We start from the raw sequence: 72,089 nt of genomic DNA on the forward strand, positions 1-72,089 counted from the left end.
CTATGCATCCTGGTTAATCTTAATGCCAAACAGAGTCAAATGTATCAATCAGATCCAGTTAGGCCATCTTATCCATTCTTGTTTTGGATTTAGAATTATCTAAGACATCATAGCAGGCAATTATGTTCATTGTAGCCATTAGTTGGGGTAAAGCCCTTCTCTGGTACCCACTGATGCTTTCATTCCTAGAGCTCTAATTGCCTTTTCTTTTTGATAAGACTGAAGAATTTTAGCCATGGTATTACCTAAGAATATCAGTCTCCATTTAGAGGGCAGGTTTTTATTACTTTTTTTGTATATTAAAATGATACTAGAGAACTGCCATACCTTTGGAACATTGTTATAAGTATGTGAAATATGTGAAAAAAATGAAAAATAAAATCCATTCCTCTGGAAAGATTTTTTCCCCATATCTAATGTTCATACCATTTGATCTAGAAGCTGTGTTATCATAACATGTCATGTAAACCCATCCTTTATTTTGGTAGGAGTAAATGGGTCCCCAAATGTATTTCTTATATCATCTGGGATGATATAACTTGGTACCAGTTCATAATCATGATCTTATGAACAGGATCTTTACTTTTGTTGACCTTTATCTATAATTAGGAGGTAGTTAGGTAACACAGTGGATAGAGTTTAAATTGAATAAAAATAAAAATAAAAAGCATAAATTAAATTTTTCTCTCATTTTCCTGGCCTCGAAAGATTTCTGGGATTTTTTTCCTATCATCATTTGCATAGTTGCATATTTGAATACTTTCTTGTTGTGTGACCCTGAGCAAGTCACTTGACTTCCATTGCCTAGCCCTTACTGCTTTTCTGCCTTAGAACCAATACACAGTATTGATTCTAAGACAAAAGGTAAGGATTTAAAAATATGTGCATAGTTTCTTGAGATTCTTGAACTGAGAGTACAAGTTGAGAGCTGGTGGGCAAAGGGCCAAATGAAAAAAAAAACTCTTGCAAGAAAGGTTTGGACCAGGCTTAGTGAGATGACTCAACTCCTTCCTTAGGAATGATATCTTTCTACAATGACTTCTAGTCAAAGCTGGAAGAAGCAGTTACTCTGACTTGTCCTTCCTGCATGCTCTCTGTTCTTTCCTTCAATTATTTATTCCCATTGCTATTTGAAGGAGCCCTGCCAATTGGCACCCACCAATAACCAATTTGTGGTTAATTGTATCTGCACTGATGGAGATTGGGAGAAATGGGTAATCTGGGGAAAGTGGAAGACAAATCCAGCCACTAGGTTGAGGTAGGGAAAAGGCAGAATAATGATTGACTCCTGGAAAATTATAAACATTTGATATCATTCTGTGACAGTATTCATTAGCCAAATCAAAGTTGATTTATGGGAAAAAATGAAAGAGATAGAAGAGAATGACTTAAAGTGAAACAAATGTGCCTTAACATAAAAGATATTTTGCAAACTAACTCAGAGAGTTTTTCATGTGTACTGTGTATCTTGGATTTGGGATCCTTTGCCAGTGTACATGTTGTTCCAAATAAAAAATATATATAGTCTCTATAAATAATATATTATATGTGAGTATATCTGCACTTTATCCCTTTATCCCAGGCCCATTCTACATTTTTCTTGGATATTACACTTAATTTTAGAATTAGAGGGGAACTGAGCTATTATCTTGTCTAGTCCCTTTATAGAATTAAAGATTCTTTAAGAGCAGGGAAAGTTTTGCATCCCAGAGGCCAGCACCAGAGTTGACGCATAGTTAGAGCTTAATAAATGGTCATTGATTTATTGATAAGGTAGGTGAGAAAATAATCCTGGTGAAAGGAAATGCTATGCCAATCCATAGTCAAATAACTAATTAGTGGTAGTTTGAACATTTGGTTCATAAATGAAACTCATTAAGGATATATAAAGTATTATACTCTGTATATTTTTAAAATCAAGTTACAAGATGGAGGAGACATTCTTAGCAATTGTTCTGAAAACAAACTCTAGACATTTTAGTGGACTGCAAACTCAAAATGAGTTAGCAGTATGACATGACAGCCAAAAAAGGGAATACAGTCTTGTTTTACATTGAGAGGCATAACTTCAGGTATAAGGAGTCGATAGTCTTTCTGTACTGGCCAGACCTCATCTGAAGTATTATTTTCCATTCTGGGTACCAAGGTTTAGGATTATCTGGAAAGTATGCAGAGAAGGACATCAGGACGGTGAAAGACCTTGAGTCCATACCATATCAGGATTTGTTGAAAGAATAGGAAATGTTTAGCCTGGAAAAGAAAAGCTTTGTAATGGAGGTGGTGCTAGTCAAATATATATGTGTATATACATAATAGCTGGGTTGACACATATCCTTCTTTTGACCACATGCACATTTCATTTCTCAACTGGTTCTCAAAGATTTTCCAAGTCTCTTCTGTGAAGATATTACCACCTGAGATAGTGGTGTATGTGTGTGTTGTTGCCTTTCTTTTTGTCTCTATTTTCTCTTTGGTTTCCTGCTCCCATATTCTTTCCAATTTGATCTTAGAGAATACCAGCAGAAGACCTTCATTCTCTTTACCTGCCTCTCCCATTTGGCTGTGGTACAACTGTGGAATGAAGCACCTCTGATCAACTGTAGGTTTCCTAATTCTGCCCAGTATGCTAAACTGAACATCTTATCCATACATGCTGAACCCATTGCTCTTATGGTAAAGGGGACACTGAGGAAAGTGTTGACTTGACCTTGATGGAATTATCATATGTTAGCTTAAAAAATTAGGCTTGGAGAACTATACCTGTAATCAATTCAACCAGTCTTTAAATACATGATTAACTTGAAATTAACTTTCAGCCTTTAAGTAAATATGTAAGTAAGAACACTTACTATATACAGAATACTAGACTTCTTATCCTACCTAACTGGTAAGGATCTTTCCCCTCAAGACTTCATTTAGCACTTCATTTTTCAACCCTCTGTTACATGCATTTAGATTACAAATATACAATGCCCAGAACAATAATCATAGAATTTGAGATTTGGAAGGGATCTCAGAATCCATCTAGTTCAACTTTTACTCAAAAGTGCCCAGTTAGTCACCCAGCCTTTGCTAATGTACTTTTGGTAGCATTGTGATTTAATCATTCTGGAGAACAATTTGGAAGTATACTAAGAGGGATATAAAATTGTGCATACTCTTTGATCCAGTATTACTGCTACTATGTCTGTATCCATAGAGATAACAAAAGGGAAAAGGATCTATTTGTAAAAAAAATTTATAGAAGCTCTTTTTGTGGTGGCAAAATTGGAAACTGAAGGGATACTGATCAGCTGGGGAATGACAGAACAAGTTATGGTATATAATTTTAATGGAAAACTATTGTTTTATATAAAGAGAATAAAGGAATCTGAGCCAAAATTTTGAGTTGAAGGCCGAACTTCATTTCATTGTGGGCAAAAATAAGTTGGAGGTCTCACACATGATAGGTGATAAATGACTTCATTTAAAATGTTCAACAGTGTGTTTTAAAGACTTTTGAAAGTTAATTAGCACAAGTGATTAACAAGACAGAATTGGTAACAAGTTTAGTAATATTTGATAAGTAATAAATTCTAGTAAAAGATTAAGATAAAATACATTATAAAGAAGTTTAATTAATTTTATAACTACAATCATACTAATTGTGGAAGGACTTAAGTCAAAGAAGTCTATCTTGGCCATAACTTTGGGGGAAAATGTAGGGAGTATAAATCTTCCTAGGATCAAATAACACCTGGACATGCCAAGGTTATTTTCCTATTATCTCATAAGGCCAACTGTCCACTCACTATTCCAAATGAGCACAGCTTATTTCCTGCTGCATGAGTTTCAGTTTTCATAGACCTGAAGTTTTTATTCCTCCAACAGAAACTCTCAATATAGTTAGTTGCTATAATACTCGAATACACCAAACTATATCTTTTCTAATATTATTGTTAATATTCTATTATCATAATTGATATCTTATACACAGTTTTATAACTGGGTCTAACTCTAAGAATCATAATTGCAGCTACCTACCTAAAGGATTGATTTATGATCAGTAATATAAAATCAACAAAAATAATTTTCCTTTCATCTGTAAGAAATGATGAGCAAGAGGATTTCAGAAAAACCTGAAAAAACTGATGCAGAGTGAAATGAGTAGAAGCAGGGGTACCTTATACAGAGCAACAACAATACTGTAAAATGAACAACAGTGAATGCTTTAGTTATTTTCAGCAATACAAACAATCCAAGACAATCCTAAAGGACTTATGACAAAAATACATATCTTTTCATTCAGATGTGATCTTTATAATTTTGTTTTATTCACTTTTGAATTTTTGGTATGTGGTTGTTTTTTCCATTTACATTGTTGTGACTGTGGATATTGTTTTCTTGGCTCTGCTGATTTGAATCAGTTCATGTTCATCTTTCTATTACATTCATGTACCACAATTTGTTTAGCTACTTTCTAATCAGTAAACATCTACTTTGCTTCTAATTCTTTGCTAACACCAGAAGTGCTGCTATTAAAAATTGTTTTTTTTGGATACTTTTTTTGTTGTCATTGGCTTCCTTGGTGTATAAACCTAGTAATAGAGCCTCTAGTACAAAGGCTAAGGACCATTTTGTCACTTTATTTGTGTAAATCCAAACTGATTACCAAAATGGTTGTATTATTTTATAGCTCCATCAACAATGTATTAGTGTATCTATCCTTCTACAGCCCTTCTAACATTGACTATTGTCATTTTTGGTCACTTAAAAATTAATTTGCAGAGTATGAGATGAAACCTTGGGGTTATTTTATTTGCATTTCTCAGTGATTTTGAGCATTTTTTTTGATATGGTTGTCAATATTTTGCAATTCTTCTGAAAACTGTTCATACCTTTTGATCACTAATCTGCTAGGGAATGAAGAATGGTTGCAAATATGTTAATTCTTATTCTATCTTGGCTATCAAAAACTTGTCAAAAAAATCTGATACAAAGATCGTTTTCCCATTCAACCATTTCCCTTCTTTTTCTAGAACATTAATGTTGTGCAGAAGGTTTTTGGTTTCAAGTAATCATAATTATTTATTTTGTTTTTATAATGTTTATAATATCCTTTCTTTGTTGTAGAATACATCTCCTGACCATAACTGTAAGAAGTATAAGATCTATATCTCTTTTATTATTTTTGTTTTTGTTTTTAATTTTAAACCCTTAACTTCTGTGTATTGACTTATAAGTGGAAGAGTGATAAGGGTAGGCAATGGGGGTCAAGTGACTTGCCCAGGGTCACACAGCTGTGAAGTGTCTGAGGCCGGATTTGAACCTAGGACCTCCCATCTCTAGGCCTGGCTCTCAATCCACTGAGCTACCCAGCTGCCCCCCTCTTTTATTTTTAAAAATAGTATGATCTTTAATATTCATATATCTAGTTAGAATGTATTGTGGAGTGTTGTGTAAGATGTTAGTCTAAGCCTAATTTACATCAGGTTGTTTTCAAGTTTTCTCATCTGTTTTGTATGAATAGAAAGTTTTTTCGTGGGTAATTCACGTTTTCCACTTTACCAAATACTGTATTATTCTATTTTCTCCTGTTTTTTTTTTTCTCATGGTGGGTGCAGAATAGTCTTCTGTTATTAATTTTTTTCTTTTGTATTTGAATGTCTTTCTCCTGATTACCTAAAAATTTGTTTCTGAACTGAATTTTAAAATTTAACCACTATATATCTTGGAGTTTGAAATCTTTTTTTCCCCCTCCCTTTCTGGAGATGATCTGTGAATTCTTTCATTGCTATTTCACTTTATATATTTAGAAATTCTGAATAATTCTCTTCTATTATTTCTTGTATTATAGAGTTCAGATATTTTGTCTGATCATTTTCTTTTGGGAGACCTTGATTCTTGTGTTGTCTTTAGCATCCTGTCTTCAAGACCAGTATGTTTTGCTTGTATAGTGAACATATTTTCTTTTGATGTTATTGCTTTTTGCTTCTCTTCTTTTATATTGTCCTTCACTGTTGTATATTTGCATGCTGAATCCTTTTCTTTTGATAAGCCTTGCCATTGTAGATTACAGTTTAAAAAAAAATGGGCTCATCAAATTTATAAGAATACAGGCCATTCCCCAATTGACAAATGGTCAAAGGATATGAACAAGCAATTTTTAGATGAAGAAATCAAAGCCATCAATAATCATATGAAAAAATGTTCTAATCACTTTTGATTAGAGAAATGCAAATTAAAACAATGTTGTGGTACCACCTCATACCTGTCAGATTGGCCAATATGGCAGTAGAGGAAAGTGGTAAATGTTGGGGATATGGCAAAATTGGAACACTAATTCATTGTTGGTGGAGTTGTGAACTGATCCAACTATTCTGGAGGGCAATTTGTAACTATTCTCAAAGGTCTATAAAACTGTGCATACCCTTTGATCTGGTTATACCACTAATGGGTCTTTATCACAAAAAGATCATAAAAATGGGGAAAGGACCTACTTGTACAAAAACATTTATAGCTGCCCCTTTTGTAGTGACAAAGAATTAGAAATTGAGGGGATTTCCATCTGTTGGGGAATTGCTGGACAAATTGTGGTGCATGGAATACTAATGTGCTATAAGAAATGGTAAGCAAGATGATTTCATAAAAGTCTGGAAAGATCTGCAGGAACTGATGCGGAGTGAAATAAGAACTGGGAGAACATTGCACATATTAACAACAATATTGGACGATGATTATCTGTGAAAACTTGGCTACTCTCAGGAATACAATGATATAGGACAGTCCTGAAAGACTTATGAAGGGGAATACTATCCATTTTCAGAGAAAGAACTGTTGGAGTCATCTTTCACATCAGTATATTTATGGTTTTATTTTGAGGTTTTGGTTACGAATGAGTTTGCTCTTACAATGACCAATATGGAAGTGTGTTTTGCATGATGATAAAAATAAAATTAAAAATGAAATTAAACAAACAAAACAAAATTGGCTCATTATTTTTCCTGTGCAGACCATAAATTCTGCTTTTATTATTCTCATTTCTTTTTCAGACCATTCAGGGATAGCATGTTATGGTTCCATGGTCTCCCTAAATTCCACAGAATACTCTGTCTCATCAAATGTTATATTGTTTTTCTGTAGCACTATAGGCTATATCTTTTTTCTTGTGTTCATATTTTCCCTGTTGATTTATCTGCTTATGCTAAAGGTCTTTCAATTTTCATCTTCCTGGAATTTTCAGTAATTTTAATATTTTTTTCACCTTACTTTTTTCTATTCCTCACTTTCTGATTTTGTCTTCTCTGATAGTGGTTCCCCTCAGGGCTGAATCTTAAAGTGTCTTAGCTTCTTACCCTATTGGGTGATTAATGATTCACCAGTCTAAGTTTCTGCCCTAAGTGACTTTTTGGGGAAATGAAACTTGTCCCAGCTGGAAGCTGAGTTCTTTCTCTTCAGGCTTAGTGGAGCACTGAACAGGTCTATCGTCTTTCCCCAGCAGTAACCTGTTACCATTCCCCTCCTCCCTACGTCATGTCTTGGCTTGACATTGCTGATGCTTTCAGGGCTGATTTCCATAGTTTGGGTCTTTTAGGCTTTTGGAGTAGGGGCTGTAGGGTGTGGAGTTGAGTACTATTTCAAGCCTAGATGTATGTCCTGCCCCTTTCCCTCTGTTCCTCAGCTGTATTATAGAGATCTTATTGCAACACAGAATGCTGCCATGGTGGCACTGTCTCTGTGGTCCCAGTAAGCTTCTGCAGTGTATAGCACTGCCTTCGTATGGGCTCTCTGTCCTGGCCTGAGTAAACCTCCATATCCTGGAGCCAAGATTTCCAGGTCATTGGGAAGAGGGAAGGGAGATTGAGGTGTAGGGGTGGGTTTTGTTGTAAGCCCATGTTCTGGGACTTTGGGTCAATCATTGTAGCTTTACTCACAATAGAGTGGCGTGTGATAGTGGTTGTATTGGGTTTTTAAAAATCTTTTGGATTTCAGGAATACTAGACCCTGGTGACAGCTGAAGTTGCTTTTTTTTTTTTTTTGGCACATAATTTCTGTTTTGGAGAGATCTGAGACATTGAAGGGGTCAATAAAAATATCTTGTTGATTTTGTGACCTGGAATTCCAGACTGACGGTTTTTTAAGACACAGCCTGTTCTGAAGATGCAGTTAGTGGAAGGAAACTACACCTACCCATGTGTTAGGGAAATTCAGAGAAGCAGAATTCCTCCTTGTTAGGTGATCTGGACATGCTTCAAGGCCTCATCACATAGGGAAGAAATGCATTTTTAGTTTACTTGTTTATGAAGAGAATATCTGCAAAGCACTTTTTTGTCCTATTTGTCCTATTGACATCCACTATAAAATTCAAAGTTCTTTTCCATGTTAAGTGGGATTTTGAGGAAATGAAGGAGAATTTCCCCAATAGGCTTAGTGAGGAAGTAGTCCATGTTATCCATGGTGAAGCTGTACTGCTCCCCAGACATGGATGTTTACACCCCCAATTCATCCAGGCGCCACCACACAGATGGTGCTTACTTTGGCACTGGCTTTCCCCACATACTCTTCATGGTGCATTCTGAGTACAAGCCCAAATGGCCTGCTAAACAATTTGTGCCCAGGTTACAGCCTAAATTTAGTTTAAATTAAGAAGTCAATATTGTGGTGGTGTAGAGAGAGTATGAAATAAAGTGGAGGAAAAAGCAAACAAAACACAACAAAACAAAACAGTCCTTTCATAGTGATATCAGAATTTTATAGCAGTAAGCTTCACTTCCTCCAGGGTACATGTGGAAAAAGCACAGGTTTTGATCTCAAGTCCTAGTACTAACATTTACTTGCTCTGTGACTACAGACAAGGCGCTTCATCTTTCTGGGATATTAGTTTCTTCATCTGTAAAAACAATAATACTCATCCTACCTAATTAAGAGGGTTGTTGTAGGAAAAGTGCTTTATAAATCTTAAAGGAGGTAGCAAAGTATATTAGAAAGATCACACACTCTATATGCAGAGAAGCTGGCTTTAAGTCTGTGACTTAGCTTGCCTGAACTTCAGTCAGCTTCCTTATCCATAAAATGGAGAGTTTGGATTAGATGACTCCCTATGATCTTATGATTCAGAAATTTTTTATAAAGTGAGAATCATCTGAACTTTATGTTTTTCCCAATGTCTATACACAGAAAATAATAAATGTTTATCCAAATGAGTACCATACTGTAGGATAGCACTTACTTTGTATACTATAAGAATTTTATTCTGGTATTCTCCTTTTGGGGTATAGAAATTTGAAGAAATGTTTGGTGGGAAATGACTTGTCTGACTTTTTTTTTTATCATATTCCATTTCTACTGAGGACCAATCTATAGGAGATAGCATTCAACTTGAAGGAAATGGATATAGTTTACACTAAGGAAAAATTTGGTGACAAAATTAAATTGTGGTGTGAACTACTTTGGAGGCTCTTCACTGAGCTTCTATGGAACTGAATAACAAGTCTATTTCCCTAGAATGTAGGGGTGGGATTCAATTCTTCTCCCAGAAGTATATTATCTTAGGATAGAATTTTAGGATCATAGAAACCTAGAATTAAATCTTAGAATCACTAACTAGAATTTTGGGATTATGGAATTAGAAAAGATCTTCAAAAACAATCCAGATCAGTTCTCTTGCCTTGTTGAGATGATTATAATAATCAGTTCTCTTGCCTTGTTGAGATGATCATAATAATGAGTCTATTAATAAAATATCTTCTTCCTGAGTTCTTACCCATTTCTAGTGACTTTACATTTTCCTATTACCTTCTTCATTGCCCCTGAGACCTCCTTATTCCTCAGGCTGTAGATGATGGGATTAAGCATAGGTGTGAAAACTGTGTAGAAGACAGATACTATATCATCCTGTCCCGGAGAGTGATAGGAGGCTGGCAACATATAGGTATATACAAGTGGCCCATAAAAAAGGTTGACCACTGTCAAGTGGGAGGAGCATGTGGCCAATGCTTTGTGGCGCCCCTCAGCGGACTTCATCCGAAGCACAGCAGCCAGGATCAGGGCATAGGACATAGTGATAAAGGCAATAGGTACCAGCAACACCACCACTCCTGTGACAAATAGCACTTTTTCATAAGCAGCTGTGTCAGCACAGGCAAGTTGCAGCAGGGAGGGCACCTCACAGAAGAAGTGGGCAATCTTCCTTGAGCCACAGTAGGGAAACTGTAAAGTCAGAATGGTCTGGATGGAAGCATTCAGTGACCCACCAAGCCACGAAGCAATTACCATGAGGCAACAGGTCTGCCTGCCCATCAGTAGGGGGTACCGGAGGGGGTTGCAAATGGCGACATAGCGGTCATAGGCCATGAGGGCCAAGAGCAGGCATTCTGCTGCCCCCAAGAACATGAAAAAGAACATCTGGGCCCCACATCCCCCAAAAGAAATACTTGTCCAACCATAGAGGAAGCCCACCATCATCTTGGGGACTGTGACTGAGGTGAAGAAAATGTCTAGGAAGGAGAGTTGGCTAAGCAAGAAGTACATGGGCGAATGGAGCCTGGAATCCACCCAGATCAGAAAGACCATGGTCACATTGCCTGTTACTGCAAGGACATAGATCAATACAACAATGCTGAAGAGGAACAGGTGCATTTGACTGTGATTGAAAAGGCTGGTGAGGTCAAAGCCAGCCATTGAGGAATGGTTCCAGTGGTCTGTGACTGTCCCCTGCTGAGACTGGCTGTTGGGGTGGAGGGGTAGGGGGAGCAGAGAGGGGAGAAAAAAACCAGGAAACAGGCTGTTTATATACCCAATCTAAAATGGTATAAAATGAAAACAAACTAGGCAAGGGATTTAATTTAGAATCCCCCAAATGACAATCTACTGAGTTGAAGATAGCCAAACCAATAGGAAGACAATTTTTCCCTCCACCTCACTCCTCAATCCCCACTCATAAGGGAATGTAGTTAAAAATATTGCACAACGTTAGCAATACCCTAACATTACCCCAAATTTTTTTCTTCTTTTCCTCTTTTCTCTTTGTACTTTGCTCTGCCTGACCATACTCATTCATGATTGCCTAGATGCAGGCAACTGTCTCTCAGCTGCTATTTACATTCCAGGAGGATTCCTAGCTGCCTCCTTATTTTCCTTTCATGTTCATAGATATTTTACTTTCAAATAAAGCAAATAATAAAATAAAATAAACTTCTAGAGCTTACAAAGTTCAGAGATCTTAATATTTATAAAGCAGATTACAAAATGTTTTATAAATATTATGTTAATCTCATTGCAATAATCTTGTAACTTAAGTTGAAAATTTCTTTTTGTTGTTGTTGTTTGAGATCTCTTACACTATATAACTAACAGAAAAATGCTTCATGTGATTGCCCATGTAAAATCTATGTCAAGGGGCAGGTAGATGACTCAGTGGATTGAGAGCCAGGCCCAGAGACGGGGGTCCTGGGTTCAAATATGACCTCAGACACTTCCTAGCTGTGTGACCCAAGGCTTGACCCCCATTGCTTAGCCCTTACCACTCTTCTGCCTTGGAACCAATACAATGTATTGATTCTAAGACGAAAGGTAAGGGTTTAAAAAAAAAACCTGTGTCAGATTGCTTAATGTCTAAGGGGGAGTGGAGGATGAGAGGGAGTAAGGCTAAAGGTAGGAAGAGAATTTGGCCCCTACCATATGTCAGGCACTTTGCTAATTTAGGTCATATTATTCTAAATCTAGGGTTTTTTTTCAGAGCATCTCAGTTAATTCAGCTGTGCAAATTCAGCCAAAAGATCAGATTTCCTAGGCTAGCTAGCACCTTCTCATTCAGTTTTCTTCTGCACATTTGGTATTATTTTTTTATCCTTGCAATGGTAATTAAAGAGCTGTGCTGTTTTATTTCTGATATCTAAGCTGCATGTCATCTCACTCTTTATTTAGCAGTTTCTCTATCCTCATCTGCCTATATGCTAGAGTGCCTCTAAGGAAGTCCAAGTATGTGCCTCTTTCTAGTGGAGCTCATTTCAATTCTTGCTACCTTTCAATTTCCAAGCTGCTAGCTGTGACCTTCTTTGGTCAATGTTTTCAGGTGCCTTTGACTTTACCCACAAATCAGATCACACTGTTCTCCAGCTTCCATAGCACATTCTGATTTATTCGTTTATTTTTTGTTATAGAAAACTCCTGCATGAGAAAACTCCCTCTATTGATGCATATTGGCACTTGCCCTACAATTAATCATCTTAGAGAATTGTCTGCAATTAATGAGAGGTAAATAACCAGTGTATATCAGATATGACGCCTCGTGTAGGCATCATAATATTGATAATTTTATGAAGATGAAGTCAGATTATAATGAATATTTGGGACACTAGAACTTTGAAAGAAGGTACAAAAGGGCAACAAGTTTCTTCCTGAAGCCATTTGGTTTGCCCCTGAAATAACACAAAGCCCCTTAAAGTGGTGTTCCTTTGGCAATTCCCAATTCCTTAGAGAAATCTTTGCATCTGACTTGGACTTCTATTATTGCTCTCTTACTGGTTAGTGGATGAATGTGATTATTATGTGTGGCAGTGAAATTCCCATTGTGCTCAATCTTTGTAAAAGAACATGAAGATCATGGAATCTTAAATGTGGAAAGAGTTGTAGGCTTTTTGTCTGCCTAATATAGGAATTCTTTCTGGAATATTCTTGACATATATAGCTTCTGCATGAACATTCAGTGAAAGGGGGACTTATAGTATAATTGTAAGGCAGCATATTCTGTTATCCAGAACATTAGTCTTAGAAAATTCTTTCCTACATTTAATTTAAAAAACTTTCCTGTAACTTCTATTCATTGGTCCTAGTTTGTCTCCATGAAGTCAAGTAGAATAAATCTAATTTCTCTTCTAAATATCAGACTTTCAAAAATTTGAAAACAGGGATGAGGCTTCTCTTCTTTTTTTCCAGGTTAAACATTTCTAGTTAATTCAATAAATATTCGTTTGAAATGGTTACAATTCAGTCACTTTTCTTTGGAAATACTCTACCTTGTCCAAGTCTCTTTTACAATATGACTTCCAGAATTGGACACAATATGAGTAAATACAGGATTTGTACCAAATGCTTAAGCTAGAACACTCTCAGGTTTCTTTTTTGCATTCCAAAATGTCATTGGATGAAAAAATTGCTTATGTGAAAACTCAGAAATCCATTTTTAATCAATGAGTTAAATGTGAAATATCACATAACAGGTAAGTAGTATATTTGAATTATCTTTATGAGTTGAGAAATACAATTAATAACCCTGAAAAAAATTGCTCATTTATATTAAATGAATAAAATACTTGTGGGACAGCAAGGCAATAAACAATCAGTGCTTATTGGAGAGAGAAGAGCAGTTGGAACTTTAGAATTCTTTTGTAGAAATATTTTACAAAAAACAGTAGTTCTCATAGAAAATACAGCTTTTAACGTCTCATTTAGATCTGTGGCAAATAGTAAATATCACAAGAGTAGTCAAGGGGAACTACAAAGAATTCAGTGGAAAAGTTTCAGAGGCCCTGGGTTCAAACCTCAGGTCTGCCATGTATGACTAAGCAAGTCACTTAACTTCAGTTTATAAACTTGTAGGATTTGTACCTAGAAGAGTTTTTGTGGTCATCAAGATATATTACAGAAAAGCAAAATGAGGCCCGGAGAGGTTAATAACTTATCCAATGCCACACAGGCATGAAGTTTCAAAGCTGAGATTTGAATTCAGACCTTTTGCCTTCAAAAAGCATGTGTGTGCTTTCCAAATCATTATTTGTAAAATGAGGGAACTGGACTAGATGACCACAATGGTCATTTGTAGTGGTGGTCAATAGAATGAGTGAAAATATTTTTAATTTATAGTGGCGGTCCCTTCCATATTGTGATTTTCCCTATTTCAATTTTGATATATCACAGGTTGGCTTAAGAAATTAAATGGGTATTTTTTGGGAGTTTTGCATAAGCTGCAGACTACATATGAAAGGCCAGCAGGCAACATAGAAGTTTAAATTCAGAAATTAACCCAAAATTTACAATAAAGCACTGAAAACACCTCATAAAAGAAAAAGAAAAAAAATTCATACTTCTTTGGTGGGAAGGGAGGGCCAAAATTTTTACAATGATTTTCCAGATCGTGGGGGTATTGTGCCCCAACCCTTGCCTTGTGGAACGGATAACTATATAGTGAAAAAAACAAGTTCAGCTCCTTTCTAGCCATGTGACTTTGAGTAAGTTACTTTGTGTGCCTGAGCTTTAGTTTCCTTATCTAGAAAATGTGAATAACAATATCTATCCTACTTACCTCACAGAGTTGTTATGAGAATCATATGATACTAAAAATACATCACATTTATGTGGTGCTTTTTACTAAGAACCTAAGTAGTACATAAGCCAAAACAAGGTTCAAGTCATCCTGAGACAATTTGTAGCTATGTGAGCTTGGACAAGTCACTTTAGCCTCAGTTTCCTCATCTTTAAATTGGAGATAATGATAGTGCCCACTTCCCAGGGGTGTTGTGAGGCAATATTTGTGAGGTAATATTTGTAAGATGATTTGCAGACTTTAAACTTCTATCTATGTAAATAGTTATTATTAATGCAAATATTGCACTGTTGATAATGAAATTAGGCTCAGGGGGATAAAATAACTTGTCTAAAATCAACATAATAGCAAGACTGGAACCCAGAACTTTTTTTATGTAAGAGATATGTGTTTTCTATTGGAATGCATTGTCTTTGGGTGTGAATAGGCTTAGTAAAGTGTAAAGACAGATTCATGATTATAACACAGAAAAGCAAGACCCTGTATTTAGAGCTGGGAGGGATTTTTTGGGTCCAATCCTCTCATTTTATAAATGATGAAACTGAGGCACAGAGACTTGCCCAAGGTCATATAGACAGGAAGTATCTGAGGTGGGATTTCACTTAAATTTTAATTTAAATTAAAGTCTTTCTGACTCTGAAGTCAAGAATGCCATTTAGTTGCCTCCAATTCAGGCTAAGTGAATGGAATTCACCACTCACAAAATTGTTCAATTGCTTTTAGAATGTTTGTGGTTGCTGCCATTTAAAAGAACATCAAAAAGTTTTTGACCTAACCATTTATGCTCGTGTTGCTTATATAGACATAGTATATACAAATAGATTTGCATGATTTTAATAACAAAATAAGAGTAGGATTAATCAAACTATAAGGCCTAAGTGATGATTCTATTCAACACCATAATTTTATAGTCTAGAAAGGTCAAGTGACTCTTTATCCCCTTTAAAATAATCCTGCATTTATGTAACTGTTTATATGTCATGTCCTTGCAATAGAGTATAAGTTTCTTCAGCACTTAGTGTAAGTTAGCTATTTAATAATTAATTGAATGTTTTGAATTTTGGTGTCACGTTACCCTAGTCAATTGCAAAAATCACCTTGTAAGTCATAGTATAAAATATAGTAGACCAGAGTACAGTGAGTTTCAGGAAGAATTCTCTCCCTGAATTTTAAAATTTTGGAGTGGGTTTGTTTTGGAATCTCTGTCCCAGAAAACTGTGGCCAGTTGAAAGCTTTCTTGTGATTAAAAAATGGATATAAAAGTGATCTTTCACATAGATAGAGGGAAATGATTGACTTTCTTTTCAGTTTCTTTCAGCCTCTTATTCTCTTATTCAGGTTAGAATTTACCTTTGATTTCCTTGATTTGAGGCTTCCATCAGGATTCTTCAGAATTCTCAGGTCCTTTCTATTCTCACTCCTGTTTTATCCATCCCACTTTTTGGTTCTTTAAGTTCTTGATAGTTGGTGAATTGGTTACCCTGGGAAATCCACAAAGAAGATAAAATGGAGATGAGATGTAAAACCAATTGCCTTTTATCTATGCTGCTCCACACACCACAACTGTTCTCCCTCTCTTAGTCCCTACTCTTCTTTATCTGACAGATACATTGGTCCACCAAAACTTTTGTGACAACATAAATGAACTGCCTGGAGAAATAGTAGCTAGATGGATTAAGTAGTTTCCTTTCTATAACTAAAATTAAATTAATTTATTGTGACATAATTCACATTGCCTGAATGTTCTAGCCTTGGACAAGCATGTTAAATTGGTATAACCTATTTAGAAAAAACTTTATAAGGTTTATATGGAAGAAAGATAATTTGATTCTCTGACCTGTAAGAAATGAAAGATTTCTTCCTTCTAATGTAACTACAAAAGATATGCCTTTCAGAGTAGGAAGGAGAAAGTAAATTTGATGATATAAGAAAGAAAAATCTTTAATTCCAACAAAAGAAAGAAAATGGGGCAGCTGGGTGGCCCTTTGGATAGAGAGAGAGGTACAGAGACTAGAGATACTGGGTTCAAATCTGCCTTGAGACACTTCCTAGCTGTGTGATCCTGGGCAAGTCACTTAACTCCAATCACCTAGTCCTTACCACTCTTATGCCTTGGAATAAATACTTAGCATCAATTCTATGACAGAAGGTAAGGGCTTAAAAAAAAAGAAAGAAAAAAGCTCATACAGTCGTCAGTTAAGTAAAGAACGGCTGTCTCTATTGTATCAAGACAAGTGGTTTCTTCAGCTTTTGTTTACGCACGATCAAATAAATTCAGACAATAACTAAATAACAGATCAATTAAGAAGAAAAGATAATTTAAAAGAGTTTAATTGTTTGACTGAACTTTTTATTTTTCAGTTAGTTGTGTTGAAGTCATATTTGCCTCTGTCAAAGTCAAAGTCAAGAGCTAATCTGTTTTTGTTTCTTTGTTACTTTAGACAATTTAGATGATATAACTGATTAGTCATTAGGGTTGTTTGCAGACTTTTTTTTTCCCACCTCATCTAACTTTTTCTATTTTATATAGATATGACTATGGACTGAAATAAATCTAGGAAAGCACATCAGTATTTCTTACTTAGGCATCTGTCCCAAGATGTCAGACTCAGGACTTGAATTTAGGCCCCCTACTTCCAAATTCAGTGTTCCTTAAACTACACATGAATAGATTCTTAAATTTAGCTATGAAATAACATAAAACTACTAGCCAATTATGACTAATTGTCTTAAAATAGAGTTAAACCATTTCCTTCCCAGTCTTTATAATAACCCAGTGAGGTAGATTGGGCAAGTATTATTATAGCTTATTTTTCAGATAGAGAAATTGAAATTAGAGGGTCAAATGACTTTACCAAGGACATACAGAACTGAGATTCAAATTCAGATCTCCTAGGTCCCAGTTCAGTGTTCTTTTTATTATCACACTTTTGCTCCTGCATTTGACTCACTTTACAACTGTAGACCTCATTGTATTGTAGAATATTAGACTTTTCTCTCAAATTAAATAAAAACATCATGAAATTTCAGACTTGGAAATGACTTCAAGAGCCATTTAATCCAATTCGTACTTGAAGAAGAATTTCCTCTATAACATTTCTGGCAAGGATCATTCAGCTTTTGTTCAAAGACTTATGTTAATGAAGTTATAAAGCAACCCATTTTATTTTTGGTTAAATAATGGTTAGGAAGGTTTTTTTTTTTCAAGATCCAAGATATCCAAGATATACTCTTCCAAATACTTGAAGATAGTTTTCCCTGCTACCTATCTCCCCCAAATCTTTTCTAAATATCCCCAGTTACTTCAATTGCTCCTAATGTGGCATGAATTTGAGACTTTTCACCACCCTGGCTGCCCTTCTTTGGACGTCTGCCAGATTATCATTATCCTTCTTAAAATGTGAGAGCAAAGAACACAGTACTCCAAAAGTCATCTCACTAAAGTCTCATAATAGAACACTTACCTTCCTAGGTGGCCTTAATGAAGTCTAAGATCAAATTAGCTTTCTTGAATGCTTGAAGTACTCCATTAAAATCCTCACGTATTTTTATTTTTCCAAGCTTGAACTGCTATGTAGTCACATCTCCTCCATCTTGTGTATATTTAGTCAAATTAAAGAAACTCAAATGTATTAAACTGGCCTGTTAAAATATTTTTGAATCTAGACTGTCATCATATATTAGCTTTCCCTCAAAGGTTAATGTCCTCTGCAAAAAAATTTTTTTTTAAACCCTTACCTTCCATCTTGGAATCAATACTCTGTATTGGCTCCAAGGCAGAAGAGTGGTAAGGGTAGGCAATGGGGGTCAAATGACTTGCCCAGGGTCACACAGCTGGGAAGTGGCTGAGGCCAGATTTGAACCTAGGACCTCCCAGTCTCTAGGCCTGGCTCTCAATCCACTGAGCTACCCAGCTGCCCTCCTCTGCAAAATTTGATAAGCATTCCAATTATATCTTTCTCTAGTTCATTGATAAGAATGTTGGAACAGCACAAAACCAAGCACAAATCCCTAAGGCACTCAAATAGAAACATTATAAAAGGACACTGAGTCATTATTGATTTTTACCATTCATCCAGTTTTGAATTTGTCTTACTAAATTACTACACAGATCACAATTCATCTTCACAAGGACAGCATGAGAATTTTTGTCAAATGCTTTGCTAAAATGTAGGTAAATTGTTACTACTAGAGTACTTTGATGTCCCAACCTCTTAAGAAAATGATTCATGATTTTTTGTCAACCTGGGGAACTCCCTCCACCAACCTGTTTATAATTTAGTAGAGAGATTCTTGGTATCTATCAATAGATATCCAATCAAGTGTTTTTCTCCAAGGGAAACATAGGTAGTCAGGGTTTGAAGGAGAATTTGAATCCAAGTCCTCTTTCTTCCAAGCCCAACACTTTACCCACAATGTCAGATTGTTTCTGCACTTATCTTATAACTTTGTCAAAAAAAAGGAAATGTTGAGGGTTGATTAGTAGTATTGATAGCAGCATTGATTTATTCATAGTATGGCACAACCTGTTTTTAATTAAATCATGCTCTTCATTATCTTTGCTTCATTTTTTTTTTGGATTTTTGATAACTGTCTTTTTAATAATATTTGCTAGAATTTTGTTAGGAATCAAAGCCAATCTCATTAGGCAACTCATTGGTAGACTCCATTATTTTCCCTTTCTTTGAAAACTGGGACAATATTTACCCTTCTTTACTTCTGCAGTACCTTTCTGGCCCTCTGGAATCTATCAGAAGTTATTGATAGGGGCAGCTGGGTGGCTCAGTGGATTGAGAGCCAGGCCTAGAGACGGGAGGTCCTAGGTTAAAATCTGGCCTCAGACACTTCCTAGCTGTGTGACCCTGGGCAAGTCACTTGACCCCCATTGCCTACCCTTACCACTCCTCTGCCCAGGAACCAATACATAGTATTGGCTCCAAGATAAAAGGTAAGGGTTTAATAAAGAAAAAAAAGAAAAAAAAGAATTTATTGATAATGGCTCAGCTTTTTTACTACCTTAATAATATAGTTCATTTGGACCAGGTAAAATGAATGCATGATAGGAAGCAAGGTACTCTTTTATATAGCCCATATCAACTCTCTGTGAGATTTGTACTCTTCTTTTTAGTCCAGAGATAATCTTCTTGGTGGGGAAAATAGACAACCTTGTTGTGGTAGTCAACTTTCCTCACCAGTCTTGGCTCAGTTTACATTTACAGAAATAACTGTACACTGTGTATTGTATGAGAACACTGTGGAAAATCTTTTAAAATATGTAGTGTTTAGACCAGGGAAGAAAAAATTCAAAAGCAATTGTTTAAATGTTAAATTGCTAAACAATTTCCTGAAGGTTAGGCTATAAAAGTTAAGAGAAAACCAGTTCTTTGACTTAACTAAACACCTGAACAAAAGATCCAAACTATAGCAGGAGGATTTAAGGTGAGTCATCAGAAGGAAAATATTGGCAAAGATTCTGGCATAGTTTACAATTTAGCAGAACCTTTGGTAAAAGGATTTTGCAAACTGGAAGATTCTCACCTGCAGATGTTGATTTAGATGGTGTCCTGGCTAGAGGGGAGAGCTTGGGCAAGGTCATATCTTAGGTTTCTTCCAGACAGTGATGATTTGTTTCATAGAATCACCACTGGGATTAATCAATTAATTTCAGAAGGGAGACCTAAAAGAGGTAGTTTTTAGTAAAAACTCCAAGTTTCCCAATATTTTTAGAGACCTGGGGACTATGTGAGACTGATATCCTCAGAAATAGTTCATCCATATTAAAGACATCTTCAAGGGCTCCAGATGCCCTTAGTGCTCAATGTTCCATTCCTAATAAATAGGCCTGGTGAATGTGGGTTGTGCAAAGAGATAGTAAGACAATACTCCTTCCATTAATGTCCAGGGGGAAATGTTCCCTTGTTAGCAATTATTGATGCTATGCAATAACAACTGCTGTTGCCACCTACTCATACCCCTCCCCCTTATTTTTGTTTATGTCTATCTTTCTGTGCTAAGGAGCTTTGTAAGAAATGATAAAGTAGAAATACCACTTGACCACTTCCATTCCTGGCTCTGCTGATGGATAAATGTGAGAGTTTGGGGACAAACTCTCACATTTTTCTGAACCTCAACTTCCTCCTTTGTACATAGGATCTTAGAGTTAGAGTTAGAAGGGACAGTAGAGGTCACCCTGTTTAATTTATTCATTTTATAGAGGAAACTGAGGCCCAGAAAGGTTGACTTGGCAAAAGCCAAATATATTCTAAGTGGCAGAGTAAAGTAGGATAATGGACATAGAGTAATTTGTTGATTGAATGATAAAATATTATATAAATGTAGGCTATTATTAGTCAGAACTATATATAAATGTAGGCTATTATTAGTTGGAACTATAGTGCAATAAGACTAGAGTAGACTTCTCTAAATCCCTAAAACATCTCTAGTTTGTTTACATGCATTTGTGAGATTGATATTTGGCTTGAATTGATGGATCAATTCAATGAAAATGATGATTTGGTGACACGTCTTCTTTCTTTCTTTCTTTCTTTCTTTCTTTCTTTCTTTCTTTCTTTCTTTCTTTCTTTTAAAATAGTTTTCCATGACTACATGATTCATGTTCTCTCTCTCCCCTCTCTCCTCTTTCCTCCCCAAACTGACAAGCAATTCCACTGTGTTATACATGTATTGTTACTTGATGCCTATTTCCATATTATTCATTTTTGTAATAGAGCAATCTTTTAAAATCCAAACCCCAAATCATATACCCATATAAACAAGTGATAAATCATGTTTTTTTTTCTGCATTTCTATTCCTACAATTCTTTCTCTTGATATGGATAACGTTCTTTCTCATAAGTCCTTCTGCATTGTCCTGGATCATTGCATTGCAACTAATAGCAAAAGCAATTACATTTGTTCATCCCACATGTTTCAGTTATTGGGTACAATGTTCTCCTGGTTCTGCTCATTCACTCCACATCAGTTCATGGAGGTCTTTTCAATTCATATAGAAATCAAGCAGTAATTAGCCAGCTTAAAAATATTGTAAACACAGATGAGACATACATTTCAATCCATAGCTATACGAATTATATACAGAAAGTTGAGAGATCTTCAAAGATCTTATTAAGTATAAAACTAAAAATCATTCTTTTATACAGAAGGGATTAAATAACCTTCAATTCCAATTTTGCCTTTGCCCCAGAATATATATACAAATTGAATTTCTGGCCAAATTTTCCTACTCTAGCTGCAGCACTTGGCCCATCTTATTTTGCTGTCTTTGGCAGTACTCATTTTGGATTTTTTTGACTTCTCTACCCAGTCCCCAGTAATCTCATCATTGAAACATCTCATCATCTATTTTTTTTAAACTTTTAATTAATTAATTAATTTAGGATATTTTTTCATGGTTATATGATTCATGTTCTTTCTCTCCCCCTCTTTCTCTCCCTCTCTGATAGTCAGCACACAATTCCACTGGGTTTTACATGTATCATTGATCAAGACCCATTTCCGTATTATTAATATTTTGGTGATCATTTAGAGTCTACATCCCCAATCATATCCCTATAAACCCATGTGATCAAGCAGTTGTTTTTCTTCTGTGTTTCCCACAGTTCTTTCTCTGGAACATCACATCATCTTGTAGAACATTCAATCAACCTTGGTATTTATACCTCATCAATACTCTATGCCCCTCTGATTATAAGGTAGAGCCATAAACTCCTACATTTAAGGAGAGGGAACAGGACTGGTACTGTCCTCATATAAAATCTCATTTCTCACTTGACTGCATTCATTTTAGTCTTCTTTGACTTATCCATTATGCCTCTCCCTCACAACAGAAGGTGCCATTTTCTCCTTACTCTTCTTTTAGCTTTATTTTGTGTGGTGTCTTCCCTAATTAGATTTTAAGTACCCTGAGGGCAGGAACTGTCTCTTTTTTCTTATTTGTATCCCTAGCACTTAGCACAGTGCTTGACACTTAGTAGGAACTTAATGTTTATTGACTATTGACTGTATATAAAGAAGTAGACTTAATTGTTGGAGAGAATGCTAATGTGATGCTGAGTGAGTACATACAGAGTGGAGTTGGTACAAGAGTTTTGGGGAGACACATGCTTGGAGATATTTTTTAGGGGGAGACATTCAGAGGGAAGAGAGAGAAAAACTTTGCAGGCTCTTTATATATTTAGTGGAAATCATATATTCAACATATAGTTGATTTCTAGCTAATTTCTCTAGAGACTCTGGAAAGAGAATTCCTTCTTGAATAAGAGTCTATCTTAAATCAAGGTGACATTTCACTCTATCAAAACAACTCATTCACTCATATATTTTTCTTGTATACTTTAGTTAGTATAACTTTTCCAATTTCTGTTTGCTATATTGCTAATATAGATACATGAACAAAGCATTTATTCACTATTTACTAAATGTGATAGTCTTTTGCATAACAGCATTTGGTGAGAAGGGAACAAGCCAGAGGGTATTAACTTGGAGCAACCCTTCTCCCTTAAGGTCTAGTGGCCAGAGAAATGGCTTTTATGTTGAACCCATTGTCCTCCCAGATCATCAGTATTTAGAGGGAAAAATATATGTCATTCTAGTCTAGTATTGTACTTGGACAGTGCTTCTCCTGCTTCTGCCCAGCTGGGAAGGACCTTAGAGATAATTTTATCTAACCTCCTATTTTTGTGGGTAAGAAAATGAAGCCCAAGAGGTTAACTGACTTACTTAGTGGTCTATAGGTATTAAGTATGGGAGGTTGGATTTAAACATAGACTTTCTGATTCTAGAAGTGAAGGAGACTCATGTTGGGTGTGCTGACTAGAATAGGTAGAAAGTCCCTAACAACACTCTCCCTCTCTTCAGCATTGCTTTCCAACTGAGTTACATCTCTCTTGCAGTTGCCCTCTGCTGGTAAGAGTAATAAATTGGTTTACTGCTTTGTAATCTCAGAGTCTTGTCCCCCTCCCCCCCCCCCCCCATTTTGAGTTGGTGTGCTTGCATCCCACACAGAAGCAATTCTCTTTCTTCTAGAACACAAATTTGTCCAATGACATAAAGTAATGGTAGACCTAGTTCTTAAACCTAGAATGATCATTTCAGTGCTTTATTACATTATTCTACATATATAAAGAAAAATGTTCTCTACTAGCATAAGTCTGATATTTATCCCTTTGCATTTATTCAATTCTGCTATAGAGAGCCAGCCTCTATATGGTAGGGGTTCTGAGTGGTGCTTGTGGCATCGGATTGTTAAGACAGGAAAAAGAAAATGAGAACAACCAGACTAGTGGTTAGCCTATGTTACTCTAATGCAATGGGATTTGGACTTTATTTTATACTTGTTTCAAACAAAGAACACAAAGAAAGAGTCATAGCTATGAAGGGGTAACAAATCATACACAACCCATTAAAGTCTAAAAAGTAAAGGTATAGGTATAAGAACAATGGCCAAATTCCAACCACCAATTAGTAGGGGATAATTCTGGGAGCAGAAATATTTTATGGAGATGTTCACTAATTGAGTCCTGTCTTCCTGCATTATAGGTTTGCACCTGGTCAAATAAAGTCCAGACTAAAGGCTCCAGTCTTATCTAAGTATGCAGTCTTATCTAAGTAATGTTTGTTAGGGTTCTGGCTTCTTAATTATCAAGGAGAGAAATCGTTAACTCAGTAGTTGCTGGTCTGCTGAGGACTCAAAGCTTTTCAATAAATCTATAATGTTTTTCCAATAAGAAAAGGTATGGATCATAAGAGGTGTCAAAAGAGGGGCCTCAGATTTTTGTCTATTCTCTTATTGGCTTCCCACATTCTGCTGTATCAGAAATGAATCTAAAAATAAAATTCATTACTATTTGTAGAGGGGATTTATCTAGGCAGCCACTAATTCTGACTTGTTAGAGTCAATGTAAAGAAATGCCCCATAGCAGGGGAAATTTAGCCATGTGGGAAATAAGGCATTTATTGTATAGAAGCAGAAATAAGATGGGGGAAAGTTGAATGCCAGGTAGCCCCAAGCTCTCTATGCCATCTTCTTGACAACTGTCAGAACAACTTCAGAGTTGACAAAGTACTGAGCATTTGGAAAATGAAAGCAATTGAAGGGAGTAAACCACTCATAGTTGCTGCTATTAGGACCTAAGACAAAACTATGTATGGTAATAAAAGGATTAGGAATCATCTCATAGATATGGCATCCAACTTTTTTATTTCAGTCATTTATTTATTTATTTTTGTAGCTAACTTTTATTATGTTTCCTTAACTGTTAATGCTTCTCTATAATTTCATAATATTATTAAAGGTATAATCACTATGATTAGAGTATGGATGCTCATTTTGTTAGGGTCTGAATGGGTGGCCACCAAAGGAACACAGGAGACAATGCAATCAAAGCAGGAGAAAGCTTTATTGCCAGTGCGCGCTGAGGGAACTCAGCAAGAGAATCCTGGGGTGGTGTTAGGTGAGGCAATACATATGTTTTGAGTTCTGTGTTAGGCTGCGGGTGCCAGGGAACTGAGAGTTACTAAAACAGGATGTTGTTTGGTGAGGGGTGTTGATACCCTGGGTCATTTCTGAGAATCCTGGTATTGTGGAAACTTGGTTTATGATTTGCTCAGTAAAACATGGCACTATTAGACTATGAGTTCCTGATTTCTGGCTACATTACATTCCCTACTTCTGGTTGTCCATAATGAGGAATCTTCCTCATGGCAAATCATCATATGTGTCAGTGGAGACTGTGGCCAGGGGTTGATACTGCTGCTGCAAGACCATGAGCTGAACAGTGTTGATGTGGTCTTTAAAGAACCGGACCAAGGGGTTAAGAATGCAGGGGCCTATAGTCAGGAGGAGGAATAGGAGGAGAAGGAGGCCTAGGATTGTGGAAATAAGCATAGTCAGCCATGGAGAACAATGGAAGAGGCTTCCTATGCCCAGCCCTACCAAAATTGGGATGAAAATGGGCACTCAGGGTGAATTGTGAGTACAGGGCAAAGGGGAGAGGCTCAGAGGTAGTGCTGGCAATGCAGCTTCCTTCCAGGTCGAGCAGTTTTGTCCTGTAAGTGCCTGCAGGATCCCTCCAGCCCATTCCCAGGAGGCTCATTGTCCCACCTCAATTCCCCCTCTACTAGTAATTGAGTCAAACCTTTCACTCAGAGTCAGGTAAGGGTTCATAGTGGGAGCAAAGGAATTTTCCTGCCTGTAGTTTGCCTGAAAATGTCTACACTAGAGTGGTACAATGTCCTATGTCGTCTCCCCCCTCCTCCAATTATCTAAGGGAATGGGGCGATAGTTTCAGCCTTCTGTAGGTTCTTCATAGCTGATTAGGGGTGTAGAATCCCTGAGAGAAGGAGGAGAAGCTGTTGGCACAGGGACTTCAGGGATGTGTCTTCAAAGACTGTTTCCCTGGACTGGCTGACACAGGTCACAAGGAGGAGCATAGAACCTAGGACTGGGGCAAAAACTAGAACACCAGATATAAAGAGAGAAAATTTAGTACAATAGAAACTGATATTAACCTTAACATTTGGGTATCTTAGCCACAGACTTCATCTTCAGAAATCATCTTTGGATAGAAATTGACCCTTTTAGGAAGTTTGATTCCTAAGTTGTTTCTGTGACAGAATACCCTTTTGCAAAGCTCACATTAATAGGGCATCTATAAATACTTGAATAACAATATTTCTTTATCCCAGATTCTGGAGGAAATCCAGAAAGTTTTGGGTTATATTTCCAAGCTCAAGATCCAAACTTCAATTGTGGTAAACTAAGGCTGCAAGCTACAAGTCATCTATTACTAACTTCACCTTACTTCTCAAAGCATGTTCCCTAACAATTTGATAATTTTCAATTATCAACCTACAGGTTGTCTGGGGAAATGGAAACTTTAATTTTATAATTTGCCTCATGTACTGATTAGACTTGTCACAAAAAAGGCAGACAGGGAAAACATTTCCTCACATCCCAAGGGACACGTAGTGATGGGGCTTCATGTACAGGCCAAAGCTGTCACTGGCTTATGCCATCCCTGTGCCACTAGAAGATTAGTAGTTTAGATGGTCAGAAGAGGTCCAGTCCAGGTTGAGCCCTAGAATTGGCTCTCTAACCATCACAGAACATTTTCTGTATTACCATTAGATCCCAGAAGCCTTTTCCTTCCTTAAAAGACAAGTCTTGGGGCAGCTGGGTAGCTCAGTGGAGTGAGAGTCAGGCCTAGAGACAGGAGGTCCTAGGTTCAAACCCGGCCTCAGCCACTTCCCAGCTGTGTGACCCTGGGCAAGTCACTTGACCCCCATTGCCCACCCTTACCAATCTTCCACCTATGAGACAATACACCGAAGTACAAGGGTTTAAAAAAAATACTAAAAAAAAAAAAAAAAAAAGACAAGTCTTATCCATTACAGCTTAGAGAAATCTGCTGAGCAGCAGTCTAGAAACAATTTTCCATTCCCTCAAACAAGCCTTCCATATACCTACAAGGCTGATCACTCAGTTATTCTTACATATTTTGGTAATAATTAACATCTTACACTTTAGTCACAAAACCTGAATTAAGGAATAGGAGTGCTGGATTGGGCAGCTCCATAGTAAATAGAAATCAGGGCTGTATTATCTCCTGGACCTAGTCCATCCAAAGGACTAAGACAAGGTTATATAGGAATCATTTCAGAATAACTGTCCAGGGAAATTCCAGATACATTAATTTTAGAAATTATCTCTAGGTCATCTTCACCTTTTCTGATTCACTGTCTCCATCATAAAAATAAACATACCAGTTGGTATCCTTGCAAATGTTAAGCAATAACTCCTAAGAATTGAGACATTGTACCTTTAGCATAGGACTTATCAAATGCAAGTTTCAGTTCATAGTACAAATTGGTAAACAGAGATAACAGAATCTATGATACAGTCAGGTTTACAATGAGCTTTTGCTTACATTCGAACAATTCTTAAAATACACGTTTTTAGCAGCAATTCAAATAAAAGTCATATTTAGTCAATAAGTACTTCCCTGCCCCCAAACCAGGAGGCCTCCAAGAGACTTGTGGCCCTAGGTATCAATGTGGACGTCTTTCTCCTTCCTGTGTGCAAGGAAGGGGTTAAAAGCTTGTGAATTGTTCTCAAGGGATTTTAGTTTGAACTCCACAACTTGTAAATAACTTTAAGTCCTTTAGCAACCTTTCAGTATGTAAACAATTGAATTTCAAATCATTTACTCTTATTCCTTTCAAACCTCTTTTTAAAACAGAATATAGGGGGTAACTGGGTAGCTCAGAGAAAGGTGGGTTTTGATATTTCCAATTGTGATGAATTAGGGAAACCTGAATTTTTGAACAATACTATAGATGTTATAAAGTTGCTATAGCTTCTTGTTCATTTTTTTCACTTTACAGAGCTAAGCTGGCAAGTCACACTTGATTGGTCACTGTACCTCTCTGAGTCTGTTCACATGAGGCTACTCTACTCACTTGTTCTTACCCATAATAATATTTTCTTTAATCAAATTGCATTCAGTCTGATAAGCATTTTCGGTAAGTCTGATCATTCAAATCAGCATTTCACACACTGTAAGTTCTAATAGATAGCTTTTCAATATAAGTTTTATGCATTCTTAAATTTAACTGAAATTCCATTTTTAACTAGTAATCAATGAATTTACACTATCAGCAGTATCTATTCAATTCCTTAGCAAATATATTCTAATGGGTAGAGAAAAGTCCATGAGTTTTGGGGAGAATGGACTATATTTTTTAGCTTCTCATAACTACTTCCTGCTGAACTGGGGCGGCGTGGATAATTTGCTCTCAACATATAATTTTCTCATAGACCAGTCTCTGTCTAAAGGGGTCTAATTTTGAAATGTAAGCCAATTGTATTGTTCTAATAATCTTTAAGTCAAATTTTTCACTAACATCAGTGTGATTAACGTTAGGTTGAATTCATGGTTGTTTAAAGAAGCTTTTTCACTCTTGGTTAAGCACTGAGCAAGACTGATAGTTTTTGGCTAGCTAGGAAAGTTAAGCTGCCCTTCTATACTTCTGTACACAATTCAGACTCATTGCTTTTTGTCTGAATAAGTTTTTCTTAGATTGCATTTTAGAATCTTTTGTAATTTTCATTAGATATATATCTCAGTACTTAACCTGATGGGATCAAATTTGTCCCTTTTTCTGTCTTTTAATTTCTGCGCTCCCTTTCTCATGGCCAGTGAGAATTGGAAGAACTGTTTGACAGATTAGTTTGTTTGACTCTTGCCTTAATAAGAGCAGAGAGTAAGATTTCTTTTAACCAATTAAATTATCTTAGAGGTTAAGACATTCAGAAATTAATATATTATTTTCCGAGTTTCTCAAACACCTCTGTCTGTCTTCCCCATTCTTCTGGAATGAATGAAGAAGAGAAAGAGAGATTTATTTTTCCCAACATGTAAGCTTCTCATTGTGATCACAGACAAACAACATATAACACACAGACTGATCAAGGACACATTTCCTGGGCTTATCACACACTCTGACAAATATAAAACATAAATTATATAAGCTAGATTCTTCTTTTCATCCTGGCAAAAGATCAATTGTTACAATTCATGTCTCCATGACTAAGGAATTTGGTGAAAAAGAATGAGTCAAAAAAGGGTTAACTCTTAGCAAGGAGCTGGTTAACATATGATGAATTTTGTTTCTTAGTTACCTTTTTAATGCTTCAATAGATATCCTTCCAAAGGAGAAAGAAAAACTATGACAGAACTGGTTTTTCTAGCTGACGCAAAGTAGCCAGCTGCTTCTAAAAAGGGGGGCAGAGAGGAAAATTTCTGGTCACTTTTAAATTTGCCATTTCTTAGAGATTGCCCTATCTATGGAGTAGTCTATCTTCCTGGAGAGAGAAAAATGCGCTTTTCCTGGTGTCCTTCTAAGAAGGACCCAGTGCCCAAATGCTTTTCCTGGCGTCCTTCTACAAGGACCCAGTGTTTCTCCTGGCATCCCTCTAAAAGGATCCAGTTTCCTTACTTCTGCCCACAGTGCGTCCATCATGGGACTTCCCGGAATCTAGTTCCACCGGGAACTCTAACCCCGGATTTCTGGACCTAGTTCCACCAGGGAATCAAACCCTGACTCTCTCCCACTCTCACTGGGGTGGGGCCCAAGGGGACTCCAACCCCTTGAAGTTACATATCCCTATCCCCGTATCCCCATCTCCAAGGTTTCCAATGACTTCCTTCCCTCCCTTATACCCCCTTGGAGGACAGGAAATGTGGCATAATCTGGTCCCACTCAGAAACAGGTAGAACCAGAACCCTTAGTGGGATTGGATTTGGCAATAGGTCCTCTACGTATAAACCCCGGAGCTGGCGGGGCTAGCCGAACCACTTAGCCATATACCCTAATCCCTTGATCAGTTCCCCTTCAATCACACACACCACACATTATTCACACGGACATGCTCACCTCTGGAAGTCACCACAAAACCTAGGAGAGAGCTTTCTCTGTCTCAGTGGTCCTTGGGGGGGGGGCGTTGCGTACCATCCCAGATGAGCCCCCATGTTAGAGTCCAAATGGGTGGCCACCAAAGGAACACACGAGACAACGCAATCAAAGCAGGAGAAAGCTTTATTGCCAGTGTGTGCTAGGGGAACTCAGCAAGAGAATCCTGGGGCTGTGCAGTTAGGTGAGGCAATAGATATGTTTTGAGTTCTGTGTTAGGTTGCGGGTGCTGGGGAATCAAAAGTTACTAAAACAGGACGTTGCTTGGTGAGGGGTGTTTATACCTTTGGTCATTTCTGATGTTATGTTTGTAATAACGGGGATATTGGGAAGCTGATGGGCCGGCCAGGGCCAGATGCCTGCAAGACCCACTTCTCCCACACAGACTGGCTTGAGTGAGTAGGGAGGGGGTTGCTCCTTGTTCCCAAACCCCTCCCCCCAAGCAGTTGGGTTTCAGTTGAAAATGGAGACAGGGCTGAGTGTCTTCAAGCAAGATTCAGCAAAGGCAATTCTTTAATGATGTTCCCTTTCTCTAACTTATATTCCCCATGTGTCTGATTGAGGACTGAGTAGTAGCTAGATATCTTGATGATAAGGACTGAGAAGTATCAGACTTCTTAGGCTGGCAACTGACAGGAATCAAGCTTAATGGCTGCAGTGAGTATCCTCAAATAATACCCAGGCACAGATATTAAAGATAAAGCTTATATTGATAAAAGAAAGGAAGGGAAGGCAAGAGCGGGTAATTAGGATTTGGAGAAGAACTGGGAAGCCCTGAACTGTCAGGTTGAAGCTGCCCCTCTCCCCCCAGGAGGGAGTGGCAGACCTTTAGCTAACTTGCATTCAAAGCTAATAGTAATTACTTCTAATGTTATATAACTAAATAATTATTATATTGATGCTGGAAAGGTCTAATCCTACTAGACAGGCAAACTCCTGAGTAGAAACCACAATGGCTTTTGCCACTATGGCCTTCCAGGTGAACCCCCCAAATCAGGAACTGCAAGCAGCAAGATCTGTTCCCCCTAACCCCCAGAAATCAACTGACCAACTCCCTACCAACTGCCCCCTCACCCAAAGTTTTCCAGGGGGGTCCCCTGGTAAGGCTTGACCCTGTATTTTGCAGGAATTCCATGCTGCCATTTTCAATAATACACTGAGAATCCTGGTACTGTGGAAACTTGGTTTGTGATTAAGTCTACCTTGCTCAGTAAAGCGTGGCACTGTTAGGCTATGAGTTCCTGATTTCTGGCTACACTACAATTTCAGTCTTTATAAAGCTTATTTTTTATTAGAAGAGACAAAATGTGCTTATATAGATAGTGGTGATTGGTTTAGGGCTACCAGTTTCCCCAGAATAGGAATAAGGCAACAAAAATTTCTTTGGGATTCTATTGGTCCTTACCTTCCCTGGCAACTTCTTGGTAACTTCAGGGCACAAGAAGCCTCACCCACATGGTCAGGACCTCTCTGACTTGGTGACTGAAAATCATCAAAATCATCAAACCCTGTTTTGTGAGTAAGCACCTTTATGGTCCAAAAAAGCTAAATATCATTATATTAGGGCAAAGCAAATCTCCTTTGGCTAACTGTTTAATGACTTACCAGTACATGCACAAGTGATCTCATTCTATCTTGTTTTCTCCAGTGAAATACCCCTCTATTACTCCTTTCTCTCTCACTTATCTTCTGGCTATTACCCTATTGCTTACAAACATGCCTATCTCTCCTCCATCCTCAAATAACCTCACTTAATTTACCCATCCTTGCTACCTGTCATCTCATGTTTCTTCCCTTTTGTAGCTAGATTCTTTGAGAAGGAAGTCTATTATAACTGGTTCTTCCACTTTTATTCTTCATTTTCTAAATTCTATCTTCTGATCTTATTGTTCAACTAAAATTACTCTCTCTGCAGTACTAATCTTACTAATGATCTCTCTCTCTTTTATTAATTTATTTGTTTGTTGTTTTAATTAAAATTCCCAAGTATCTCCCTCTTTCCTCTCCCATACTAGAGAGGTATCACTTCATAAAAAATTACATATATATATGTGTATATATAAACTATGTCTTTCCCCCCCTATTTATCAGTGCTTTCTCGAGAGACTTTCACAAATTATTCTTGAGGCAGACAAATCCACCAGCAGGCTATGGCAGTAGTTCAAGAATGTCAAGATGAAAGCCTGCACCAGAGTGCTGGCAGTGCTGGAGGAGAAAATGGGACACTTTTTAAAAATCAAGTTTATTTATTTAATTAATTTAGACTATTTTTCCATAGTTACATGAATCATGTTCTTTCCCTTACCTCCTACCACCCCCCTTCCATAGCCAATGAGCAATTCCACTGGGTTTATATGTGTCATTGATCAAGACCTATTTCCATATTATTAGTGTTTGCACTAGAGTGATCCTTTAGAGCAGTGATTCCCAAAGTGGGCGCTACCACCCCCTGGTGGGTGCTGCAGTAATCCAGAGGAGTGGCGATGGCCACAGGTGCATTTATCTTTCCTATTAATTGCTATTAAAATTTAAAAAAAAATTTCTAGGGGGCTAAGTAATATTTTTTCTGGAAAAGGGGCAAACAATTGTTTTTCTTCTGTATTTCTGCTCCCGCAGTTCTTTCTCTGGATGTAGATTTCTCATACTCTGGATGAGTTCTTTCTCATAAGTCCCCCAGAATTGTCCTGGATCATTGCATTGCTACTAGTAGAGAAGTCTATTATTGTGCCACAGTGTATCTGTCTCTGTGTATAAGGTTCTCCTGGTTCTGCTCTATTCACTCTGCATCAATTCCTGGAGGTCATTACAGTTCACATGGAATTCCTTCAGTTTATTCTTTCTTATAGCACAATAGTATTCCATCACAATCAGATGCCACAATTTGTTCAGCCATTCCCCAATCGAAGGGCATCCCCTCATTTTCCAATTCTTTGCCACCCCAAAGAGCGTGACTACAAATATTTTAGTACGAGCTCTTTTTCTTATAATCTTTTTGGGGTATAAACCCAGCAGTGGTATGACTGGATCAAAGGGCAGGCAGTCTTTCAGTGCCCTTTGGGCATAGTTCCAAATTGCCCTCCAGAATGGTTGGATCAATTCACAATTCCACCAGCAGTGCATTAATGAAAATGGGACATTTTTGAGCAATATTGCAAAGGTGAAGTCAACAGGCCTTGTTAATAGATTGGTTATGGATCAATGAGCACAAGGAGTTAAGAATGATTTCTAGGTCCCAAGATTGAGGGACTGGGATTATGATGTTGTCGTCTATAGTAATTGGGGGTCATGGAGGGAGAGAGGGTTTAGGGGAAAAGATAATGAGTTTGTTTTGGACATATTTAGTTTAGGATGTCTATTGGACATTCAATTCCAGATGTCTGAATGGCAATTGGAAATGGGTTTACTTCTGCTACCTGTCCTAAAGAAGTTGCTTCTCTTCTTACTCTATACTGTTTCTATTGATGGATCTTAACAGTTTCCATCATTTCTGTGTTGATGGTTCTCAAATCTACTTATCCAGTCTTAAATCTCTTTGCTGACCTCCAGTCTTGAATCTCTAACTGCTTACTTAACATCTTAAACTGGCTCATCTGTGAACAACTTAAACCTCCAAACCAATTCATTATTTTCTGTCCTCAACAAAAACCCCTCCCTTCTTCCCAAATTCCACCATCAAGGGCACCTTTGTATTCATTGTACCCTTCTCATAGTCAATCAGACTTGAAACCTAGTTATCATCTTCACTTCCTAATTCTCTCCCATCTCTCCCATCTATTCTGTTGTCCAAACCATTAATTTTACCTCCTTAAAATATCTTGCATATGCCCCTCTTCTGTCCCTTTATTTTGCTATCACCACTCTTGAATGTAGTCTCTTATCATCTCACATCTTCACTATTTCAATAGCCTGCTGTTTAGACCCTTGACATAGGTCCCTTCCCATTCCAGTCCATCCTTCATTCAGCTGTCAAAGTGTAGTTCTGACCATGAAGTCTTATCAGCTCCATAAAATCTAGAGGTTTTCTATACCTCTAGGATCAAATGTAAAATTCTCTATTTGTTGTTCAAAGTCTTTCATAACCTGTCATCCTCTTCTCCATGAATTCTGTGATCTGGTGGTTGTCTTCCTTGCTGTTCCTTGAACATGATAGTCTGCCTCCCAACTCTAAGCATTTTCACAGATTTTCTCCCATGCCTGGAACTTTTTCTTTTCTTTTCTCATTTCCACTTTTGGGTGTCACTAGCCAAGTCTTAGCTAACATCTCACTTTCTACAAGAAGCTTTTCATAATCTTCCTTAATTCATGACTTCCCTCTGTTGATTATCTCTATTTTATCTCATACATATCTTATTTGAATATAATTGTTTGCAAGTTGTCTCCTCCATTAGATGATGTGCTTCTTTTTATTTTATTTTATTTTATTTTATTTTTTAAAACCCTTACCTTCCATGTGGGAGTCAATACTGTGTATTGGATCCAAGGCAGAAGAGTGGTAAGGGTAGGCAATTGGGGTCAAGTGACTTGACCAGGGTCACACAGCTGGGAAGTGTCTGAAGCCAGATTTGAACCTAGAACCTCCTGTCTTTAGGCCTGGCTCACAATCTACTGAGCTACCCAACTGCCCCCAGATGATATGCTTCTTAAAAGCAGACTTCATCTTCCTTGTTACTCCCAGCACTAATCACACAGGACTTGGCATATTATCATTAAGTAGGCACTTAATAAATGTTTATTGAATGGAACTGTTTGATTTTGTTCCCATGTTGAGCCTGAAATAAAAGTAAATTTTTTAGATTTGACTTTAATATTTGGCATAATTAGTAACTGGGATAAGATAAATTGATTTTGTTACTCATTTAGTGATTGAGTTGGGGGAAAAACACTGCAATACAATTCATTTGCAAGGCTGCCTCTTTCAAGTGGGGTCCAAAAAAGCTACAACACTTCAATAGACTATCTAATAATCCCTCTCCTTGGGTCCTTATGACCTGACAAGACCCATATTTCTAGAAGTCTCTTTCCATATGTAGTGGATGAAAGATGAAATGACTAAGGAAACAAAGGTACAATGTTCCAGGTATATTGATTTATTAAGCAATAACTGGCAGTTGTCCAACAAACTGGGACCAGGTCCCTTCATCAGCTTAGGGCCAGACAGACTTTTTTATGTTACATATATATACTTTGATACAGGAGGAGACAGAATTTTATATTAAAAACAATTATTGAAATAAAATCATTTAACAAAAACAAAAGAAGACAACATTAAGTAATCTAATTTTGAATGAAAGATGAGGGATTTTGAAAGTTGAGAGGGGGTGAGTGAACAAATATAATTCCCTGAATTCAAGGAATAAGAGCTATTTCTCTCTCCCCAAGTATCCGTGAATAATCTAAGGAACACAGAATGTGGAAACGATTGATCAGGCCTCTTATTGGATCCTAGTTGCTACTGAACAGATGACACAGATTTATATAATCATTCTTCTCCCAGAATTACTTATCATGGATTTGGTGATATAAGATGGCCCTTCAAAAAAAGACAAGGATTACATGGGCATAAGATTGCATAATAATACTATAGCAAAATGGAAATTATAAATTAAAAATCATGCTTTCCTGGGTGCCTTCATTTTAGAGCCTTTAACAAATGGATGTTGACTTTGTTATTGACTTGAAGTCACCAATCTAGACCTTGAATCCCTGTCTTGCTACTGGTTCAGTGGGTCCTAAAACCCATAAAACCTGGATTCTGAGCAATGCCAATTTGTCTGAGTTATCAACAACTTTATCCTTTTTTGAGAGCAGCATACAATTGGACTTTAATAGCCATTAATTATGGAAATGGAATTACCTTAAGGAATAGGGGTACTGGCAAGTCTTTCCAGTGGGCTGAGAGCTTTAGGCTATACAACTGATATATGAGAGATCCCTGAGGGATGAGTCAGAGAAGATTGTCTTCTACACTAATCCCTAGGCAGTGACCATCAGTTTGGCCAAGTGGTCTAGGGTCTAGAGAGCACAGAAATAGACAAAGGCTTTCCCTTTTGGGATCAAGAGTAATGAAGGAGTTCTTCAGGCCACTACAAACGGTTTATTGATATGTGGGGAAATATTAGCCTCTATCAGAGACATTATATACCAAATTACCATCAAAAGAACAAAAGATTGTGGGGAAGGGGTCCTTCCTCTTCCCAATGTGATTATGGACATGGGTGTATTGATACCATGTCTTGCTAGGTACAAGTTCATATGATTGTCAAATCTAAAGACAATGGAATTATTCTTTTTTTTGTGTGGATAATTATTTTTTTTCAATTATATGTTTAGTAACCACCACCAGCACCACCAAAATATATTTAAATAAACAAATGCACAAAAAATTATGTACAAAACCACAAACTCCACATTGTTTACAATTAAAAAAATGTAAGGTATTTATGTGTGCTAATATAAATATCCTCTACTTTTGAGTTCTGTAATAAGGGAATTAAGCAAGTAGGGTAATAGGGAAATTAAGGCAAGGTAAGGCTGTAATAGAAGGTAAGGCAGGTAAGGGACTAAAGGCTGGAGGTAATAAGGGACTAAACCAGGTTAAGGTGATAATGGGGGATAAAGGCATTGTGGATAGGGGTTTGTGGATCCCTAAGGCAGTAAAGTGGATAAGGAGGGTACTATAGTGGAGCAAAGAGAGAGGAAGAGGTAATTTAGGGTAGATGCAGCAGGGAGACACAGACTGGGTACACAGGTTGAGACAGAGACACTGAAGGGAAACAAACTAAGCCTTCAAGGTAGGAAGGGCACTTCTACAGACAAAAAGTTAGGGCTAGCCAGGAATGGCTTGAAACTGACTAGAGGGCTTTCTAGTCAATTTCTCAGGTTCACGAAGGAAGAGTCCAGAGGAAGTATAAGGATTACCACTTCCTCTCAAAATGGACACCTCCAACTCCCTCAGGACCCAGAGAGAATATTGTTCCTTTCTACCCTTCTCCCTCTCTTATCAATCAACTAATGAATTAGCCAAAGGTTTGATTAAGTGACAAACATGGTTTATTGAGTTTCAGAGATGATAGTAAAGGACAGAGGGATACAAGGTAACTCTAACAGCCGCCTAGGGAAAGCTTCAGGTGGGGGAGGGAGACAGGAATGTGAGACTGAGAAAGGACCTGCCTAACTCAGCCCTGAGAGGTTTTGTTGCCTAAAAGGGGTAGGAAAGTTGGATACAATGATTCAAGAGATAATTTGTATCAAGGGAAGTCCTACTTGACTATGGGGAAACTAAATCTACAAAGTTTGAAAGCTACCACCCAGATCCACCCTCCTTTCAAAAACCCACAGAAATTCAGGAAGGGAAAGTGATGATTGGGAATAGGGGAGGTCAAGGAGATCCAAAGGAAATAGCTAAGCTAATAAATCTTAAGAGAAAAGCTGCAGAATAAAATCCAGGTTTTCAGTCCAAAGATAGAGCTCAGTTGACCCTCCTACTCTCATTGAGTCTCCCGGGTCAACTGCCACTACTCAGGATTCTAAACCCTTTTCAACTGTCAGAAATTCTGCAGTAAGGCTTTGCAGGGTTAATATGCACCCTTTTGCACTACAGTTCCCTCTGGATTTGTTTGACTTTGATACTTTTTCCTTTTGATTTTGTGGCTATTTTAAAAATGTAATTACAGGGTATATTAATCTTGCTCTCTTTTCATCTCTTCATATAATTCCTTTGTTTTCTTTATATTTCCAATATTCATCATTCTTAATAATATAATACATTACACTCAAATGTCACAATTTATTCAACCATTTTCTCCCAATCATTACATTTGTGTTATTTCCAGTTATTTTGTTATTACAAATGAAGCTCCCACAAATATTTTCATATATACATACCCTCTCCCATAATGCCTTGTCTTCTAAAAAAACCAATTCACAGCTGATCTAGCAATGTAATATTAAGCCTGTTTCTTCATGTTCCTATTAGCATTTAATTTGATCAACTTAACCCATACAGTTCTCAATTAACATACATTACCAGGGTAATATTTAGCTAGATTTGTTCTTAGGCAGCAGACACACTCTGTTGCCAGGGCTATGCTCTTTCCAAAACCAAATCTTTTCTATTTTGTTATACCCATTGAAACTTTTGTTCCAGTGCCACAACTCTTCAAGAATGCAGGATTACCTCCATGGTTTGATGAATATTAAGGTTAGAATCTTTTATAAGAGAATATTTATGCTCTCTAAACCGTTGTTGTCCCCCCAGAATTTAAGTGTAGACATGTAGACTCAGGCTTAGATCTACTAAATACAAGTGTGTGTGGGTGCTTTAGATATCAACCATATTTAACTTATCTAACAGTCTATTCACCTCCTTAACTTCTTCCTTATTTTATTTTATTTTATTTTTTTATTAGATCTATTTAGTTGTGATAGGGGAAAATTAAAGTCTCCCATTATTATTATTTTGTTATCTATTTCCATGTGTTTTTTTCTTAAAAATCTGGATTCTATAACAATTGGTCCATGCAGGTCCAATATTGATAATGCTTCATTATCCATAGTATCCTCCAACATAATAATTACCCTGTTTATCCCTTCTAATTATATAAATTTACTCCCAACTCTGTCAGAGACCATGGCCACTATGCCTTCTCTGAATCATGAGAGGCAGAGTATATTCTGCTCCAGCTCCTCATCTTCCCTCTATGTGTATCTCCTATTTTCAGTGTGTTTCTTGTAAGCAACACACTGTCAAGTCCCATTTTTTGATCCTTACTGCTATCCATTTTCTTCCCATGGGTGATATGGGTGACATTTACAGTTACTAACTGTGTATTTTCATCTATTTGTTCCTCCTTACTGTTTGTTCTCCCTGCCTTTCTTTCTATCATATCCCTCTCCAGGTGTTTTATTTTCTTTGACCAATACCTCTGCAATTCACATCCCTTGCCCCAGGTTCTCCCTTATCCTCTTCTCTGCCCTCCTAGTTTCAAATTGGCCCACCCTTCCAAAGGTCCCTCCTTTGTTCCTTCTCCCTTATCTTTTAATTCTTATTCTATGTACCTTTCAAAAAATTCCTTCTGTATCTTCCCAACCATGTCCTCCTTCTTCTTGATTTTAGTTTGATTCTAAAAATCTCTTTCCAGGCTTGTCCTAAGAGTCCCTCCCTTATCATCTCACCTTACTGCTCTATTCCTTCCTTTTTTATCCCTATTTAAATTTCTCCAAATATCTATTAACTCTACTTTTTCTAAAATTTCATTCAATTTCCTTACTTCTTTCTTGTTTATTATTATTTTTTTTTGGTTTGATTTATCTAGTTCTGACAGGGAAAGGACCCCTCTACTTCTTGATATGTATTCCTCTAGATATCCCTACCTTCCTTCCCTTTACTTATCCCCTTGCCCTCCTTTCTCTTAACTCATCCTTCCTTCTCTTATTCTCTCAGTCCCCCAAGGTGACTCTAATTCCTTCCCTCATCCCATCCCCCTTCCCTCTTATTTCTCTGACCATTAAGAAGATTTTAATCTTTCTAATTATGTATTTGTTCTCTCTTTATCCCAGGTCTGATGAGAATAGGGTTCTAACATTACGAGTTCTCCACTCCCTCCTCCCCTTCTCTGTGGCAGTTCCTCCATTCATTCCTCCTCCATGTGAGATATCCATTTCATCCTATCTCTTCCTGGTCTATTCCACTATCATTTCATCTTATTCCATTACATTCACCTCAACATCTAGTTTTCCATCTATACATACACCTTCAAAATACACAGGCAATGATGTCATTCCTGGGGGGTCATAAATGATACTTTTCAATGCAAGGGAGCTATTCTTGCCCAATTGAGTTCCTTGTGTCACTAGGAGCATTCATTCTCCACTGACGAACTGTCTTGGATTCAAGGTCTTTGCCTCCTAAGAGGACTCTGTGTACCTGGAGAAGTGGGTTGTCAAGATGCTTTTCCTTTGCAATGATTTGGACATTTCCTTTCTAGAATGGGCTCAGGGGACTGAGGAATGGTATTGGGAGATTCTTGATTTCCAAATAGCATGGAGGAGGAGAAAGAAGTTCTATAAAAATATGGTGAATTCACCCTCATCATTTTTGACACTGATAATTTGATTTTATTCTTTCCTTTTAAAAATCAAATAACCAACATTTTATCTATTTTTAAATAATATTAGCTTTTAGTTTTTATTAGTTCAGAGTTTTCTTACCTTAAATTTTACTAATCTGCTCTTTGATTTTCAGAATTTTCAATTTGGTATTTAACTAAGGGTTTTTAAAAACAATTTTAACAATTTAATTTGTTCTTTTTCTGTTTTTTTTAGTTGCATGTCTAATTTAGTGATCTGTCCTTTCTCTATTTTAATGATGTATTTATAAATTTTCCCTGAATGCTGCTTTAACTGCATCCCATAAATTTAGGAATGTTGTCTCATTGTTGTTATTTTCTTATTTTCTTTTTTTTTCCTGTGTATTGTCTCCAAGGCGGAAGAGTGGTAAGGGTGGACAATGGGTGTCAAGTGACTTGACCAGGGTCACACAGCTGGAAAGTGTCTGAGGCCAGCTTTGAACCTAGGACCTCCTGTCTCTTGGTATGACTCTCAATCCACTGAGCTACCCAGCTGCCCTGTTGTTATTTTCTTAAATGATTTATGGATAGTTTATATGACTTGTTCCTTGGCCCACTCATTCTTCAGAATTAGATTATTTAGTTTCCAATGAATTTTTAATCTATGTTTTGATAGCCCTTTATTGGATAAAAATTTTATTTGCATTATGATTGGAAAAGGTGGCATTTAATATTTCTGCTCTTCTGATCTTTTTATGAGTGTTTTATGCTCTAGTACAGGGCCAATTTTTGTATAGCTGCCATCAGTCACTGAGAAAAAGGTATGTTTTTTTATTCCAATTCAGTTTTCTCCAGAAGTCTATCAAGTTTCCTAAAATTTTATTCATCTCTTTAATTTCATTCTTATTTATTTTTTAGTTTGGCCGGGGTCACAGTTCCCCCTTTGGACCTCAAGCGCAAGTGTGCTTTAGTGCTTTTCCTTGCTCTATGACTATAACCTAGAACCACATATGACTAATGTAACAGATTACTGCTCCCAGGGCCACAAAGGGTCCCCCCAAATCTCTTCTTCCTCCTTCTTCTTCTTTTAAAAAAACCCTTATCCATCTTAGAATCAATATGGTATATTGGTTCCAAGGCAGAAGAGTGGTAAGGGCTAGGCAGTGAGGGCTAAGTGACTTGTCCTGGGGTCACGCTGCTAGGAAGGCCAGATTTGAACCAAGGATCTCCTGTCTCTAGGCCTGGCTCTCAATCCCCTGAGCCACCCAGTTGCCCCCATGCAATCTCCTTCTGACCAGTTATTTGACTCCTTATTGCCTGTTGGAGGACAATTCCTGAAGCTACTGCTACTGATGCCCATTCCCTCAAGGCCTGCTGCTAGCTATGCTGGTGTTGTCTATGTTATACCAAGTTCCACTCTGACCACAGTGAGACATAAGTTTCTTTCCAAACTTCTAAGTTGTATTAGGATGGAAAATTGTTTTACCCTCATGTTTTTGTTGGTTCAGTTCACTCCAGGATTCATTTTGATATATTATTTTAAAGTTGTTTGGAGGAAATTTGGGAGAGTTGAGAGGCTCTACTTCAGGAAGTAATTCTTTAAAAATAAGAATTAGGCAAGTAGAAGGTTAGGATTGCACAAGACATCAAGAAATAATAAAATAAAGTCAAAAGACTGAAAAAATAGAAGAAAATATGAAATTTCATAAAAACAACTACCCTGGAAAATTGATTGAAGAGGGACAGTTAGCTGTCTCAGTGGATAGATAACCAGCCCTGGAGATGTTATGGGTTCAAATCTGGCCTCAGACTCTTTCTATCTGTGCGACCCTGAGCAAGTCATTTAATTCCAATTGCTTAGTCCTTAACACTCTTCTACCTTGGGACCCCTACTTAGTATTGATTCTAAGACAGAAGGTAAGAGTTTTTAAAACAGAAAAAAGTAGATTGAGGATAAATAATTTGTGAAATTGTTGAAATATTTGAAATCCCTGATCAAAAAAAGATCCAAGATATATTTCAAGAAACTATTAAGAAAAACTGCCCCAATATCTTAGAACCAAAGGATAAAACAGAAATTAAAAGAATCCACCAATCACCTCCTGAAAGAGATTCTAAATTGAAAACTTCCAGGAATATTGTTGTCAAATTTCAGAGCTCTCAGGTCAAGAAAAAAATGTTTCTTTTCTTTTTTTTTAAAATTTAAATTTTTTATCTTTACTGTGAACTTTAACACCAAAAAAAGAACACTTCCATACAAACAATAAAAGACACAGAAAGAGTATTCAATAGAAACTATAAATCTCCATCTTATGATGATTTTTTTTTAAACCCTTGTACTTCGGTGTATTGTCTCATAGGTGGAAGAGTGGTAAGGGTGGGCAATGGGGGTCAAGTGACTTGCCCAGGGTCACACAGCTGGGAAGTGGCTGAGGCCGGGTTTGAACCTAGGACCTCCTGTCTCTAGGCCTGACTCTCACTCCACTGAACTACCCAGCTGCCCCCCTTATAATGATTTTTTAAAAAGTATTTCATAAATCTAACATGTTACTTTCAAAACAGTCCTACTTGTCTGTTTCCTTCTGAATTTTGTTCTATTGTTTTATAGAATAATATTTTATTTTTCCCTCAGTTACATGAAAAAGCAATTTTAAACCATCATTTCTTTTATTTTAAGTCAAATTCTTATCCTCCCTCCTCCCTTTTTCCTTCCCCTTCCCCCTCCCTGAGATGGACAGAAATCTGATTTAGATTTTGCACATGTAATAATGTAATAATGTAAAACTTCTTTCCATATTAGTTCTTTTGTGAAAGAAACCTTGAACAAACAAAAGAAAAGTGAAGAAATAAAGTGAGATATAGTATGTCTCTGTTTGCATTCAGACTCCATTAGTTCTTCCTCCATAGGCATAGGCATTTTTTGTTATGAATGCTTGAGGATTCTCTTGGATCACTATATTGCTAAAAACAGCTAAGTTATTCATAAATGTTCATTGTATAATACTGCTATAAAATAGTCAAGAAGGAAATATTTCAAGCAGCCAGAAATAAACCATTTAAATATCATGGAGCAATATTCTTGATCACAGACGATTCAATATCTTCCATATTAAAGTAGTAGGGAAGTGCTAAGGGAAGTGTGAATTCTCTTATCCAATTATTTCCATAGATCATTAATATTTTCTGAGCATATCTACTATTTATTGTAGACAATTAACTCTAATTAGAAACTATGCCACAGTAGGGGTTGTTAAAATTTTCCTGTGGGACTCATCATCATCCAGAACTTAAATTGGGGTTAGAACATTTGCCAAGCATCAAAGTTGCTATTGCAAAGAAACCCAAACATGACAATAAATAAATCAGAGATATTGTTTATCCTCTTCTTCTCATACATTTCCATTTTGTGATTTGAGATTTTTACCACGAGCCTGGAAGGCTGTATAGGGACTAGTATGCTAGAAAAGGAGTCTAGATATTTGGACTTTTGATTCTGACCTCAATCATGATTTTCTATGTGACTAAATAGATTAAGCCTCTTTGGGCCTCATCTTCTATCTTTATTAAATAGAGGTAATTAATTCTTCATCTGTTTAGTTAATGAGAGAATAACTATTAAATACATTAGCTGCTTCTATTCATTGTAATACTTTCTTTGGTCCGAAAAACTCAAAGCACACTCATAACAGTAATGTATGTGCATGACTGAGTGATGGCCCTTCTTCCTTTCCCTAAACTTCTGTAGTTCTTTCTACCTGTATTATTCATTTGGTACCTAGAATATGCTAATATATAGTATCTAGTATATGAAGAGTTCCTTATACTGAAAAAAATAAAGTTCAAGCACCCTCTGCATTCCCAATATGTGCTTATGCTACTTTGTATTTATCTTTTTATGTACATGTACATCTCACCAACCTGTAAGTTTGAGTATTGCTTCTATACATCTTTGTATCAAGGTTCAACTCTTGAAAATAGTGATTGGTTAATAAGTTATTGTTTGCATTGAAGATGATTGCTTTGAGATAAAGAGAGGGAAGGAAAATTCCAGAAGAAGGGAGAATCATTATATTTCTGTTGGATAAGAAAACTAAAGTAGAGAGGTGAGGTGAATTGCCCAGTGTCACACAGTGATCATAGACAGGTGTGAACCTTTAGTTCAGATTTTCTGACACCTTGAAATATTAAGTCCAGCAGTTCTCAATACTTTTGGTCTCATGAACCCTTTAAATTCTTAAAAATTATTAAAGACTGGGTTCTGGCTTTGAACTTGGTGCTGAAGACCTCAGGCTGCTTCCACTCTGAATTGTCACGTGGATGGTGGCAGAGTAAGGAGCAGTACTGCTTCATCTCTCCTAACCAAAGCATACAGGACTCCTCAAGGGGACAGAAAAATGAATCTAGACTAACGAGGGGACCCCACAACAGGGCGCAACATTGAAGGTACGTGGAATTGGGGCATTTCCACGCTTTAAAGGGGTGAAACAGCTCTCACTAAAACACGAGAGGAAGAAGCCCTTCCTCTACCCCCCCATACCACGTACAGCTCAGAGGCCAGCACACAAGAGTTAAAGCAGGTTTGGGGCACCCATTAAGTCACTGGCAGCTCCAGGGCTTGTTCCTGAGAGCAGCAAGACTTAGGACCCCAAGAGGCTAAAGAACGTGCACGGACTTTCCTGAGCGTCTGTGCGGGTGAAGGCAGTGCCCTAGGCATGGACAAGGATCTCGAGTGCAGGTTTGGACCGCGAGTGGGGACCCTGTGCAGACGGGAGCACGAAGTGGGAGCACAGCAGTGGAAGCAGTGAGACTGTTGAAGGAGCCTTGGGCAGAGGGGTAGACCAGGGACAACCAGGAGGCTCGACCCCGAGAACAACGGGACCTGAGACCTCAGGAACCTAGACAGACCCTGAGTGAGAGGATAAAGCTGGGAAGGCACTGGGCTAACAACAATGGCAAGCCAAAATCGGGAACCCCAGAAGAGAAAGATTATCAAGAAGAACTCTGGAACACTCAACAACTTCTACACAGAGGAAATCCAGACAACAGAGGGGAATAAACAAGAAATCATATCCAAACCTTCCCAAAATAATGAAAACTGGTCATAAGCTATTGAAGAGTTCAAATCAGAGATGATGAAAAAGATGGAAGAGATCTGGCAAGAAAATAACAGTTTAAAAGGCAGAATTTCACAATTGGAAAGTGAGGCACGTCAACTGAAGACCAGAAACGACCAGATTGAAAAGGAAAACCAAAAGATTATAACCGAAAACCAGTCCCTAAAGGCTAGAATTGAACAAGTATAAGCTAATGATCTCTCAAGACAGCAAGAACAAATAAAACAAAGTCAAAAGACTGATAAAATAGAAGGAAACATGAAATATCTCAATGAGAAATTGACAAATCAAGAAAACAGGGCTAGAAGAGACAATTTGAGAATCATTGGTCTTCCAGAAAAAGCAGAAATTAATAGAAATTTGGACTCCATACTAAAAGAAATTATTCAGCAAAATTGCCCTGAAGTTCTACAACAAGAGGGAAATATAGACATCGAAAGGATCCATAGATCACCCTCTACACTAGACCCAGAAAGGACAACCCCCAGGAATATAATAGCCAAATTCAAGAGCTTCCAAGTAAAAGAAAAATCTTACAAGAAGCCAGAAAGAGACAATTCAAATATCAAGGAACACCAATCAGAATCACACAGGATCTGGCAGCCTCCACACTAAAAGACCACAAGGCTTGGAATATGATATTCAGAAAGGCAAGAGAGCTGGGCCTTCAACCACGGATCAACTACCCATCAAAACTGACTATATACTTCCAGGGTAAAGTATGGGCATTCAACAAAATTGAAGATTTCCAAGTATTTGCACAGAAAAGACCAGGGCTAAATGGAAAGTTTGCTATCCAACCACAAAAAACAAAAGAAACATGAAAAGGTAAAAAAGAAACAGAGGGAAAAGAAAGAGAACTCATAATTTTTAAAATTTGACTCTTTAAGGCTTCAATAAGATCTAATTATCTGTATTCCTATGTGGAGAAATGCTATGTATAATTCTCTGTAGTGTACTCTATTCACTATTATAGTATTCACTATCATAGCAATCAGAAGAATAATACATAGGGAGAGGACAGAATACCAAATGGTCCAAGATGACATGGGGGGTGGAAAGAGGGGGGTGAATAGTAGGGAACACCAAGAGAAACTTGAGTGAATAAGAAAAATAGGATACTCTATTACACACAAAGAGGGCATGGGAAGAGGAGGGGACAAATACTATTATAAGAAGGAGAGGAAGAGAGCATTAAGAGGTAATATTTAAACCTTACTCTCAGTGTAATCAACCTGGAGAGAGAAGAGTAGCTATATTATCCATTGGGATAAAAAAACTCTATCTAACCCTACTGAGAAAGTCAGAAAGGATAAACCAAGGGGAGCAGGGAAGTGGGGAGGTCAAAAAAGGGAGGGGAGAAGAAGGGGGAGGGAATTCATTAGGCCTTTAAAAATAAAAAGGAGAATAACAAGGGAGGGGGTAGAAAGGGAAGCTAATCAAGGGAGGGGATAAGGGATACGGGCTCAAAGCAAACCACTGGTTTAAAAGAAAATAGTGTAAGAAGAAGGGGTGGGACTAGGGGAGGATACAAAAAATAAAACTGGATCTCAACAATTGGAAAGCTATTAATTGCTCATGGGTAGGATGAGCTAACATAATAAAAATGACCATTCTACCCAAATTAATTTACCTATTTAGCGCCATAACTATCAAATTACCAAAAAACTTCTTTACTGAATTAGGAAAAATTATAACAAAGTTCATTTGGAATAACAAAAGGTCAAGAATATCAAGGGAAATAATGAAAAAAAAATGTGAAGGAAGGGGGCCTAGCAGTACCAGATATTAAAATAAACTATAAAGCAGCAGTCATCAAAACAATATGGTACTGGCTAAGAGATAGAAGGGAGGATCAGTGGAATAGACTTGGGGTTAATGACATCAGCAAGACAGCGTATGATAAACCCAAAGAGCCCAACTTTTGGGACATGAATCCACTATTTGACAAAAACTGCTGGGAAATTTGGAAAACAATATGGGAGAGATTAGGTTTAGATCAACATCTCACACCCTACACCAAGATAAATTCAGAATGGGTGAATGACTTGAATATAAAGAGGGAAACTATAAATAAGTTAAGTCAACACAAAATAGTATACCTGTCAGATCTCTGGGAAAGGAAAGATTTTAAAATCAAGCAAGAGTAAGAGAAAATTACAAAATGTAAATTAAATGGTTTTGATTATATTAAGCTAAAAAGCTTTTGTACAAACCAAAACAATGTAGCCAAGATCAGAAGGGAAACAACAAATTTGGAAAAAATCTTTATAACAAAAAACTCTGACAGGGGTCTAATTACTCAAATATACAAGGAGTTAAATCAATTGTATAAAAAATCAAGCCATTTCCCAATTGAAAAATGGGCAAGAGACATGAATAGGCAATTTTCAGGCAAAGAAACCAAAAGTATCAATAAGCACATGAGAAAGTGTTCTAAATCTCTAATAATTAGAGAAATGCAAATCAAAACAACTCAGAGGTATCACCTCATACCTAGCAGATTGGCTAAAATAAAAGAAGGGGAGAGTAATGAATGCTGGAGGGGATGTGGCAAAATTGGGTCATTGATGCATTGCTGGTGGAGTTGTGAACTGATCCAACCATTCTGGCTGGCAATTTGGAACTATGCTCAAAGGGCTATAAAAGAATGCCTGCCCTTTGATCCAGGCATACCTTTGTTGGGTTTTTACCCCATAGAGATCATAGATAAACAGACTTGTACGAAAATATTTATAGCTGCGCTTTTTGTGGTGGCAAAGAACTGGAAAAGGAGGATATGTCCTTCAATTGGGGAATGGCTGAACAAAGTGTGGTATATGCTGGTGATGGAATACTATTGTGCTAAAAGGAATAATAAACTAGAGGAGTTCCAGGAGAACTGGAAAGACCTCCAGGAACTGATGCAGAGCAAAAGGAGCAGAGCCAAAAGAACATTGTACACAGAGACTGATATACTATGGTAAAATCGAATGTAATGGACTTCTGTACTAGCAGCAATGCAATGACACAGGACAGTTCTTAGGGATTTATGGTAAAGAACGCTACCCACATTCAGAGGAAGAACTGCAGGAGAGGAAACATATAAGAAAAACAACTGCTTGAACACATGAGTTGAAGTGGACATGATTGGGGATGTAAACTCGAAACTACCACACCAATGCAATTATCAACAATTTGGAAATAGGTCTTGATCAATGACACATGTTAAAACCAGTGGAAATGTGCATCAGCTATGGGTGGGGGGAGAGCGGGGGGGTGAAGGGGAAAGTAGGAGCATGAATCATGTAACCATGTTAAAAATGAATATTAATAAATGTTTAAAAAATTAAAAAATTATTAAAGACTCCTCCAAAGTGTTTTTGTGTTTGTCAATTTTGTCTATAAAATCATATTAAAAATCATATTAAAAAATTAAAAAAATTAAAAATTCAAATATCTTAGTATTATTATGAAAATAATTTTGATCTCGGAAAGCCACTGACTACTCTTTGAGAACCATTGCCTTAGTCAATAAACCTTACTCTGAGGATCTATTGAGGTTTCTTAGGTAAGAGGCTCAGAATATAGAGTTAATATGTTTCAAATTAGGGGTTTAAATCCTGCATAGACTATCTTATATTCTTTTTAAAAATAAAATTTTATTAATGCTTTTTTCTATATCACAGTAATTTCTAAACACGTACCACCTCATCAGTCATTAAATTTAATTTTGAAGCAATGCAAAACAGTTAAGCAAAGCTAACACAATTATATCTGATAGCACATGAGACATTCTGTACCTAGTTAGTTTTCATCACTGGTTGTGAATTCAATTTTCTCTTTTCATTTTTGGTACAGGACATTTGGTTTTCTTCTTTCTATTTATAAATCAAGTCAGATAATGCTATAACTGTTTAATTTATTTATTTACATGCAAATAAACATAAATATATTTATATTTTATTTATTTAGAAGAAGAGTTCCTTGTTTAATTTGTGTCTTTTTGCTTTCAATTTATTTAATCTCTCTTTTGACTTTCAAACTTTCTACTTGGTCTTTAATTGCATGTTTTGGATTTGTCATTTTTCTAGTTGTTTTTTTCAGTTGCTGATCCAGTTTGTTGATATGTGCTTTCATTTCTTCATTGATGAAAATGTTTAGACATAAAATTCCCTCTAAGGACTATTTTGTTTTCATTCCTCAAATTCTGATAAAACTATTATTTCTGTAGTTTATTTTTTAGTCCACTCACTCTTTAGGATGATGTAATTAAAACTCCAAAAATTTTTTTAATCTTTGCTTCAAAAACAACTTATTATTTTGTTGCTTTATAGTTAAAGTAAAAGTTAAAGTAAAAGATGCAATTAATATTTCTGTTTTTCTGGACTCATTTGTGAGATATTCCTACCCTTGTACATGATTTTTGTAAAGCTGCCATGTGCAGCTGAGAAATAGATGGTATGCTTACTCTCCTTTCTAGTCCTATTCAATATTTTCCAGAGGTCTGAAAATATCAACCTTTTAAAAATTCTGTTCAGGTCTTTCATTTCTTTTTTTGTTATTTGTTCATTTTTTGGGTTAGATTTCTCTAGGTCTGAGCAGGTAAACTGAGGTTCGTTACTGTTATAATTGACTATTATACTTTTTCCTTGTAATTCATTTAACATTATGTCATTTGGTGTATACCTATTTGATATAGAATAAAGTTATTGTTTATGTTATCCTTCAGCAAAATGTGATTTCTCTGTTTATCTCTTTTTGCTGTTGGTTTGTCTAAGATCATGCTTTCCATTTCTGCCTTCTTTTATGTTAGCTGAAACAATAAATTTTGTTCATTTTAACCTTTATCTTGTTTTAACTTTTTCTATTTCAAGTTTGCTTCTTGTAAACAGTATATTTTTTGTTTATAATTATTCTACTATCCTCTAACATTTCTAAGGATGATTTAATACCATTCACATTCACAGTTATGATTATTAATTATATATTTTCTTCCATACTATTCCCTTACACTTTTCCTTGTCTTTGTTTCTTACCTTTTCATTAAGAGTTTATTTTGCTTTTGATCCCTCTTAATCTCTTCTTCCATTTATTCCTCACTTTCTTTCCTTTTTTCTTGCTAAATGAAATCTATTTCTATGCGCAACTGTGTGTGTTTCTATGAATGTTCCCTCCTTCAGCCAGTTCAGATAAGAGTGAGATTCAAATATTTCCCACTCTTCCAACCCCCTTTCTTGCTGTATAGACTTTTATTTGTGCATTCCATTTTTGTGAGATAGTTTCTCCAATTCTTTCCCTCCCATCCTATCCTCCTAGTGCATTTTTCTTTCCTTTTCCATTCTTCTTTTAAGATCCTTAAATAATAACAGAAACATTCCCAGCCTTCTGTCTAATCAGATTCCCTCATTTACATCTAATGATAACAGAATTCTGAGGGGAAACATATCATCTCTTTACTGAAGAAAGCAAACAATATAATTTTGCTTAAACTCTTATGGTAAACATGCTAATGTTTACTTTTTATTATTTTTCTTGACTTCTGTTTATGTGTAAAATTTTCTACTCAGCTAATTAAAAATAATTAGGACTGCTTAGAAGACCTAAATTTCATTAAAAGTTTGTTTTCCTTCCTGTAAGATTATACTCAGTTTTTCTGAGTAGATTATTAGAATCAGAATCTGGGTAGCTTATTCTTGGATATAAACATAGATCTTTCTGTAACATATCCCAAGATCTCTTCTTTAAGGTGGTGACTGTTCTTGTTTGATCCTAAGTTTGACTCACTAGTTTTAAAAAATTCCTTCTGGTTGCTTATAGTACTTTTTCTTTCATTCAGGAGCTCTAGATTTTTGTCATTCCAGGTATCATTTTTGGGTTTCTTTCAGAAGGCAGCAAGTGGATTCTTATTTCTTCTTTGCCTTTGATCCTAAGAGAACTGAGAACAATTTGGATCAAAACATCAAATTACAGTCTCCCCCTCACATTTTACTTTTCTACTCTGGAGAATTGCTCAGGGAAGCCAGTTCCATTGGTTCCTTTTGTTTGTTCATCTACCTCAAATCCTATTTTATCTTGTGTAAGGAACAGTATGGGAAGGCTAGATCTAGGTCACATTTAAAAGTCATATTTCTTTCAATAGTAATTTCTGTTATAAATTACTTAAAGCTGCTATTCCATTATTTTGTCTGTCTTTAAGTATACAGAGCAAGTCTGAGAGAGAGAAAGTTAATTGGAAAAAAAAGGAGCTTTCTCTCAAACCAGGTTAAGGAAGGGGCAGAACCAATTAGGGAAAGAAATTCTATGGTCATTTATTACTGTGGATTGATTTCTTAACCTAACCGATTGCTGTAGATAATTAAAATAATTTTTTTTAAAACCCTTGCCTTCTATTTCAGAACCAATCCTGTGGATTGCTTCCAAGGCAGAAAAGCAGTAAGGGCTAGGCAATGGGGGTTGATTGACTTGCCCAGGGTCACACAGCTTTGAAGTATCTGAGGCAATATTTGAACTCAGGTGCTCCTGACTCCAGGTCTGGCCCTCAATACCTTTAACCACCTGGCTTAGCTCCCCTCCTCCCCACCCAGATACCCTTTAAAAATTTAAAGGAAGGACAGCTAGGTAGCATAGTGGATAGAGCACCAGACCTAGAGATAGGTTAAAATCTGGCACTTCCTGGCTATGTGACCTGGGCAAGTCACTTAATCCTGATTGCCCAGTCTTTGGCACTCTTTTACCTTAGAATTGATACCTGGTAAGGATTAAAAAAAAGTTAGATGTAATGAATAAGAGAATGAACCCACAGAAAATAGATGGGCAGAGCGTGTATATAAGTGCCTTTCACAAAAATGATTTCAAACAACAAATAGCAAACAAAATGGGTTGTTCTATATACAAAGTATGGTAGAAAAAGACAACTGTATGTGAAATGGCTAATCATTATGTATTACTTGCTTTTTCATTTTAGGTATATGTTGTTCATTTGTTCTGTCATGTCCAGCTCTTAGTGAACGCATGAATTGTAGCACTTGAGGAACTTCTCTCTACTATTTCCTGAAATCTGTCCAAGTTCATGATCTTTACTTCCATGACACTATCTATCCATCTCATCCCCCTTTCCTTTTGCCTTCAATCTTTTTTTTTTATTTTTTAATTAAAAAAATTTTTTTTAAACCCTTAACTTCTGTGTATTGTCTCCAAGGTAGAAGAGGTAAGGGTGGGCAATGGGGGTCAAGTGACTTGCCCAGAATCACACAGCTGGGAAGTGTCTGAGGCCGGCTTTGAACCTAGGACCTCCCATCTCTAGGCCTGTTGCCTTCAATCTTTTTCAATAATAGTCTTGTCCAATGAATCCTGTCTTCTCATTAAGTGACCAAGGTATTTAAGCTTTATCATCAGTATTTGTCTTCCAATGAGTAATCTGTATTAATTTCTTTAAATATTGATTGATCTTCTTGCTACTGAAAGAACTTTCAAAAGTCTTCATCAGTACCACACTTTGAAAGCATTGATTATGTGGCATTCATTTTTCCTTATAGTGTAACTCTCCCAGTCATACATTGTAACTAGAAGAACCATAGTTTTGACTATATGGACCTTTAATGTCTCTGCTTTTTAATATACTGTCCAGATTTTCCATAGCCTTCCTTTCAAGGAGCGCAGGCATCTTTTAATTTCATGGTGGTATATGTCATCTGCAGTGATCTTTGAAATCAAATATATAAAATCTGATATTGCTTCCATTTCTACTTTCTGTCAGGAATTGATGAGACTGGTTGCCATGATTGTAGTTTTTTTTTAAAGTTAAACTTAAAGTTAGCTTTTTAGACTCTCTTCTAAAGGGAAGCTATGCAGCACAGTGGAGAGTACTAGACCTAGAGTCAGGAAGACTCATCTTCCTGAGTTCAAATCTGGCCTCAGGCATTTATTAGCTGTGTGACCCTGGGCAGGTCACTTAATCCTGTTTGCCTCAATTTTCTCATCTGTAAAATGAATTGCAGAAGGAAATGACAAACCACTCCAGTGTCTTTGCCCTCCCAAATAGAGTCATGAAGAATTGGACACAATTGAAAACAACTAAACCACCATGACAACAAAAACAACTCTCCAAACTGTTGTTCTTATACTTGTCTCTTTCTGGCCTCCCTTCTGATCTCTTCTGAGCATTAAAAAAAATGCTTCAATAACCCTGTTTTCATTTTTGAGGGGGCAATCTCATCATTAAGCTACCTCTCCTTCCCCTTCCTATTGATAAAAAAGAAAAGCAAATCCCTTGCAACAATATGCATAGTCAAACAAAACAAATTCCCACACCAACTTTGTTAAAAAATATGCATCTTATTTAGCACTTTCAGTCTATCACTTCTCTGTTAGGAGATGGGTAGGATCCTTCATTCATATGGATTCTTGTGGAATCATGGATGGTCATGGTTGGTTATGAACATTGATTAGAGTTTTGTACCTTTCAAAATTTTATTAATTTATATATTACTATTATATTAATAATTATCCTGTTTATATTCACTTCAGTCTGTATTGGTTCATACAAGACAAGACCCTTTTGCCATTTCTTATGGTAAAATTACATATTCAGAAACCATGATTTTACTGAGTCATTTCTCATTTTTTTGCAAAACAAATAGAGCTGCTATAAATATTTTTTTCTTTCTTTGACTTTTTTAGAACATATGTTTAACAATGGTATCACTAGATTTTGTGACTTTTTTTTTAGGAATTTTTGCTTTCCAGAATTTCTGGACCAATTTATACCTCCCCAAGAGGGTATTGGGTTCCTATTTTCCCACAGCTCTTCCAACAATTGTCATATTCCATTTTTATCATGGGTAAACCCCATCCAACAGATATCATGTGGCACCTTACAGTTGTTTTCCTTTGCATTTATTTTTTATTAGTGATTTGGAGTATATTTTCAGATGATTATTGATAGCTTAGATTCTTTCCTTTGAGAATTTCTTGTTTAAATTCCATTTATTTATTGTGGGAATGGCTCTTGTTCTTTTGTGCTTGAATCAGAGCCTTATATATCCTGGATATGAGACTTTTATCAGAGAGACTTATAAAAATCTCCCTCACTTCTATTTTTTATTTTATTTTATTTTATTGATTAATTAAGAAAAATTTTCCATGGTTACATGATTCATGTTCTTTCTCTCCCCCCCACCCCACAGTCAACGTGCAATTCCACTGGGTTCCCCTACTTCTTTCCATTTTAACTGAATTTCATTTACACATATGAAACATTTAAAATTTTATTTAATCACAATTGTCCATTTTATTTTCAATGTTTCTATCGATCCCTTGTTTAATGATGGACTCTTTTCCTTAAGACATTTCCTCCCTTCTTCCTCTATTTTGTTTATAATGTGTATTTTTTACGTCTAAATCATGTATTTATCTGGAGCTTATCTTGGCATATGTTGTGAAGTACTGGTCTAAACATAATTTCTGCCAGACTTCTTTCTAGTTTTTTTAGACATTTTTGCCAATTTGCTATTTTCAGCAATTCAGGGGTCCAAAATGATTTTTAAGGACTTATGATAAAAAAATGCTATCCATGTCCAGAGAAAGAACTGATGGATGCAGATCAAAGCATACTTTTTAATTTTTTATTATTATTTTTGTCTAAATGTTTATTTTATTTTTTACATTTTTACATTTTTGTTTTAAAATATTTTTCTATGTTTACATGTTTCCTTTTCTTTCCCTCTCCTCTTCCCTTCCACCTCTCCCCCTAAACCAACAAGCAATTCCACTGGATTGTACAAACGTTATCACTTGATACCTATTTCCATATTTTTAATTTTTGCTATAGAGCAATTTTTTAAAGCCTAAATCCCAAATCACATACCCATATATATATGTGATAAGTGATGCCATATGTTTTGTTTTTGCATTTTTACTCCCATAGTTCTTTCTCTCAAATATGGATAGCATTCTTTCTGATAAGTCCATCAGGAATGTCATGGTTTGTTGCATTGCTACTAGTAGCAAAGTCCATTACATTGTATTGTTCCACAATGTCTTACTTCCTGTTTACAGTGTTCTTCTGGTTCTGCTCATTTCACTCCGCATCAATTCACTGAGGTTCTCCCAGTTCATATAGAAATCCTCTGGATCATCATCCCTTACAGCACAATAATAGTATTCCATCACTGTCATATATCACAATTTGTTCAGCCATTCCACAATCAAGGGATAACCTTTCATTTTCCAATTTTTTTGCCACCAAAATGAGTGCAACTATGAATATTTTCATACTAGTATTTTTCCTTATTATCTCTTTGGGGGTACAAACCTAGTAGTTATATTCAAAGCATACTTAAAAAAATTTTTTTTCAGGGGCAGCTAGGTGGTCCAGTGGATTGAGAGTCAGGCCCAGAGATGAGAGGTCCTGGGTTCAAGTTTGACTTCAGACACTTCCTAGCTCTGTGACACTGAGCAAGTCATTTAACCCCGTTGCCTAGCCCTTACCACTCTTCTGCTTTGGAACCAATACATAGTATTGTATTGGTAAGGGTTTAAACTTTTTTTTTCTTTCTTTATTTGATCTATATTTTCTTTTACAACATGGCTAATATGAAAATGTCAAATTGCCTTCTCAGTGAGAGGAAAGGGAAGGGTGGAAGAAGAGAATTTGAAACTCATAATTTAAAAAAGCAAATGTAAAGCATTTTACATGGTTTGTAATTGGGAAAAAATAACTTTTTTTTTTGTCAAATAATGAGTCCTTACTCTAGTAACTGAATATTATGGTTTATCAAATAGGCTACTATCAAATCTGTATTCTATGTGCTTAATCTGTTCCACTAATTAACCTTAATTAATTAATTAATAGTTTTAACCAACATCAAGTAATTTTGTTGATTATGGATTTTTAGTACAGTTTGGATATGGTATTGTTAGACCTCTTTCCTTTCCATTATTTTTCTTGAGGTTCTTAAAATGGGTGTACTTTGGTTTAGCTATGACTAGAAGACTCCTGTTGCAATTCACTTTCTTCCTCCTAGAAGGTTATATTAGGAGTTGAAGTTGTGAGAAACCTCAGTGCCTTTTCCTACCACAAAGGAATAGATGTATTTTAGTGTGTGTGTGTGTGTGTGTGTGTGTGTGTGTGTGTGTGTGTTTGGCGTGTCTGTGTCTGTGTATATAGTAGTTTTGTCAATTTCTTCAATGTTTGGTTGAATTGGGAGTTTTTTAATCATTTATTCATTTTTTATTCATTATTTTTATTCATTTTTATTCATAAAGCAAAGCTTTTTGGGATTCAGTCATTCCAGTAAACTAGAACCTACAGAATTAATTCTATTTTTAAAATTCAACTTATTGCTTAGCTAAGGGCAGGATATTTGTTATTAGTATTTGTCTTTCTTAGTCTGAAAGTCCATATAACTCCCTAATTAAGTTTCTTATGGCAATAGTGTGACTTCAAATATATTTAAAAGAACCCCTGCTAAAGAAGCTGCATAGACCTGTATGACTCTGAACCACTACAACTTTTAGAGATCTCCAAAAACTTTGGGATGTAAATGGATTTAAACAACTTTAATAATTAAGCCCAGAGGGCAAGCTCATTGTCTTACTTTGATAGTAGTGGGATGACTGGGTCATAGGTCATGAATAATTTAGTCAGTTTTCTCACATAATTGTAATTTTTTCCCCCAAATAGTTGGACTAATTTCAAATTCTTCTTTTAGAGAATTACTATGTTTCATTAACCATAGAACCTACAATATTGACTACTTGGTTTTGAAAAAAAGTATATTTTTCAATTTAATGAGTATGAGGTAAAACTCTATAATAGTTTTAATATGCATTTTTCTTATTCTTAGTGATTTGGGGAATTTATTTATATGTTTGATAGCACATCTTTGAAAAATGGCATACTCATTATCTTTGATTACTTAACTATACCTCTTAAATAAAGACTGTTAAAATTCTTTAATAATAATTACAGCTTCCATCAAAAAATACTTTTTGGATTAATATATATGATGCCTCCCTCTTGAAGACAGGGACTACTTTTTGTTTTTTATTTATATCCCTAGTGTTAAGCACAGTGCCTGGCACATTTGTAATTCTTAAAAACTGCTTGTTAATTGATTTAGTAATTGGATATTAGTATATTAAAATATAGTAGTATAGCATAGCCATTTTGGCTATTTTTTTCCTATTAAGGGCACTATTATCTTTCTAATTACAGCTTTGGAGCTGTGGATTATTTTTTCCTGCTCCTCCAACCCCATCTGATCAGTTTTCATCAGGATTTTCTTTTGATTCATTCCTCCCTAAGATAACCCAGAGCCCTGTTCTACTTCTAATCTTGGGCCCCACTTCTGCTTTCTAATGCCCTGCCACTGATTTGTTCTCTGGTTTTCTGGGCATTTCCATCTGTCTTGAAGCTAAACTCTCCTATATGTGTCATCTCCATTAATTAGAATGTGAGCTCTTCTTCCATGTGGGAGTAGCATCAGAGGTGCTCTATGCAATAAGATATTGAATCATGCTACTATACTTAGAAAGATGGGACAAATACAAATTCAACCTAAAGAATTTATACATAATTTAGCCTGGAAAAGAAATTGTTTAGAAAATATTTTCATCCTTCTTTTTACAGGCTTCTTTCTACCATTTTTGATCATTATTGAATTTTTACTGAAAGTAAAATTTAAAATGTTACTACTAGAGGGCTCTATCCATTCACTTATAGCACCATTTTAATAAATCATAGGATCCTAGATCAACAGATCCTAGACTTCGAAGAGACTTTAATTATCTTTTTTTTTTTAAACCCTTAACTTCTGTGTATTGGCTCCTAGGTGGAAGAGTGGTAAGGGTGGGCAATGGGGGTCAAGTGACTTGCCCAGGGTCACACAGCTGGGAAGTGTCTGAGGCCGGATTTGAACCTAGGACCTCCCGTCTCTCAATCCACTGAGCTCCCAGCTGCCCCAATTATCTTCTAATTAAATATCTTAATTTTAGCACTAAGCAAATGGAAGTTTATGGTAGTAATCAAAGGCTTTTTAAAAAAAAATCACACTAGTAGCTGACATTTCCATTGCACAGGTTTATAAAACATTTTGCATGCTTGATGTCATTCCAGCTTCCCAACAAACTTTTGAGGTAGGTACTACAGGCATTCCCAATGAACAGCCATGGAAACAAGCTTAAAGAAGTAGCATGATTTTCCTACGGTCATACAGCATCTAAATATTGAAGATGGAATTCTAATCCAGGTACCATATGCCTGAATAGAAGAAGTCTCTCTCTCTCTCTCTCTCTCTCTCTCTCTCTCTCTCTCTCTCTCTCTCTCTCTCTTCCCCCCTCTCCTTTTTTAGTACCATGCTTCCTCCTCTCTGTTAAAGTTTCATTTTGCTATTTTTCCTGAGAACTAATTACTGGTGTGATTCTTATTGGTTATCCAGTGGATATCAATTAGCCAAATGGAATTAGTTTTAAGATAGCAGCATTTTATATGACAGTATAATCAGAAGAGTGGGTACAAAATAAAATGGCCTTCTTCCCCCAAATTTAGTACTCTTTTACCAGAATATCCAGCATTCATGAGAAAGAGAACAAGAACATATTCAAAGTTAAAACACAAAAGGGGTGACTTGTAGCTCCTAGAAGTCCTTTTACTAGAGTCAAGTCAAAAAACATTTATGAGGACAGCTAGGTGGCACAGTGGATAGAGTGCTGGGTTTGGAATTGGGAGGACATGTGTTCAAATTTGGCCTCACACACTTTCTACCTGTGTAACTTGGGCAAGTCAATTCCATTTACCTAGCCCTTGCCCTTTTGTCTTTGATCCTAAGAAAGAAGGCAAGGATTTAAAAAAAGAATAAAAATAAAAAAGCATTTATGAAGCACCTACTATGTGCTAGACACCATGTTAAACACTATGGGTGGCAAAAATCATCTCCATACTCAAGAAAATCATAGTCTAATGGAGGAGAAAATATGCAAACAGCTGTGCAAAAAATGACATGTATAAGATTAATTGGAGTTCATTTCAAAGGGAAGACATTAGCATTATGAAGGACTAGGAAAGGCTTCTTGAAAAAAAAAAAGTAGAACTTTAGATGAGACTGAAAGGGAGCCAGAGAAACCAAGTGGCGAAGAAGAAGTAGAATATTCCAGGATGGGAAATAGCTGATGATAAAACAGTCTAGAAATGGCATATTTTGTTTTACCAAGAGCAAGGAAGCCAATGTTCCTTAACCATAAAGTAAGTGGAGGGGAATTATATTTATGATATATTAGTATTGTAATATAAAAATATTAGAAAGGAATGAAAAGGTCAAGTTATGAGGGCCTTTCAAAGCTAAACAGAACATTTTATATTTATTCCCAGAAATGTTAGAGAACCATGGTAGTTTATTGAATAGGGGATAAAATGGTCCAATCTGTGCTTTAGAAAGGTCACTTTGACAGGTGAGTAGACAATGATTTGAAGTGGAAAGATCTTTAGTATGGAGACCAACATGAAAGCTATTGGAACAGTTCAAGTGTGAGGTGATAAGGGCCTGGACCAGGGTTGTGCTAGTGCTGGAGGAGAGAAGGGGGCATGTTCAAGGGTAGAAAGGAAATGACTTGGTAAATAGTTAGATATGGAGGGGAGAGAGAGAGAGACAGAGACAGAGACAGAGAGACAAAGAGAAAGAAGACAGAGAGAGAATTCAAGGATCATAGCTAGTGAATAACTGGAAGAATCATGGTACCCTAAATTAGTAAGAGGGGAGAGTTTTTTTTTGAGGGAAAAGATAATCTTACATATTGAGTCTGAGATAAATGCAGAACAAGTTCAAGATGACCAATAAGCAGTTAGAGATGTGAGACCAGAGATTGGAGAAAGGTTAGGGCTAGTTAAATGAATTTGGGAATCATCAGCATAGAGATGATAAATTGAATCCATGGGAGTGGATGAGATCACCAAATGAACTAGTTTAGAAGGAGAAAAGAAGAGGACCCTGTACAGAACTGTAAGGAAGAACCCCTTTTAATGGGTACGCAGTGGAAATATGCATTCCTGTGTGATCCTTATGTTTCTTAGGCTCTATTTTGTGACCTGGGATCTATCTTGTAACTCTGACTTGTAATGTTTAATTTTCTATGGAAACTTACTAGCTGGCTTAATGAATTCTTCCCTTTCCTTCAACTATTCCCAATCCCATGCCTTGGCTTTCCCAAATGTGTATCTGATAAGAGACTATCATCTACCTTGTTTATTATAATGCTATCATCATCCAAGATACCCAAGATCAGAATACTTGGTGGGCTTTCACTTTCCTTGCACTGAGAGACAGACCCTTCCTCCCTCTCCAAACCCAGGGCAGATAGGTGAGAATATCCCTGAAGATTCCTATCAAAACTCTAGTCTCTTTTCAGCAGAAGTCTGAAGCTGAACTCTTCTTTCCCTAATTCTCTTAGCTATTCTGATCAATATTCTGATCCACAACAGTACCAAAGGACTCATGATGAAATATACTATCTGCCTCCAGAGAAAATTGATGATTGAAAATTGATTGAAACATATTCTCTTTCTCTTTATTTATTTTTCATGCTTTTCCACCTCAACGTGGGTAATATGGAAATATATTTTTGCATCACTTCATATGCATAATAAGAATCATTTTTCTTGCTTTTTCAGTGGGTAGGTAAGGGACTGATGGCAGGGAGAGAATTTGGAATTTAAAAAGGCATCAATTAGATAAGCAATAAGCTAGGCTTGAGTCATTGGAACTTTTAGCTAATGAGCTATTGACCAGGGTTAGGAGCAGGATTTTCAGATCCACCTTGGAAGGGAGCTCCTCTTTTACTGTGGTCAAGGCAAGGTTTATACTCATCTAGATACAAGTTATGATTTGAATAAAAATTTAGCAGTCCTATTCCAGACACTGATATCAGCCATTGCAATTCTGGGGACCCTGCTAGGATGCTGATGAAAAATTCAAAATTGTCCACTTTTCATGACTTCACAAGATTCTCCTCTGATCAAAGTTGTGGAAAGGAGGATGGGGTACATGGAAATCAGGGATGAGGCTGAGGAAAAGTTATTCCCCTTTTCCCCAGTGTTTCCTCATGGGTTGGCTGGAATTGATTTCTTTTGGTTCATCATCGGATCACATCTCTAATTCCAACTATCTCCTTGGTTTTATAAAAAAAAGTATAGGGTGTTACCAAGTCTTTTTGACCAATCCGAACAAATTTTCTTTTGTAAGTAAATTGATTTCCAGACTTTGTTCATATCAAGTGAACAGTTGAGATGTATTCTAAACTGTCTTGGGACTTAACATCTTATCACTTTAAGTAAGATGTGGTCATTTGATTGACTTACTCATTGATTAACTTACTCATACTCTTCCTCAACATCTATCTCTTATATAAGTGAAATAAGAATTCTAGAGAAATAAATTAGAAGAAGGTAAAAAACCTTACCTAAGTATTAGGCTTCCTGAAAATTGGAATGGATCAGAAAGAACTCAATGACTTCATGAAATAATAGGAAATTTTAGTATAAAATCAAAGATTAGGAAAAAAGAAAATATAAGATTAATATACAATAAAAAATGAAAGTAGTCAGTTGGCTCAGTGGATTAGAGTTCTGGGCCTAGAGTCAGGAAGTCCTTAGTTCAAATCTGACCTTAGGCACTTATCGCTCTGTGATCCAGGGCAAATCATTTAGCCTCAATTTGCCTTAATCCACTGGAGAAGGAAATAGCAAACCACTCTACTATCTTTGCCAAGAAAATTCTATGGAAGTATTGGTATGCTATGGTCCATAGGGTCACAAAGTGTCAAATAGAACAGAATGACTAAACAATGATCAAATACAATAACACTTGAAAATAAGTCAGAGATAATTTAAGAAATATCTACTGCTCTGAAAAGCATGACCAAATTAAAAAAAAACCCTAGATGTAATATTTCAAAAAAATCATAAATGGGAATAGAACTTCACAATAATGGGAAGGGGGTGGTGACCAGGAACTAGGAATATTTTTTAGGAAGCCCAAAATAAAATATACTGTTTAGGAAAATTAGAAACAAGTCACAAAAAGAGAGAAAGAAACAATGTATTTGTAAGCTCTTAGAAATCCCCAAAGAAATTGTATTGAAATAAATCAAGATAGTATAAAATTTTGTGCTAAATTGCAAAGGAGAATAAGGAATAAAGATTCGTTATTTATATATTCTGGGATCTGATTAGGAAACTACTCTGCCCTTGAAGACCATTCTGGTAGCATATTCCCCAATCTCTGGAATCTTGTGACCTTCAAAACAAAGGGATGAAAATACAAAGTTGCCACTTGAAACCTCTCTCTTCCCCCCTCTGCCCTCCCCAGGATAAAAACTGAAAAGCCTCTGAGAAAGAGAGATTCAGGCTAGATTATGAATTCAAAAGGAATAGATATGGCTCTTTGGGTGATATTTGAAATAAATAAATAAAAAAGTTTTGGAAAGGTGAGTGAAGGATTCCAGGTATGAACAAATTATGATAGTGTTAAAAGCTGACTCTAATGAGCAAAGTGCTCATGTACCAGACTTATAGATATATTTCTTATATTTCTCATGATTGATTTCTAGACCCTTGAATTATATTGGAACCCAAATCTTGTGGTATTCAAACCCCTCCCCAGTCTGGAAGGCTAGCAACTTAGCATTTGTATGAGATAAGGCCAGTGAGGTAGAAACTTCTGGCCAGGGCACTGGCTACTCCATTGTCTTAGGATACAGCTCTTGTACTTTGTCTTTGATTACTGATATGATGCTAATTTTTCTGCTATGTCACCTGTTTGTTTAACTATACCACAACTGCCATTCCTTATAACCTCAATAAAATCCAGACTGTAAAAAAGTTCTACACCATCAGAGCCAGACAACACAGGCTTGATGTTATATTGAAGTATCTTGTGTCTCTGTGTCTTCTCTATGCCTTAACCACCTTAATCTTTAAACCTTCCACCCATATTTCCCTCAGTCCCCAACTTCCCTTTCTGGTGGTCAACTCACACTAGAATATTTTGTAGCTGCTGGTCAGCTACAGTTACTGGTCAGTTACAGTGTTACTGAGAAGCTTTCAAAATGAAGTAATTGTTAATTTTGCGCTTTAAAATTTAAAGTTAAGGTGACCAATAGACTTAGAAAATTCATTCATTCTTTTAAAGCCATTTGGGAATAATTCTATATTACCTTCCAGAATGGTTGGATCAATTCACAACTCCACCAGCAATGTGTTAGCATCCCAATTTTGCCACATCCTCTCCAACATTTATTGTTTTCTTTACTGTCATATTGACCACATGCTAAATCTGGGAGTCAAGATAAAATGTGTTGATTATATAGAAGAACACTGGGAATGGATTACTTGGATATAGAGATTTGATGTTATTTAGTATTGATGATCATCACTGTAATTCTTTGTTACCTTGGTGACACATAAATCTCCCCTCTCAAATTAGTTCACTATGATCCCTCTAAATTAGTGATGGGTGTTATATTCATAATCTGGGAAATGATGGATGCCACCTTGACTGACAGGGATGGCAGTTGGAAGACTCGGAATGTTCCCAGGTGCTGTGAGTCAGGGGCAAACATTGGTTGGCCCCACGGTATAAAAACCCCTGAAAGCCACTTTGAGGAAAGTCTCTCTGGAGGTCTCTGGACAGGAGTCTCTGGACTGGGAAATCTTTGAGTGGGTGGTTGAAGGGAGGCAGAGAGGTCTATGAAGAAGAGGGTTGGAATAAATCTGAATATTTCCTGATAGACTGTGAAAGCTAGTGCATCACCAACACTGATAGTGAGAAAGCTGGGAGAATAAGATCATCAATACAGCTGCATCAATAGCTTCTCTATTCTCTGGCTTGGCTGTGGCCAAGTCTGGCCAGAGGTGGTGGGAGTGAGCAAATCTCCAGCTTCCACCTGATCAATAGCCTCCAGTCCTTATTGTCATCTAGTTTATAGATAATAGATCAATAGGATCTCCAATCCCCAATCCTTGTCCTTGTCATCCTTTCCCTGAGTATAGATAAAGAGAGTTCAAGAACAAGTACCTTCCTAAGTGGTTTTTATATCATGGGCAAATCAATAGCCCAATACTAATCTATCCAACCCCAGGTTGGACTTGGAAAGGTTATCCATCAATTTAACCTCTCGAGGGTCCTTCTTGGGCAACAGTTAGAGAGAAAGGGATAAATTACAGCAACAGTCAAGGGTGATGGGTGTTGGTGTTCCTCCATCATCTGCAGCTGAGGAGAGTACAGAGAGATACATCAACATCATTGTACATCTATACATCTCCTTTGGACCTTTTTACTTATAACATGGGCAAACTACAGCGGGCCAGATGTAGCCCCCTGAAATGTTCTATCTGGCTGCAGGATATTATTCCTAATCTGACGAATACAATGAGTAGGATACAATACAATGAAACTTCGAAAGAATTGCCTTAGAAACAGACTGACAGATGAGCATTTCCTTTCCTTTGGTCCCCTGTTTAAAAAGTTTGCCCAAGGGGCAACTGGGTAGCTCAGTGGAGTGAGAGTCAGGCCTAGAGACAGGAGGTCCTAGGTTCAAACCCGGCCTCAGCCACTTCCCAGCTGTGTGACCCTGGGCAAGTCACTTGACCCCCATTGCCCACCCTTACCAATCTTCCACCTATGAGACAATACACCAAAGTACAAGGGTTTAAAAAAAAAGTTTGCCCATCACTGCTCTAAATAATTTGTTCTATCAATGACTTACATAATTCTGATTATGAATATGTGGAAAAGCATTATAGATTTAGGTTATAGATAAGTGATACATGGAGGGAGTGGGCTGACCCTTTCCCTATGTATCAAATGGAGGAATTGAAGGAATTGTAAGAATTGAGTGAACCACACTAACTCCATCTTGTTACTCAATTCTGGATCTAGCTCAGTTCCCTTCCAGTCAATTCTAGTCTATTCCAAATTCTATCTAGTGAGAAAACTTTATTCAATTATAGGAATCGTGAGGAAACTTTATTGTATTGTTTGGACCTAGCTGGGAAACTGGACCACCTCTATCTGTTACTTAGAGACCCTTAACTAATGAACAAGGATATGTTGACCAAAAATCCAGTGAGATTGGGTGATCGATGCAGGGAGTTTTATCATGATCATACTTCTCAAGCAATGGTTAAGCCTTTGGATAGACTTCTGGATTAAGATGGCTACAGTGTAGAGGTAGGACTCTTCCTCTCCTCACCACCAACCAATACAGAGATCCTCAAGAAGATAAAAAACCAAATTCAGATGAACAAAGGGGATCTACAGTAGGGTGCAGCATTGAAGGTATGTGGAATTTGGGCATTTCTGCACTACAAGAGGGTGAAATAGCTCCCACCAAAACGTGAGCTGATCAACCCTCTCCCACCCCACCTACAGTCCCAGAGTCAGAGCCAGCGCACCAGAATCAGAGTGAGCAAGGGGCAACCTCTGGGTTCTTGGGAGCTGACTAAGAACACCAGGGATTTACCCCTGAGAGCAGCTAGAATTGGGACCGCAGGAGGCTGAAGAGTGTGGACCTTGGACACCAAGATAGAGCAGAGAGGGGTGACACACAGTAGAAGCTGCAGAGACTTGAAAAGTAGCCTCAGGCAAAAATCATTCCTAGCTTCTTACACAGAAAGCCTGCCCTCCTCACTCATACTTCTGACTGGGAAGGGAAGGAAAACCAGCATAGCAATGGCCAGCCATGCCCAAGAAATACAATCTTTATCCACCAAAAAGAACAAGAGAATGACATTTTCTCTGGATAATTTTTATGGAGAAAAAATCCAGACTACAGAGGAGACAGCAGAGGACAACAAACAAGTAAACACATCCAAACCTTCCAAAAAAAAAAATGGAAATTGGTCACAAGCTCTTGAAGAGTTCAAATCTGAGATTATGAGAAAGATAGAAGAAAATTGGCAAGAAAAGTGGGAAATAGTTCAAAAAGAAAATAAGAGTTTAAAAGACAGAATTTCCCAATTAGAAAAAGAAGCCCAGAAATTATGCAACTGTTAAGACTAAAATTCTCTGGAGACTGTATATTCATTCATAATTACTTTTTCAATAGTGAAAAACAGGTCCATCACCTAGCTAACCTGATCTTGCTGTTCACTTTTAGGACTCCATTCACTCAAGCTACTTGGCCACAATAGCCGACTCCTTGGTCAGGAAAAAAGAGAGCCTTGAGCTACCTTGATCCATATCTTAAATTCCTATGACATCACATTTTCTGGGTCTCCCTGGAAAGACAGACTTGATCTCAGTCTGGATCAGGGGCTGGTTTTTCAGATGCCAAGAGAACAAGAGGCAAGTGTCTTCCTAGATGCCAGGAATTGTGTGGGATGAGGTAAATATCTTTTGAGAGGCCAGGAAGTCACAAGGCTTCAGGCATCCCCCAAGAGAGTGCATGCATCCCTCTTATCCAGGGAAACCTCAGACTTTGTTCTTAATCCAGTGAAGGGGTGGGGGCTGAATAGAAACTCATTTCACTAGAGAATGGGTTTTCAAATTCAATATGAAACTTTTCTTTTAACACCCCAAGAATGATCTTAGAGTAGCAAGAAAAGGGGTACAAACTGGTGTTCAATTCTCACACAACCCGTATATCTTATTTGAAAACTGCCTCCATATCGGTCAGTTATTGTTTTCATGCTCCTTTGATTCAATAGAGACATTTGGGGGAAGTGGGATGCTGCTTTTTCTAATTTTGGATAATTACCCCTGTTTGCTCTATTCCTCCCAACTTGGAAAGTCCCTAATCTTTCCTCCAATTAGAAAGCAGATTACCTAATTTTATATCCTGGTTTGTACTCTGTTATTTGAATTTATCCCCACCTCTGTTTGGGGTCCTGTGCCATGCATTGCTTTTTTAAATGCTTAAAATTAAAAAAAAAGTTTTCACTTAACTCTTTAATTACTTTTCCAAACATAAGCATGCCTTCTGAGCTACCCCTAAATCCCAAATCACAGGTTGAGTCCCTGGGTCAAGGGAGTGACTATCTGTTCAACATACTCTGTGGTTGCATATACCTAAAACTATATTAGTTTCCATTCATGCCCATTTACCTTTAATAGCCAGTATGAGAAATAAGCTAAAAGTAGTCATTTACTGAAGTCTTATCACAAAGAAATAGTAACAAAACATTCTTCCCATTAACTGGGCATATAATTTTCCCAGATGTCTTGGTCAGGGTTTAAGGGAAATAATGGTCAAGATGGTAGTACATTGATTTGCCAGGGACATGCTGTCTCTTATCTTTTCCTTGGGATGTCTTGCTGTTTCATCATGGCTGACTTGCTTGTCTTTTTTGTGGCCACAGGTTGACAAAAGGTCATTCAGTCTTTTTTTTATTAGTTTCTAATAAAGGGGAATCCACAACTTTCCTGGAATTCCATTCACATTTGGATAACTCTAGTGATCTTTGGATAGAATTTTTTGTGCTTTGTGAATAATCATATACTTTAATAGATACTCACTAACCATGTCATTAATACAACATTTTACATGTAAGGAAATTGTTATTCAGAATTTTAAATTACTTTCCCAAGATCATCAAGTTTGTAAGGCAGTACTTTAAATATCCAGAATGCAAAGGTAGATACAATGCCAAAGAATTAAAAAAAAAAATAGCAACCCTTACTTAGAATCAGTACTAAGTATTATGTAATTGGAATTTGTTACCCTAAAAACTATGATTCCCAGCACCCCACTCTCCTCCTGTTGTTTTGTGCTAATGTAGGCAGGATATAAATTCTGTGTAGTTCTGCCTCTCGCTCTCTTCTTTTCCTGTGGTGGCAGCTGTTGGATGGGGTTTTTGAGCAGGTAGAAAAACTAGTCATGTGGTTTTATTTTGTTACCTTTTTATTCCTTCACTTCTAGTGGTTATTAATAAACTTTATAAAATATAACACTTGGAGTTATTGGATATTAATTTTAATCTTACATTTTCTAGGCAATTGGAATTAAGTAACTAGCCCAGGATTACACAACTAGGAAGTGTATGAGGTCAGAATTGAACCCAAGTCCTCTTGACTATTTATCCACTGGACTATTTAGCTGCCCTTAATGCCAACAATTTTTATACCAAAACAGGCAAATATTTGACTTTTTTTGAGCATGAAAATGACTCAACTTTTTTTACATGTAGATACAATTTTTAATAATGGTATTCTGACATCTTGTGATTCATGTTCTCTTCCCTTTTCTCCCCCTCCTCCCAGAGACAGCAGTTGATATCATATACATGTATCAGGTACATAATTTTTTATGTTTAATTTATTTTTCTTTAAATAATTATCACATTAGTCTATAATTTAGAAAATATTTTAAGGGCAAAGAATTGACTTGGAAGGCTAGGAGTGGAAGAAAGTTGAAAGAATTAAGAGGAATAGGGCGGCAAGTGGTTAATTGTGGCAATTGAATAAATCATACTGACTCCACCTTGTGACTCAGTTCTGGAGCTAGCTAAGTTTTATTTCTATTCAATTATGGGCCTAGTCCAAATTCTGTCTTGTGGGAAAAAAGTTTATTCAGATGTGAGAATTGGGAGGAAACCTTATTGTATCATTTGAATGTAGCCCAATGTGACTGGGAAATTGAATCAAGATGTACCTGCTGTTTAGAGACCCTTAATTAGGGACCCAGGTTATGCTGACCAGAAAGGTAGTTAGATCCAAGATTGGATGTGAAGAGTTTTCTTATAATTTTATGTCTCAAGCAACCTACATATATTTTATCTAAAAACTGGCATCATATCGATCAATCTGTTATTGTTTTTATGCACCTTTAATTGTTTAGAGATACTTGGGAAGGAGTGGGACATCTCTTTTTCTGAATTGCAGGAATTATACCATTTCACTCTATGCCTAAATTAGAAAGTCTCAAATTTTTCCTCCAGCTAGAAATCAGATGACCTAATATTATATTGTTTTCTTTTAGTTAATTGGTCTTACTTGATTAATTATTTTTAATTTATAAAAATCTGTCTCTTCTTGTATTTGGGGCCCAACCCTAAAATGTAAGCCTGGTTCTAATTTGTTGGGCAATGGGCATTCATTTCTTAATAAATTGATATGCTCAGAAGATCAAACTTTTGTTCCTCAGTCATTTCATCTTTTGCTAATTATATGGGTGGGGCTGAGATTAGTTAATTATAAAGACTACATGAATTCAGCTGTGTCAGAGAAAGGAAACATGTTGATAGAAGAAGCTGTCATAAAAGGGGATTTGAGAGATCACCACCAATCATCTTCTACTTCCCAATATTAACTAGTGTTACTATCGCTAGAACTTTTTTCAAAGCTGCTGTGACATCCTTGTTTCTGAGGCTGTAGATGAGAGGATTCAGGACAGGTGTGAGGATGGTATAGAAGACAGATACCATCATATCCTTATCAACAGTATGGTATGAAGTGGGGAGCATATAAGTGTAGATAGCAGCCCCATAGAAGATCACCACAGTCATATGGGAAGAACATGTGGCAAATGCCTTCTTGCGTCCAGTGGCTGAAGTCATCCTATAGACAGTGATGAAGATGAGAGAGTAGGAGCTTGAAATAACTGTTACAGGGATGAGGATCATAAAGACACAGCATAGGTACATGACAGTCTTATAGAGTGAGGTATCTGAGCAGGAGAGTTTCATCAATGCAGGGACCTCACAGAAAAAGTGCTGGATTTCTCGGGATTTACAAAATGGGAAGGTCATAGTGATAAAGGTAAGCATGAAACTATCAATGGAGCCCAAGAGCCAACAGACAGTTGCAAGGAGCATGCAAACCTGGTGGTTCATGAGGATGGGGTACTGGAGGGGGTGACAGATGGCCACATACCTGTCATAGGACATGGCTGCCAAAAGGAAGAACTCTGCTCCACCAAGCAGCACATAGAGAAACATCTGGATCCCACAGCTTGGGAATGAGATGGCATGAATCCCAGTCACCTGATCAAACAGCATCTTGGGCACAGTGACAGAGATATACATCATGTCCATGAGGGATAGCTGACTAATGAAGAAGTACATGGGAGTGTGGAGGTGGAGGTCACGATAGATCAGAAGTATCAAGGTGGCATTCCCAGTCAAAGCTACTATGTAAACAAGAAATATCACTGAACAGAGAAGAGTAGGGTGTTTGCTTTGGTTAAAAAGGCCCAATAGAATGAAATCAGTCCCCAATGTCTGATTCTCCAACCACATTGTTTCCTTCATTCCATTTCACCTGGGGAAGAAAACTATCAACACCAAAAAGATTTTATACTGTTGTTCTTTATAATCAGGAGATGGCATTTATGTCCTTCCATGAGTGAAGTTCAGAAATACACTTTATCAGAAGTTAATATGTATTTATAGTAATAAGAGCAATGAGGAGCATCCTCCCTGGACTCTTGCTGAAGATAACAATAGCAATAATAATGAGCATTTTTGTAGTCCTTTAAAGTATGCAACATGCTTTCCATTTATTACCTCATTTAATGCTTAAAACAATCCTGTGGAATTAGTGCTGTTATAGTTTAACATCACACAAAAGGTTAAGTGACCTGGGTAAGGTCACACAGCTAATAAATGTCTGGAGCACGATTTAAACTCAGGTTTTCCTTTCTCCAAGTATGGTACTCTATTATATCTAGATGCTTCTAATTTATCATCTCAGATCACCAAAAAGATGAAATACATTTTAATTATTATCTTTTTTTAGCCTCACCTGTATTTCCCTATTAATACCATTTTCAAGGCCTGCTTGATTCTACTAACTCCCCTTTTCTCGATTTAGACTTTTAGAGGAATATTCAGCTCTGCAGGCTTGAGGTGTTGAGAATATATAATGAATAAATGAATGAAAGTTTGATTGAATGAAATAATAAAAAAACATTAAGTACTTTGTACCAAGTACCAAGTAGTTCTCTAATGAGAGAACTACTCATTTTTCATTAAAAAATACTTAACTTCCTTCTCCTGGTAGAGAAAGGGATGAGAGAGGAGAGGTATTAGCATATATTAGTCTCTTGTAGGGCTTTGGTGATATTTGTAGCAACTTTATTCCCTAGATCCACTGTATTTGGCATTTGGGTTAGAGCAAAGATTCAAGTCTGAGGATTTATAGGAAATTGATACCAAGGAAGCTATTATTGGTATAAGCTTTGTTACTATGCAGTACAGTAAGCAGGTACACACACAAAAAAAGTTTAGAGTGTACCCATCTACCTACCACTCCTCTGTCCCCCTCCATCCCACACTGGCAATAACAACTGAGAACATTTGTCTTCATAGGACCAAATTATTCACCTGTTGAAGAAGGGAAACTTGTACAGTAGAAAGATCTTGGTGGGATACACTCTGAATAGGGAAGTTTAATCTCAAAAATTGGTAGAGTCCTGGTAATTGATGCCAAATGTGGGGTGGAAGGAACATTCCCAATAAGATCCAAGTTTGCTGGGGAAGAATCTCTGGTTACTTATCAATATAAGATTTGGGTAAGAAACTGAATGTGTTTGAATTGGTAATTGAAGACTCCAGGAAAAGAAGCTATCTGTCATTGCTTATATATTATTAGGCCCATTTTAGTCTGGCTCCATAATGGAATTCAGTCATTTATAACTACCGCATCAAAGAATATATATTTTTTAAAAATCACAATTATTTAAAAACCTATTTGAATATTTAGGAGAAAACTCCATAATCTTGGAATAAGAAATTTCATTTTCACTTCATGTGGTTCATTGGATTTCTTTCTTTCCTCTAACTTTGTTTTATCCTTTAGATTCATGTGAGATCATGTATATAGAATATATCCTTCCTAATTGGATCTTATTATTTAAAATTGTAAGGGACCTTAAAAATTGTGTCACTCAATTCTCTCATTTTGTAAATTTGCAAATGTACTCATGTAATTTAAGTAACTTTCCTAAGCTCAAACAAGTATTAAATAGCAGAACTAAAACACATGCCCAAGTTTTCTGTCTTCAAATTCAGTATTTTTCCCATTTTACCATAGCATCCTCTCTACTTATTGAAACAATGGACTTCTTTTGAGATCAAATTCCAAATATAAATTCTTTTTGTTAATTTTTCATAATTCTTCCAGTTGATGGAGATTTTTTTCC

General features: G+C 36.7%; 2 protein-coding genes across 2 annotated transcripts; both read right to left on the bottom strand.

Annotated features, from left to right (window-relative positions):
* Nucleotides 1-9,738: 9,738 nt before the first annotated feature.
* LOC123246275 (olfactory receptor 2Z1-like) lies at nt 9,739-22,128 on the bottom strand. The gene is made up of 2 exons (XM_044675198.1): nt 22,091-22,128; nt 9,739-10,705 (listed from the first exon to the last, which is right to left on the bottom strand). Exons 1-2 carry the CDS (start codon nt 22,126-22,128, stop codon nt 9,739-9,741), a joined length of 1,005 nt encoding a protein of 334 aa, XP_044531133.1.
* A 47,112-nt stretch (nt 22,129-69,240) lies between these two features.
* LOC123246276 (olfactory receptor 2T29-like) lies at nt 69,241-70,197 on the bottom strand. Its single transcript, XM_044675199.1, has one exon. The coding sequence runs from the start codon at nt 70,195-70,197 to the stop codon at nt 69,241-69,243; it is 957 nt and encodes a 318-aa protein (XP_044531134.1).
* Nucleotides 70,198-72,089: the final 1,892 nt, after the last annotated feature.

The sequence above is a fragment of the Gracilinanus agilis genome, chromosome 4 (genome assembly GCF_016433145.1).
Source record: "Gracilinanus agilis isolate LMUSP501 chromosome 4, AgileGrace, whole genome shotgun sequence".
NCBI lineage: Eukaryota > Metazoa > Chordata > Mammalia > Didelphimorphia > Didelphidae > Gracilinanus > Gracilinanus agilis.

Bases quoted from the DNA above. Each gene is read 5' to 3' on its own strand.
- LOC123246275 (XM_044675198.1), bottom strand. From the start codon at position 22,128: ATGGATAAGTCAAAGAAGACTAAAATGAATGCAGTCAA. The intron at 10,706-22,090 runs GTGAGAAATGAG...CCACCCCAACAG, and splicing joins ACTAAAATGAATGCAGTCAA to CCAGTCTCAGCAGGGGACAG.
- LOC123246276 (XM_044675199.1), bottom strand. From the start codon at position 70,197: ATGAAGGAAACAATGTGGTTGGAGAATCAGACATTGGGGACTGATTTC.